This window comes from Psittacula echo (assembly GCF_963264785.1).
Source record: "Psittacula echo genome assembly, chromosome: 5".
Taxonomy (NCBI): Eukaryota; Metazoa; Chordata; class Aves; order Psittaciformes; family Psittacidae; genus Psittacula; species Psittacula echo.
The window spans coordinates 33,426,162-33,498,250 of NC_137739.1; positions in this window are offsets into that span (position 1 = coordinate 33,426,162).

Consider the following 72,089-nt stretch of genomic DNA (forward strand, 5'->3'; position numbering starts at 1 on the left):
ACCAATATTTGTCCCATAGCTGTTTGCTTTAAGTCAGCTTGGGTTCAACTGGTGTAAGTTTCAGTTCAATGAGCTAGCTAGTACAGGAAGATCTAGGGATATTAATTATAGAAAGAGTAAGACATAACTTCTATAGGACATAACATTAATTTGAAAGTTCCATAGAAGATAATTTTACTTAAGATATAAGAGCGTAATTGAAGTCAGTTGGAGCACTTCAAATGTTTAAATATGCTTTGGGTAATTACCAGAGACCTGGTTCAACTTGCTTTTATTTTTTGTATTTATGTATTTTAGATCCATATAGAAGGCCAGAGACTCTTTTTCACTTTAGTATCCTTGTTTTTGAAACAAAAAGGGCAAACAAATTCCCCTAAAACTTCAGAGGACTTTGGGAACTCACTTAAGAGACCATTCCTTTCAGTACTCTGACAGATGAAAATTACCAAGAATTCTGGCCTGTCTGCAGATACATCAGAAATTGTACTTTGAAAGATATTATTAGAATTTCAGCTTTCTTCTTTTCCACTCATGTAATACTGGAAGCATTATACAAGCTGAATTTCTTTGTAGTGCAGCATTAGTCAAGAAAAGTATGTGTGGAGTCGAAGGTCACCAGTTCTACATTCTCACAGCTGTGATGCTAAAGTATGTTTAGAAGAGCATTCCTTAATCCTACATCTTAGGAAGTTAAGTTCTTTCTTTTGTAAAATTATCTAAACTATTTTTGGTGATGGGATATCAAATATCCATCCTGTGGACAGGTTTCAGAGAAAGTGTCAGAAGTGAAAGCCAGTGTTACCAACTGTAGGGAAAACAACATTTTACTCCCACAGTGAAGCTGGGTTCTGTGGATGCTGAACTTCTAGAATGTTTGTGACCAGCATTCGTCAGGACATAATTCTGTGGTGGGCCAAGTCACATGTAATGGCTGCTGAACCCTGACGGAAACACTGGCTTGTTGTAGCATGGTTTATTTTGGTTAATGAAGTTGCAGACTACAAGCTTAATTTTAGGTTATCCTGACGGAAAAACTACATGTTGTAGACCGAAGGGAGAAGTTTTGTTTGACCTTTCATAAAAAAAGATTGGAGAATGAGGGGGGATGTGCAGGGGGGTATGTATTAATTGGAAAACACAATTGGAAGCAGTTCTGTGTCCTAAATTCTATGATTCCACATTGCAAATAACAAAAAAACCCCGAACAAACCCCAAACAGAACACCACCACCACCAATCTTTTAAGGTAGATTTAGGCTAGAAGGCCATCTGGGCACAGATCTAAGTAGATAGTGTTACTGTATTCCAGGTTCTAATTTGTTAACTCAATAATCTCACTTGATTACTTTGCTATAGTCAGAGTATCTGTATTGCTGCTAATGAATGAAAGTGACCAGAAAACCCAAGCATACTTTTAAAATAATTTGTAGTCACAGTATGTGGAAAACAACTGTAATCAGTGGCATATATAACTAAACAGGTAAACAAAAGAAAACTCAACTGAAATATTGTAGTAAAGCAAGCAGTTGGTAAGTTCCCTGCATGCAGACACATTTAGCTGCTCATTCATCAGGGTATCAGCCTACTTTGGTTTTTTAGCATTTATTTTCTGGAAGGTCAGAAAGTGAGCTCAAGTTCTGAGAAAAAAAACAGAAACTCCAGTAAATGTCTCATCCTGTTATCCTGTATTTAGTAGTAGCTGACCTTTTGATTAAAGACCAAGCTTTGAGTGCAAAAGATTGCTCTTAATCATGTTGAAACTCTAAGTGCTTCACACTATTAAAGCAAAAATAATCGAAGCCTTGCTTTAGTTGTATTCAGTTTCATTGATAATATTTGGAAATTAATTAGGTAGATCCATTGTAGATTTTCACTACAATATTGACGCAAGGTTTGAAGGTAAAATTTTCATGTTACTGTGATTATAGAATGGCTTTAAAGCTCAGAATATAGTCAGAACTTTGTGACTGGCTATCACTGATGTCATGGCCATGTCAATAAAGCCCTTTAAGTGTAGGAGTCTGACTCTCTCTTTCTCTTATAAGGTATATATATAATCCTCTGAAAATGCACTACCTGTCATATCTTACTGCTTAAATATAGGCCTGAAAAATCTGCCTGACTAGACAGGATGGTGTAAGTGCTACATTGGAGTGGACTCTGAGGGCAGGGAAAAATCTAAGTGTATCCTAAACTTCCATACCAGCCGAATTCAGCATAGCTCCAATTAGAGTTTAGAAACATGGAGGCAGGGAAAGAACAATCTCTCTTTTGTAATGCTGATTGCATCATACAAATAGCATTAACCCTGGGACAGGCCAATATAGCAGCAAAACAGACTCTTCAAGAGAGCACATACAGGGCAGACTCCTGCAGCCTTCCATTTCTGAAGTGTATCCTATGGAGTGTCTTGGACTTTTTTTTTTTTTTTTTTAAACAAAGATACATTAGATCGAGGCGTTACGTAGATTTCCTATGAAATCTTTATCTAGCTATTTGAATTCTGTCCATGTTTTAAAGATTAGTATCCAGACAAAGGAGCTGTCCAGACCAGTAGCTCTCAGGGTGTGGTGGCGTGCCCTGTCCATGTTATCCCTTACCTGTGATCGAGATTCGTGTGAAAGGACAGTTTAGAGTCTGTCGCTAAAGGGGATCAGACTGCTAGGAAACAGACTGCTGTTGAAGGGACTTCCAACTTAAATGGTTTTTAACAGGCTCTGGATCAGACTCTTAGATCAATTGAAATTATTATAGTTGATGTTTAGGGCTGCAGAGAGCTTTTTTTTTGAAAAAATTCTTACAAATATCATAGGAGAAAAGATATGTTTGGGCCAAGTTTACCTGTAGTGAACTGTTATCAATAACTCCATTCCTATCATGTTGATTTATCAGTCATTATTTTAGTTGGTTAATTAATAAAAAAATTTGAGTCTTTGAACAAGTCGCTAAACCAAGGGAGAGGTGGGCGGTCTTTTATTTTCTTCTAGGAGGCCATATTGCTTATTTCAAGCAAAGCTGGTATCAGTGTTCCTTTGATAAGCATATTAACCAAGACCAAAGACCATGGGAACAAAAAGAAAATTGCATTGTTGGCTATGGAAGTAAGCATTTTTGTTTTCATTTCAATGCAAGACAAGTGGTATTGCAGGATGATATAGACCAGAACTCATTGTTAATGCATTTTTACTAAGAAGTTCTCAGAATACAAGAGGTCTCTGGAAACTAAGTTTTCAGACAAGGTCAAGGGTAAGGAAATGCTTCTGGACACTGTTCTTCAGGCTAGCAGACTAGTCGGTATTTTTCTTATACACTGGAAGCATTACAAACTACAGTTTAATTATTTGAATTGAAATTTACTGCAACATCTGTCAACTTTGCTAAAAGTACTTGCAGGTACTCTCTCAGCCCTTTAGTCTGTGTGCCACTTTTTTGCTGATTTAAAGTAAGTTTTCTTTAAAAAACCCCTCTCTCATTGTTACTTTCTGAAAGATCTGCCAAAAGATGAACAATGGAGGGCACAGTTGTGCTGTGCTACACAGAGAATATTTAGTGAAATTAAAACCAAACAGCTGTCATATATACAAAGTAAACAAAATGCACTGTGGTTTCCCACTAAAACCTTCATTTATATCTACAAAAATGCTGCTTAGGACAACATATAAAACAATCTCATATATTTCTATCTACAGACTGTTCTAAATTGATCGTATTCCTAGAATTAAGGCATTTATGACCTAGGCCATTTTCATCATAACAAATTTTCTGTCCTTTTGTTAGTTGGAATCGTTTGAAAGATAGGAGAGCCTGAGAAAAATGAAAGGTATTAAGACTAACATTCATATTTAAAAAATAGGTCTTTTTACATAAGCAATAAATTTCCCAGAATGTATCACAACATGTTACTTTCCGCAAATGGTCCTATGAAGTATACCTTTTCTTTTTGTTCCTCCTTTAATATGACTGCCTTCAGTTGCATCTTGGAAATCCTACTCGCTATTCCCTTATCAGTGAGATGACTTTCTTCATTTAAAGAGAAAACTCTGCTTTCTTAGATATGCTTCTTCATATCGACAGCAACATTACAGTGTTCATTTTCTGGTAATAGAACAATGAGTTTGTGGTGTAAAATTTAAAGGATTCACTATTACAAACAAGTTAAAACCAGATTCTTCTATGTTTAAGACATTTTTATTATGTTCTCAGTAAGTGGGTGTTGTGGTCAGTTCAAACTTTTAAAATAAAGTTTTTGCACATTTTAAGTGCAAAACCAAAAAGAGTCCATCCCTCTGAAATACAGAATAGTGCCCGTCTTTCTACTTGGGTGTTTTTTACAAGTGGGTACCAGTAAGTAGGGTTCTTCTGGCAGGAATTTTTGTGAATAATTGTCCTTCCTCAAAGGCGCTGCCAATTACTTTTAATTAAAAGAAAAATTTCAGTAGCAATGATGCTCTCTTGCAATTTTTTTTTTTTTTTTTTTCCAAGTAAAACTGCAGCCAGTAGCCACAGAATCGATAATTTCTGACAGTTAAGAAATCTTTATTCCACTTACTACTGACCCTCGGAGAAAAAGAGAAACAAACAAGGGGATGCATACTTAGGTTAAAGTAATTTGAACCTTTAGCTGCAAATGTATTAATCATTCTTGTATGGCTGTTTCATACAGAAACTCTAAAGAAGAGTTAAACAGATTTCTGTCAATCTCTAATGTAACAGTTCTGTAAGTTTACCACAGTCATTTTCATCAAAGGGGGTCTAACTGCTTTATTTTCAGATCACCACCTTGAGGATTTGTTGCATATTAAAACAGTATTCCAAGAGCGCAACGCTTTCAGTTTTTCAGGCCAGAATGCACTTTCTTGTGAGATACCCTTGGGATGCAGCCCCCTTTAAATTACCATTGCAGATATCTTCCATTATAATTCAAATCATATTCAGAGTCATTTATACAGTTGTATCTGTGTTTTGGCTAGGCTGAGACGCCTTTCCTGGGAATGACCTTGATAACCATATTGTCACAAAGATCCCTGCTTGAATCCGTAGTGTGCAATACAGTCCTATTGCTATACTACATATAGCCCTTCTTTACTCCCTACCTTCTGATGTAAACTCAATGGGGCATGTTCTGTTTAAATACTTAGGTCTGAGTGAGTCCTCTCTCTTGGCTGTTTCTCACAAAAGTTGTTGCCTGTATGGAAGAACGACTTCCTAAAGAGCTAGTTAAAGATGAGTGCTTGGAATAAGAGAGACAGTGCCTGTGATATTTAAGAGTGCACAACAGTGCTTTTTTACCTCTGCTGTCAGAAATACAGTACTCGTTGAATTGCCCTTCTCTTGCTTCTAGTGGAATCGCTAAGAAAATTCCTGATATTCTTCATGCTGTTCATCCCATGCCATCCCTTTTTGCTCTCATCCCTAATGCTGGCCTGAGGTTGGCTGAAAGGGCAGCAGGGGATGGAAAAGCCTAGCCCTTGCAGCTTCTGTGGAGAGAATACTTGCTTTCTAAAATAAATGACATGTTTTGTTTGGGTGTCTGGTAATGTTTGCGCTCACAGTTGTGCTTCCTAAGATATAGTCTGCCATTATCATTCTATTTCTTCATGTCCTGTGTGTCAGTTTCTGAACTAAAGATCCACTGGGATTTGAGGATAGTACTGTGAAACTTGGGTTTGGGTCTGATACTGCATTTGCTTACCATTTTTTATCTCTTGCAGAAAGTCAGAGTGCATAACTTGTCAGACTTTAAAAAAGAGAAAAAATCCGTGGAAATCTCTTGAGTTATTTTTTTCAGGTTCTATGGAATATTCACAGCACAGCTCCATGAGCTGTCAATACAATGAGACTGGTTGCAAGCTTTGCCAAGATGTTTTAAACCAGCATTGCTACTGAACATCTTGTGTCAACAAGCCATGATATAAATCATAATAAGCTTTTCAGAGAGAAGGCTACTATTCTGTAGATCTAACTTTGTATGGATCCTTCTGCTGAAATCAATATGAAATCCAGTTCTAAATATTTCTTGTATCTGTGTCTTCCCTTGTTCACAAAGACAGCAGCTCTTTTTGAAAATACCAGCCGTAATTTTTGCTCAAGAAAGCTGCTTGAATATGAATCTCACTCATTCAGAAATGGTGTGGTTATGGGCACTGCCTCAAGCAGTTTTGCCTGCTAAAAAATTCAGGAAGTCATGCAATAAAAGTTAACACAGCATATGAATTTTGGTTAGCAGCAGTACACCCCTAACTTCTCTTCCTTTGAACTGCCAACAGTTTAAAAAAAACAACCAAAACCCAAGACATTTACATGTAATCATGAACTTTTTTGTTTTCAGTTGCTACAGAAAAGGATTCAGGCAAGAAATTTTGAATAGATCTGATGAAAAAATGAAAATTATGAATTTTGTGACAACATCTGAAGTTTCAGGACTTATCTTTTTCAATGGAGTGAAAACAAAACTCCTAAACACTTAACCCACCTTCCCCCACTCCCCCCAGAAAAAAAGTAGAAGGGTGCTTGAGTAGGTTGGTTTGTCTGAAGACCCATTTCCTCACTTGTCACGTAAAACTTGCTTGTCAAACCAGTTACATCGCTGCATTCTAACTTTGATAAAGCAGCTTGTTCAAAATCTTCTCTTTCTCTGAAGTTGAAAATGTTTTGACTACTTTTAATAAGACACAATGAAATACCCATGAGTAATTCCTGCATTTCAGGCTATAATTCATTGTACTTTTCATTGCAGTTAAATTGCAAAAAGTTCTGGTTTTGTTTTCACATCGCGTTGTAGTTTGACAATGTCATATGTGTATAGCATATACACATAGCACTATGCACATACTCCACGTGACGTACCTGTGATTCCAAGACCTGATATAGGACAGAACATCCGAGATATCATCATTGCTGCTATTTCTACTTGTCATATTTATTCTAGAGAAACACAGACTGAAAGATTTTCTGGATTATGGCTGCTACTTTTTTTTTTTTTTTTTTTTTTTTTTAAGTAGGAATAAGAATGTTAATCATAAATTGAGGCAGAGGTTAAATTGCTTATTAGATTAAACCATTGAGGAGAGATAGCTCTATGTATATATGCAAGTAATAGAGAACTGGAGCTGATGTGTTCTGAAGCTGTCCTGTCTCTTGATATTAAGAATGTTGATGTTGCTCTTTTAATAAGAGAAATTATTTTGAAGATGCAAAATAACTTGTGGAAACACAAATTATAGTAACATTTTGTTATTAAGGAGAACTATTCAGGCCTATTCGTTTTGGCTGAGCTTCAGGACAGTCACATCCATTCTGATATGCCTGTGTTTCCTGTGATTGTTCTTTTTGGAAAGTAAAGTTATTTGCCTAGTAAAATCAAATACTTTTTTTGTGCTCTGCTACAAAGTAGCTACTAATGTCCACCCTTGAGGGTACTACAGCTTGGAGACTGTGAAGAGCTTCTGGCTCATAGAACCTAAAAAAACCCTTTGTTAATCCACCCTATTGGAAGGTGCCATATAATTTTAAAATTTCATTTCCTTTCAATTAGCAGCTGATTACATTTGATGAGCTACAACATTGTTTCCCTGTGTGCACATTAGGAGTCAACACAGTCAATGAGCTGTTAAATATTCCCATGCAGGGAAACAATAGGAAGCGATTAAAATGGGGCCAGTCTGGTCATTATATAGGAACTCTCTTTATCCTTAGAAAGAAAACCCAATGGTTTGGTGTTACCCGTGGGTGTGCCCATGCTAGCTAAACAATGCAGGTAAATAACATCACCAAACAGCAGTCACTTTGCTGAAAAGAAATACTGAAGGCTGATAAGAAATCCGGTTAAGGATTTTGACATTGATAAGAGGTCATTTTAATCTCCCTTTTAAATCCTTTTTTCCATTTATCCTTTTATCTCCTTTTTTTATTAATTCAATCTGTAAATACGGATGTTTCATCTATTTTTGTATTGTACAAATACTGAAATGAGAATATGACATTTCAAAGATTTAAATTTGTGTCCGAAAGAGTTTTTGCCCTGGTAATACAGACTTACCCTTGCAATTAACATAAATGGTGAGAATTTCTTCTCCATGTGAGAACACCTCAGTCACATTTTAACAATATTTTTTGGAAAAGATGAGCAGTCATTAAAGGTAGCACAATGGCTTTACTCAGGGTTATTTATTAGATTGGATTTAATCTCTTCTGTCTCTCTGCTGTTTGAAATGCCAATATTTTCACATGGATAAAGATCCCAGTATTCTAATGCTGAAGAGAGGAGCTAGTAAGCTCAATACTTCTTTGATTTTTTTTTTTTTTTTTTAAAGTATTTGCTGTAATTCCACATTTGTGGAAAATTCTACTGTTTGTTTATAAAGATATCGGATGACACTGTGATCCTTTCTAGTTTAGGAGTCTAGAGATATACAGTAACTGGTTGAGATATACAGTAACTGACTGGAATTTAATTTAAGTGATACCTGGTTTAGGGCATCTGCTGATAAAAAACACAATAGCAGTACTGAAGTACATGCTTGCATTGGTTTGCATAGATACTCTTTCTTACAGAAATGCAAGTTAAATAACAGGCTTGGTTTTTTTGTGAGGGTTTTTTTTGTTTTCTTTTTTCTTTTTTTCTTTTTTAAGAGCAGCTTAACACATCTAATTTCTGCAATTTCTACCTATGGTGTTCCTCTTAAAGGTAATTTGTTTCCTTTCAAGTAATTACAAATAGTACATTTACAGTCACATTATGCCAACATCAAGACTGATAACTGACTAGTTTGATTCCACTCTTATCAACATTTTATGAAAATTAGAAGTGAAAACATCACACTGGGACCTTTAGAGTTGCTTGAAGTTGTTTTGAATAAATAGCATTCTTTTACAGCTCTAATGATTAGAAGCTAAAAAGGTTCCACCACAACATGTAATGCATCTCTTTTTATGGTAACAATACTGGAAAACTGTTCATCCTGGTTTTTTTTACTCACGCTGTGTAGTCACACTCTTAGAAATGTGCATCAATACTTTTTTAGATTCTTGCATAATTAAAGCTTTATCTGGTTAGACCAGCCTTTCTCTAACTAGTATTTGAAAGCAGTCCTGTTTGGGGAGAAACATTGCAGTTTAATTTGGTAAATATTGTGCATTCACAGTTAGCATTTAGTATAGAAGTTGTTACTGCCTTTTTTTTTTTTTTTCATATGAATTGGATGTTTAGTAGTAAAATGAGCACACTTTATAAGTTATCTTTTTTGTTTGTTTGTTTTTTTAAAGCAAGTGAGGATGCATGGTATCTCTTCATTAGAAACTCATAGATTTGTTTGACCTAACCTTTATATTGTGTGAATATTAATAGGTCTCTCCCATTTCTCAGATCATGGCTGAAGCAACCAAAAATTTCAAATTTCTTGTTTGAAAGGGGAAGAAAGTGGAAGAAACAATGATAAATTTTTAATTTTGTTTTGAAATTAAACCAAACCAAACAGCAGCATCTTACATTTTTGAGTTAGATTAGTCCTAGCTGTCTTCTACAACATCTCTCTTCTGCAGATTGAGAAGCACATTCTAAAGCATATGACCCAGAGAAGCTGTGCATGTCCCATCCCTGGAAGTGTTCAAGGCCAGGTTGGATGGGGATTTGAGCAACCATCGAGTGGAAGATGTTCCTGCCTGTGGCGAGAGAGTTGGAACTGGATGTCCCTTGCAACACAAATCATTCTAGGATTCTATGAAAATGTTAGTTTGAAATCTTGTCTTACAGTATCCATCTGCCCTTTTGCCAGATATTAGGCCAATAAATTCCCCAAAGAAAGCCCAAGATAGAATAGGAGTTCTATAATTTCCAGAGAACCAGACTAGAGTTTCCTATTCTAACTGTAATAAACTTTTCCTATGCATGTCTGCTAAGGCTGTCTCAAAACACTTTCTAAACTGTAAAGAAGAAAGTGCAAGTGCTGTCTTCATCAAGATTAGGATATTTATTTTTTTTTTTTCTTTAATCTACTTGGGACATAAACCCAGGAATCTAGCATCCCATGTTGCAAGCTGTTCTATACTCCTAGGAACTTCACTGGGCCTTGGGCAAATAAAAACCCCCTGTTTGATTCTCAGCTTTGTTCCTGAAAACAGTGCGTGGCTTTCCTCCAGTATCATACTTTTGCTTGGATAGTCGCTAAATAGTTTTTACATTTCTTTGGTGACATACTGGTTTTGTGTGTATGTATACTAGTAAGGCACGTGAATGATGCAAATACAGAAAGAAGATAATTAGAATTAACAGATGAAGAGAAAGTCTGAGATGCACAAATGTAGTGGCTTGACCAATAAATCACCAATGAAAATGATTAAACAAGAAAATACAGTATATACCTATTTTCCAGTTCTCTGATAAGCAATATGGCGGGAATAATTCTTTAGCTTTCAAGTTACATTCCATGTTAGTGAGTTAGTAATGGGTCACACATGACTGATTTAACAGAATAAAGGCTAAGATTAGATTACTCTTTTTAATAAAGTGAGCGTACTGTAGATGAGCATGTTTTGTCTATTCATCAAAATTATGCATGTGGTGCCAAGCATCCTCCTCTTTAAATGTACCTCATTGAAAATACAGCAAGTTAAACACAAACCATCTAAGCACGTGGAAGCATATTGTAGCTACTGTGGGGTTTTTTTATATGTCATGAGGGAAACAGCAGTGCTTTATGTGAAGCTGGCTTCTAGATACCAGTGATAAAATACCAAACTAGTGCCTACAATATTTTCTTATGTATATGAAATGGAGTATACAGTATTTCAAGGCAAATGGTAGGTAGAAAGGAGCAAAAAAAAAAAAAAAAATTATTTCCATGCATAATAGATGAGGCTTTGAGGCTGAGACATAGAGCTAGTTGTCAGAAGATCTGATTTTCAATTTTCTGTGTGAATTTTTGTTTACTTGTTTGTTTTTTAATCTGTCAATTTACTTCTGGCCAGCTGCTAGTTATAACTAAAGATTCTCAAGCAGTTGCCAAGTGCATTCCATTATCTGTACGAAGGGTTAATAATTCTTCAAAATGTGTAACTGCTATGAGATTGTGTGAATTTAGAGTTTCTCAGGTGCTAGGGAAAGCAACAATATTGGAAAGCATAAAATACATAAATGAGAATGGCAGCATATCTGTGAGGCAATGTATGTTTTACCCTTTGATCACCTATGAAATGTGCTCATTTTGCCACTGAACACCCAACTTGTGTTTGCACTCAGAATCACAGAACAGTTGAGGTTGGAAACAACATCTGAAGGTCATGTTGCCCATGCCCCTGCTCAAGGGTCACCTAGGGCAGGCTACAAAGAACCCTATACAGACAATTCTCGAATATCCCCAAGGATGGAGTCTCCACAGCCTCTCTGGATAGCCTGTGCTAGTTCACCTTCACAAGAGAAAAGTATTTTCTGATATTCAGATAGAGCCTCTTGCCTTGCAGTTTGTGCCCATTGCCTTTTGCCCTGTCATTGGGCACTACTGGAAACAGCCTGGCTCTGTCTTCTTTATGGCTGCTTTCAGCTATTTTTACACATTCAGCTGTTTGTACACATAATGTCCACTTCTTTAAGTAGCAAAGATAAACCATCCAGCACTCTTTCTACATTGTTCACAGCAGTCGTAGCCGCTGGGAGCCCAGCTGATCTACTGTAGTTAGGGGTGGATACACTTGTGGAATCTCCATCCCTGATGCTTTGTAAGAACAAATTAATCTAAATTTGCATCCAGAATTATGCTGTTGTCCAGTGTAGCAGGTAGCACTTGGGAGGGTACATGTGAGAAGATGACGAGGCCCCAGCAACAGCTGGAATTAGTCTGGAAGGAGGGAAGGTTGACAGCAAGCTTCAAAATAGGTTGGAACAATAAACGAAAGAATGATGACCTGCTCTGTATGACATATTGCTGGGTAATGTTGCCAGATGAGTTAATAAAGCTATGGCCTAATTGAACCACATCCTTTGCATCATGTTTTCCTGAACAGTCAAGCTGTGTGTTTTCTGGCTTGCATAGTATAATCAATAATACAGATTCAACAACTAGATCATCTGTTGGTGGTGCAGAAGTTAAAATAGAATACATCTTGCTTCCTCCTAGCTGTATTTGGCTGTGCAGAGCTAACAGGAGTAAAAAATGGTGACAATTTATTTTTATCACTTAAGTGAGTACATTTGGACTGACTACATATGGAGAACAGATCTACTGCATAAGACTTTTGCCTGGTAACTTTTTCTGCTGTAGCCACATTTAATAATTGTGGTTGAAATGCTGGCTTTACATTTAAAAAAATGTTGACAGAGTATCTTTCACAAATGGAAACATGCTCACATGATTCTAAACATATGCTGCAATCCTTTCTCACATCTACATCTGTTTCTTTAATTGATATTGTATTTCAATTATTTTAGCTTATAAATACACACTGAGGCTGATAAACATGTTTTCTATCAGATGTTTCTGGAAGGAAACTGTCTCAGTTACTTTTTAAAAAAAAATATTTGCTTCCTATATCATTTTTAAAGCCTTCAAAACTTTGAAATAGAATTATTTCCATTAACTTCTGCTAGATAAAAATAGGGCGCAAGGTGCAGAGTGTTCAAAGCTAAATAGTCAGATAATCATCAGAGTGAAAAAGCAAAATTGTAATAGGAGAGTATGTGCCACTGTGCTCCAAAAGAAGGAAATGATGGTATTTGTCCTGGGTTCAGCAGTAGCAGTCAGTTTTTCTCCTTCTTAGTAGCTGTTGCAGCACTGTGTTTTTGACTTTCGGCCTGGGAACAAAGTTGATAACACCAATGTTTAGACTGACCAAGGCCTTTGTGAGTCTCATGCTCTGCCAGGGAGGAGGAGAAGCCGGGAGGAAGCAGGGACAGGACACCTGACCCAAACTAGCCAAAGAGGTATTCCATACCACAGCACGTCATGCCCAGGATGTAGAACTGAGAGTTCCCGGAAGGGCTAGATCACTGCGGGGTGGGGGCGAGGTACCAGTTGGTGAGCAGTTGTATTCTCTTCCTTGTTATTTCCTTTATCGTTATTACTATTAGTGGTAGCAGTAGTGATTTGTGTTATACCTTAGTTATTAAACTGTTCTTATCTCAACCCGTGGGAGTTGCATTCTTTTGATTCTCCTCCCCGTCCCTCCAGAAGCGGAGGGAAGAAGGGGGGGGGGGAAGTGGACTTCGTGGTTCTGATTTACGGCCTGGGCTTAAACCACGACAGTATTATAGAAGTGATAAGCTACAAGTTAATTCAAGTGAATTGCAGAAGTAGCACGGCAGCAATGACACATGCTTTAGTGTTCTAGTATTTCTTTGTCTCAAGACATAAAGAAACAATCTACAATTAGGAAAAGCAATCACTAAACATATTAAATTAGCTTCTCCCAGTACTGACAGACGAGTATCTCTATCTGACGATCTCTATTTCACAAGGTTATTTGTTTGCATAACACCCAGTTCCTTTCCTTTCTCAATTAGATGGATGAGAGCTTAATTTTTCAGAGAGGGAAAAGATTATCTGTTATACCAAATGTGGGTCAGAACTGTAAGTTATGTTCTACCCAGTCTGGTGCTGATATTCCTAAAGGATTTCTTCAGTGATGGCCTTACGAGTCAACTCTTCATTTTTATTTACTTTAGCACTTGCTTTAAAAATTCATTCCAACATCTGACTAAAATAAAGAGAGAGGAGTAAATGTATCTGCTCTATCTCATTAGTTAACAGAGACGTACAATTATTTTATATCGGTTTATGTCAGACAGTATTCTAAAATTAAGGACAGACCACCATCAGTTCTCTACTATAGAGTGACAAAGGAGGTTGAAAGGGGTTTTGTGCTTAATGAAACATAATTCAGTTAAGATTAACATTTTGGGTCAAATTTTTTTCTGGTGTCTTAAGTCTGTCCCCACCAGAATTGGTGTACTCTCACAGCTGGAGAGGGACTCTTCATCAGGGGCTGTACCAATAGGACAAGGGGTAATGGATTTAAACTGAAGTGGAAAGTTCAGGTTAGCCATAAGGAAGAAGTTCTTTACTGTGAGGGCGGTGAGGCACTATCACAGGTTGCCAAAAGAAGTGGTAAATGCTCCATCCCCGGCAGTGTTCAAGGCCAGGTTGGACAGAGCCTTGGGTGACATGGTCTAGGGTGAGGTTCCCCTGACCATGGCAAGGGGTTGAAACTTGATGATCTTAAGGTCCTTTCCAAGCCAAACCATTCTATGATTCTACAGTGGGGCAGAGCACACCCTCCGGAAGTTGCTGATGACAAAACTGGGAAAAGTGGCTGATACACCAGGAGGTTCTGCTGCCATCCAGAGGGACCTCAACACACTTGGAGAAATGGGCTGACAGGAGCCTTGAGAATTTCAACAAGGGGGGAGTGCAGTCATAGAATGGTTAGTATTGGAAAGGACCTGGTGAGAAACAATCCCAGGAACCGCAATATGCTGGGGCCACACAGCTGGAAATCAACTTGGCAGAAAAGGACCTAGGTGTCCTACTGGACACCAAGTCAAACATGAGACAGCAATGGCAACTAATGGTGTCTTGGACTGCAGTAGACAAAGTATTGCCACCAGGTCAAGAGGGGTGATCTACTCAGCACTGGTAATACCACACCTTGAGAGCTGTTCCCAGTTTTGGGCTCCCCTGTACAAGACAGACATGGACATACTTGACAGAGTCCAGTTTATGTGGATGCCTTTTATATTTTAATTGCAAAATCTGCTACTTCTTTATCCTCAATTACTGTTTTAGTATTACTACTGAAAGCCATGGAAGATTTTTGTTTGAACTTATTTAATGACTGAGTGGTGTTGGCATCTTGAAGGAAACAAAATACCCTGACTTTGACCACAGTCACAGATATGTTTTGAGAATAGCAGACAGCCTGTATTCCCACACTGAGTGAGAAAGGCTGGTATGTCATGATTGAAATGCATGAATAAAAAAAAACCAATTAATGTTGTAATTTATATATCATGAATTAAGAAACATCTAACTAATGTTATAAATTATAACTATTGAATCTAAATGTGGAATGTGAAGTAAAATGTATTTTTCTATACCCTGTCTCAGGCTTACAGCTGATGTCAGTTCCCTTGGGTTCAGAGACTTCATCTTTGCTGAAGACAGGCGACTCCAGGCATTCTTCCAGTGAACTGAATATATCATGTTATTTCATTTTAAAGTGTATCCAGGGATGCAGATGTTAACCTCCTTTTTACAATGGTATGTAACGTTGTCCTGGGTTCAGCAGTAGCAGTCATTTTTTCTCCTTCTTAGTAGCTGGTGCAGTGCTGAGTTTTTGGCTTTCAGCCTGGGAACAGCGCTGATAACACCGTTTGTTTTAGTTGTTGCTCAGTAATGTTTACTCTGACCAAGGACTTTGTGAGTCTCATGCTCTGCCAGGGAGGAGGGGAAGACGAGAGGAAGCAGAGACAGGACATCTGACCCAAACTAACCAAAGAGGTATTCCATACCACAGCACGTCATGCCCAGGATGTAAACTGGGGGCAGTTACCTGGAAGGGCTAGATCACTGCTAGGGTTGGGCTGCGTATTGGTCAGTGGGTGGTGAGCAGTTGTATTCTCTTCCCTTGTTATTTCCCTTATTATTATTGGTGGTAGTAGTAGTGATTTTGTATTATACCTGGACTGTTCTTAAAGGATTTACATTCTTTTGATTCTCCTCCCCATTCCTCTGGGAGCAGGGGTGGGAGATGAGAGAAGGAAGGAGAGTGAGTGAGCAGCTGCAGGTTCTGTGTTACCAGCTAGGCTTAAACCACGACACTGGGTTGAATTAGTAACAGAATAATTTCTACAGACAACTTGTGTGTCTGAAAGGCAAGACTGAAATTTGCGTAGCTAAACAGTGGTTTAAAATTGTGTATTAATGCAGCTGTACTAGTCATCAGTAGTGCATTGGGAGATTTCTGAATGCAAGAAAATATCCAAGTAACAAGCCAATAAAGAGCCTCCCTGCCATACTACAGTGAAAATACAGTGGTCTACATCTCTAAGAAGGAATATTTGGGTTAAATTTCCTTTCTTTTTCCTCATGAAATATGACAGGAACTTTCAGTAATGTCATTTGATACACAGGTGCTATAATCTCAGATTTGTCTAGCTTCATATTATGTCTACTAGTAATCTTAACTTCTTATTGTCACTAAAGTTTGCAAGCATCAATTTCTTAGAATATGCCTTTAATTGTCCCTTAAATTTTTCTTCTTCTGTACCAGTACAGCTAAGTGTGATACTACATTGTGAACCTAAAATAAAATAAAAATACAGAGAGCTATATATTCTGGTACATAAGGAGAAATGCATTTTACTGTGAGCTGTTGCTAGATTTTCTGTGGTGTTCTTTACTGCTTGATTGTTTCTTATATATTCATTTTAACTTTGACTTTTGAAACTGTCAAAATGGATATTATCCCTCTTCAAATACATCAAGTGTGCATATATATGATACTTACTGATGCCAAATAAAATATAAATTACCTTTTGACACTGTGAATGGTTGTCTATATCTTCCCCATAAGAAACCGTAAAGGGAGATTTGATTATTACATGGTTTATTCAATATCATACTTGTAAACCCATTGCTGAGAATCTGAACTGAGATATCCTCAGTCTCAGGTCAGGAGATCATCTTTGTTTTCAAATCAGTTTTGCATTAAACCTTGCATAGTTTTTCCACTCTAATGTCTCAAAAATCTGTGAATTTCTATGAGCTTGGTGATTTTAATTTTCACCATCTAGTTCTAATAGAATGACAACATTAGTTTTCATTTCTGTTCTCATACACTTACACAATCACAGAATGGTTGAGGCTGGAAGGGACTTCTGGAGGTCATCTTGTCCAATCCCTGTGCTCAAGCAGGCCTACCTAGAGCAGTCTGCCCAGACAATGTCCAGGAGGTTTTCTAGTGTCTCCAAAGATAGCAACTTAACAACCGCTATTGGCCACTTGTTCTAGTGTTCAGTCATCCTCACAGTAAACAGGTGTTTTCTGATGTTCAGACAGAACCTCCCCTGTTACATTTTGTGCCTGTTGCCTCTTGCCCTGTCACTGGGCAACATTGAAAAGGGCCTTGTTATGTCTTCCTTACATGCTCCCTTCAGGTATTTATTTACATTCATTGACCAGATTCACTCAAGCTTTCTCTTCTCTAGGCTAAATTGTCTCAGCTCTCTCAGCTTCTCCTCACATGAGAGATGACGCTCCAGGTCCTTAATCATATTTGTGGCTGCTCATTGGACTCTGTCAAGTATGTCCATGTCTGTCTTGTACAGGGGAGCCCAAAATTGGGAACAGCTCTCAAGGTGTGGTATTACCAGTGCTGAGTAGATCACCCCTCTTGACCTGGTGGCAATACTTTGTCTACTGCAGTCCAAGACACCATTAGTTGCCATTGCTGTCTCATGTTTGACTTGGTGTCCAGTAGGACACCTAGGTCCTTTTCTGCCAAGCTGATTTCCAGCTGTGTGGCCCCAGCATATTGCGGCTCCTGGGATTGTTTCTCACCAGGTCCTTTCCAATACTAACCATTCTATGACTGCACTCCCCCCTTGTTGAAATTCTCAAGGCTCCTGTCAGCCCATTTCTCCAAGTGTGTTGAGGTCCCTCTGGATGGCAGCAGAACCTCCTGGTGTATCAGCCACTTTTCCCAGTTTTGTCATCAGCAACTTCCGGAGGGTGTGCTCTGCCCCACTGTAGAATCATAGAATGGTTTGGCTTGGAAAGGACCTTAAGATCATCAAGTTTCAACCCCTTGCCATGGTCAGGGGAACCTCACCCTAGACCATGTCACCCAAGGCTCTGTCCAACCTGGCCTTGAACACTGCCGGGGATGGAGCATTTACCACTTCTTTTGGCAACCTGTGATAGTGCCTCACCGCCCTCACAGTAAAGAACTTCTTCCTTATGGCTAACCTGAACTTTCCACTTCAGTTTAAATCCATTACCCCTTGTCCTATTGGTACAGCCCCTGATGAAGAACTCCTCTCCAGCATCCTTGTAGGCCCTCTTCAGATACTGTAAGGCTGCTATGAGGTCTCCATGCAGCCTTCTCCAGGCTGAACAGCCCCAATTTTCTCAACTGTCCAGATGATTAATGAAGATGCTGAAGTGGATTGGACCCAGTATTGACCCCTGGGGTACACATCTAGTTACTGTCCTCCAGCTAGACTTGTGCCCTTGATTACCACCCTCTAGGCCTGGCTGTTCAGCCCATTTTAAGTCCATTCGCTTGTGCTTTTTCAGCTGGGATACAGTTAATTTTATTCCTAATAGCTGATACAGTGCTGTGCTTTATCTTTAGTCTGAGAATAATTCTGATAACACACACATGTTTTAGTTGTTGCACAGCAGCACTTATCCTGATCCAGGGCTTTTCAGTCTTTCATGCTCTGCCAGTGAGCAGGGGCACGGGAAGCTGGGAGGAAGCAGAGATAGGACACCTGACCCAAACTAGCCAAAGGGGTATTCTATACCACAGCACGTCATGCCCAGTATATAAACTGGGGGGAGTTACCCAGAAGGGATGGATAGCTGCTCATTGGGCTGGGCATCGGTCAGCAGGTGGTAAGCAATTTTATTGTGCATCACTGCTGTTTATTGTGGTTTTTGTCTGCTGTTTCCCCTTTTAATTTTATATTCTCTCCCCTTGTTATTTCCCTTATTGTTGTTATTATTGGTAGTATTATACTGTACTTTAGTTGCTAAACTTTTCTTATCTCAACCTGTGGGTTTTACATTCTTTGGATTCTCCTCCCCATCCTGTCCAGGGAGGGGAGAAGAGAGGTGAGTGAGCAGCTGCATGGTACTGAGTTACCAGCTGGGTTTAAACCATGACAACTGTTTGCCTATCCATCCAGTGCTTTGACAACTTTTCTATGAGCATCTAACAGGACACCATTGAAAGCTTTACTGAAGTCCAGGTAGACAATATCCACTGCTCTCCTCTCATCTACCAGGCCAGTAATTTCATTGCAGGTGGTTATCAAGTTGATCAAGCATGACTTCCCTTTGGTGAGTCCTTGCTGATGATCCCTGATGATTTTCTCATCCTTCATGTACCTAGAGATGGTTTCCAAGAATAGCTGTTCCATCACATTCCCAGGGATCAAGGGAAGGCTTACTGACCTGAAGTTCCCTGGGTCCTCCTTTTTGTTTGTCTTGAAGTTAGGAGTGACTTTTGCTTTCCTCCAGTCCATGGGTTTACCTTCAGTGTTTGGAGTGTCTGGACACAAAAAATGACCAATATATAATACCCAGATCACTGAATGGATGTTAAGGTTGTGTTGCAAAGTGACACATGAAAGGATATGCACAGTTAAGTGGAAAAATTATAGAATGATTTGGGTTGAAAGGAACATTTAAAGACCAGCTAGTCCAAACCTCAAAATGTACCTGGCTTGCCAGTACTATAGCACAGTAAAAAAAATTGCTGGCTTACTGTCTAAGCTGCAAGGGAATCTTAGATCTGTAATGGGACTAGTTTTCTAGAGCTAACCCAGACCTTGGATAAAACCAGATGCTTTGGGGACCTATTAGTGTGGTCACATTAGTTCTTTAAAATAGTAGTCAGATCACAGTACAAACTTAAGTTCATGAAATCCAAGTGCGTTACAACTTTCCATTGTTAGGCTATATAGTTTGTAAGAGTATACTCATGGATGTGATCACAGTGTAAGTTTAGGGAAAACAAATTTTGATTTTCTGGAAAATATATTGCCCTGTGAGCTAGCACCAAAACTGGAATGCAAAAGTAAACAAATTCAAGTTAAAACCTAACATCTCTACAGTTTCAAAATTCTACTTTTTTGATTGAACTTTTACTGACAGGTTTAGAATGATAAAATATCTTAAGTTGGAAGGCTCAAAAAAGAATTAAAAAGTGTGACTTCTTGCAGAACTGTCTAAAATCATATATCTCATTGTGCATAGGCTCCTTGAACACTGACTGGCTTGGTGCCATGACCACTTCCATGGGGTCAGATACTATTCCCACTCAGTGAAGAACCTTTTCCTAACGTCCAGTTGTAAACTTCTCCTGATGCAGCTTCAAACCATTTCCTTGTGTCCTGTCTCTGTTCACAAGAGAGAAGAGATCAGCACCTCTCATTCTGCTGCCCTCCTTGAGGAAGTTGTAGCTTGTGATGAGGTCTACCCTCAGCCTCCTCTAAGCTGAAAAAGCTAGGTGATCTAGCTGCTTCTTGTAAGTCTTGCCCTCAGTGCTGGACACACTCTGATAGCGTGGTGTCCTTCTTATATTTGGGGTGCCCAAAACTCAAGGTGGGGCTGCACCATTGCAGTGCTAGCTGTGCTGTGTTTGATGCACCCCAGGACACAGTTGGCTCTTTTGGCTGCAAGGGCACACTGTTGACTCATATCAACTTGCCATTAAGCAGATTCTCAGATCTCTTTCTGCGGGGCTGCTCTCCAACCTCTCATCTCCAGGTTTACGTATAATGAGGATTAACCAGGTTGAGAATCTGGCACTCTCTTTTGTTAAAATTCATGCAGTTGGTGATTGCACATTTCTCTAGAGTATCCAGATCTCTCTGTTGGCCTCTTCGCTCAAGGAAGTCCACAGCTCCTCTTAGTTTGGCATTATTGGCAAACTTAAACAAAAGTCTATTCCTGCATCCAGGTGATTTATAAAATCATTAAGGAGCACTGGCCCTAAAATTGAGCCCTGGGAATCCCACTGGTGGCTGGCTGCCTGCCAGCTTGGTATAACCTATTTACTATAACACTTTGAGCCTGACCCCTCAGCCAATGCTCACGTAATGTATTATGGACTTGTCTACGTATGTGATGGACATTTTATCCAGAAGGATATTCTCGGAGGCAGTATCAAAAGTTTTGCTAAAATCCAAATCCACAACATCTACTGGCTTCCCTTGGCCAACTAGATGGGTGACATTGCCATAAAAAGAAATTAATTTGATTAAGCAGGACTTTCCTCTCATGAACCAGTTCTGGCTATAATCAGGGACTGTGTTGTCTCTCAGGTGTTTTTCAATAACACCCAGAATAACCTTCTCCATAATTTTATGTTCCTTTCCCATACAGTTTTACTTTCTAGGTCTGGTGCATTTTATGTTCGCTTCTCACTAGAATAATCAGAAGACAAATTTAGGGAGAATTTTACAATTGTTTTATTTTTTAATATGTATTGCTTCTAAGTTTGTGATAATTACTTTTCATGTTGTGTTATCTAAATGTCAAAACAACGTATTAGTGAAGAATAGCTTTGTGACCACACAAATGGCTCATTCCTAACTCCACAGTCATGTGTAATCTCATTTGATTGCATCCATTAGAAAAATCAAGCATAAGCATACATAAGGAAAGAGTTCTTAATATGCAGAGGGGTTGACAGTAATCCAAAGGGAAATAATTCATACCATTGTGACAGTGAAATTGTGTATTATGAGTAAGTTTATGAAATTAACAAATTACTGTTGTATAAAACCGCTCCTGAGAAGTGGTCTTGATAGTGATTACATTAGCCTCAAAACGAACTTGTTAAATATCGTTATTTATTTGCCTTGTTAAAAAGTTTTATGCTAATTTACTTACCTAATTTTACTCATCAATTTTACAATATTTTCTTATTTTGGTAAAAAACACAAAATACAAAGAATACTGTTTATGCTGAGTATCACCAAAAATGCCAATGAGTAGACTTCAAACACAATAAGATCAATGTCACAAAAATTAAAAGAAAATTTAAAATATAACTTTTATCTAATTTTGAGAGATTGCTTTCACATTGAAGGGGAATAATACTTTGACCAGAATTTATCTGAATAGTCTCTGCAGAAAAGAGTTCCTTCTCTCTGGTGACAATCAGTAAACCTCATACTCACTTAATGTGAGCACAATGGGATGAGCTGTCTTGTCAAGTTAATCTATAACATTAATGCAGTGTTTTATCCCTCTTTCACAAGGCTCCATGCACATAAATCTTTAATATATATAGTTTTCAGCAAAGGTTCTTGTGTCCATCAGTTACAAATGCATGATTTTGTCCCTGAACCAGTAAAGTGCCCTCATATCTTGCTATTACTGTGTATGGTTGATTCCTAAATCTTTTACAAAAGAGTGTGCTAATTAAAATGCCTTCTACGTGTATTCCAAAAGCAGTGTTTAGAATATGCTTCAGTACATATTGTTACTTATGCTGTATTTCTGGTTGGTTTTACACTAGTTTGATAGAAAATAAAATCTTACTAGAAAGGCACTTCCTGAAAGCTGTTATAACAAAGCAACTGATACTTTGAGTTGTAGATAGAGACCATTACTACATGTAATGCATTAAGAGGGCATACTTTTCATATACTGTTGCAATGCCATTGTTACTTGTGGGCAGATCTGTAAAAAGGCGCAAAGACCATATGACAGTAGACTAGAAACCTTATTCCTACTTTTCCACTGATTTACTGTTATTGTTAGTAGGTTATTCCCGTTGTGAATGACTGTTTATGAAGCCTCTGAATTGCTTCTCATGGTGCCTGCACGTACAACATGCCATACTCTGGTTATCATTTATCATTTCCAGCTCCTGTTGTATCTTCAAGTGACTTTGGGTGCGTTTGCTTACATTTTTTCTCTTTCATTGAGGAACTTGCATATATATATTTGGAAAAGAAAATTACACCTGGATGAACAGAATATAAAATAGGATGCTAAGTTTACGTATCTAGATACTAAGATAAGTGGATGGTATAACATTAACACAGAAAAAAAAAGTAAACTTGTTATTTCTCTGTTGTAGGAGTTCTGAAAAGCAACATCTCAGATCACTTACTTGATCAACAATTTTGTCTAAGAAAATAAAAGAATTTGAGTGTCATGATGTCGTGGTTTAAGCCAGTCAGCAAGTCAGCCACACAGTTTCTCTTCCCCCTTCCCCTCCCCGCTCCGAGGGTTGGGAAGGAGAATTGAAAGAATGTAACTCCCACGGGTTGAGATAAGAGCAGTCCAGTAACTAAGGTATAACACAAACCACTACTGCTGCCACCAATAATAATAATGATAAGGGAAATAACAAGGGAAGAGAACACGATACCACCCGCTGAAAATGAGCCCGACAGACCGGACAGAGCATGCCCTCCCGGATGACTCCCAGTTACCTCCCCAGGCATGACGTGCTGTGGTATGGTATACCTCTTTGGCTAGTTTGGGTCAGGTGTCCTGTCCCTGCTTCCTCCCGGCTTCCCCTCCTCCCTGGCAGAGCATGAGACTCACAAAGTCCTTGGTCAGTCTAAACATTCTGACCAGCAACTGAAAACATCAGCTTTATCAGTATTATTCCCAGGCCGAAAGTCAAAACCACAGCCCTGCACCAGCTACTAAGAAGGAGAAAAAAACTGACTGCTGCTGCTCAACCCAGGACAGTATCCACTCCTTATTCCATACCATTCACGTCATGCTCAGATCCCACATTTTCCATATACCATCACTCTCATCTCAGTGCACTGTTATCTTAGTGCATGAACCAATCCCTATAAAGCTGCTGAGTCCATCCGGTCCATGATGTTGGGCTCCATCTCTTGTAACAGTCTTTCAGAGCAGGAGAGACAGTGTGCAGTGTTGGATTGTTGCCTGCTGATGCTGATTGTTCCTTTACTGTAGAACTCGTCCGGTTCTATCAAAGTTCATTCTCTGTTGGTCAGGGTAAACATTCTGACCAGCAACTGAAAACATCGGCTTTATCAGTATTATTCCCAGGCCGAAAGTCAAAACCACAGCACTGCACCAGCTACTAAGAAGGAGAAAAAATGACTGCTGCTGCTCAACCCAGGACACATGATCAAGTTCAGGCTTTAAATTAATTATCTGTAAGTGCAAGAACTACAAGGAATTATTGGTCTGCCGTACATAAGAGACTGCTGGTGTAGTATTTGGCTTTACAAATATGCATGTACATGGTTCAGGGCTAAAGCACTGTATAAAGTCTTGTATAGTTCTTTTTCAGGGCCTCTGTAGAGGGCTTGAGATTCATCCTTAATCAACAGCCAGCTGTTAGGGCTGCCACTGATTCCTGACCTGTAATTACCCCAGAACCTCATCCTGCTGGTTGGCTTCTCAGAGTCTCCTGATATGCATACTACAAGGTTGAAAGTGGCAAGAAATCCTTTGTGAAAGTACCAAGAGATTTGTACCTTTACACTACAAATCAATCCAAAAGCTAAATGCACTAAGCCTATTCACACCCCCTACTCTCTCACTGTCCCCATTTTCCCCTTAAACTGTGCCCTGCATTTCAGGTTGTAATTAAGACTAACAATGTGAAATCAAGCAAGTTTGCTTGAACGTGTCTCTAGAAAAAGATCAGTTGACAAACTAAATGCACAGTATCTTTGCTGATGAGATCCGTGGTTTTTGCTGGACTGTCTGATTATGTCTTTTAGTAGAAACTGTAAGGTTCTAATGCAGTTCATTTACTTCAGTAATTTACAGCCATACACACACTTTGTAAGTATTATAGATTTTAGTTGTCAGGAAACATTTACTTCATTGTCAGCTGTATGTACTGTATTCTTGAATTTTGAACTACATAGTACTGCCAACCACCAAACAGCACACTTTCATTCCAGGATGAGTGATGATGATGATTGCAAGCCATGAATCGGTTTCAGTTCTGTGTCCCTTCTGGGAAGGGAAGCTTGGGTTTTTTTCTCAAAAATCATGCCATGTCCCTCAGTTATGTGTTTTAATAAGCACCTATCTTTGAATATGTGTTCCAGGCTAGGACAATTACAAGTCTTCATTGCTGTTATTACTAATTATATAGATAACTCCTTATAGAGCTGGCTGTCGTAACTAGCTAAATCCATATTTATCCTCCTTTACCTGGGAGGAATAACCTCACATATGTTAAAAGATTATCACCTGATCAGAATATCTGAGATCAGAAATACTTTAAGCTCAGGTCTCAGCAGTGCACACACTCTGGATTACTGTCACAATGCATACGGCTGGGATGCTCATATGAAGGGGTTAATATATTCTAAACACCTACATTTTAAGTGCTTGGTGAACAGGCGACTAGGATTGTGGTTTGTAGGAGAGAGAGGCAGGAGACCTGGAAGTAAAAGATGAGCTTCTGTGCATGTATTTCTGTTCATTGGAGAATGAAAAGCAGATATAAAAGTTTTTAGAATTTCTCTGGTTTTCCTCAACTAAGCTCTATGCTTATGCCTCTTTAATGGCTCTGATCTTTTTTTGCTAAGAAGCTACATTCAACGTAACGTTTACTTTCTGAGAGATTTAGTGGGAATAAGTTGTTGCTAGGTTATCATTAAATACACCTTTCAGTACTTCCAGAGTCAATGGTTTTTGATTTAATCTGGTAAACTCAAGTATTGCACAAGGGGAAAAGAAAACTGTATTATTAACATGGGCTGTTGAGAAAAATTCTCCTTAAATTGAGCTGAACTCCAGGATGTAATATTAAGTATTTTTGCAGATAATTACATTAAGTCTAAAAAGATACTAAGCTCAGATCCATGGCAGCATGGCAGAGACTTAGATGGAAGTCAAACTCAAATCCGATTAGGCATTTTATGGTTTGCTTTGTATTTTTTAATTTTTAATGATTCTTACTTGTCTTTTATGGTCATATTAATTGTCCTTTTCTAGTCTTCTCTCCAGTCTGTATCTGAAATTCAGCTACACATTGTACAAACAGCTGCTGTGTAATGATTTTCTCTTCACTGATTAAAACAAAGAGGGATATTATTTTCCTATGAAGTTACCACATAGAAGGCTCTCTACACTGATCGAAGGTAGCAATTAATAAGCAGTAGGAAGAAAGGTTCTGCCATATAATTGCTGAGGAATATTTCTCCATATCATAGAAGTATGACTAGGCTGTAACTGAATGCTATTGATAGTTGCAGCTTGACTCAGAACTGTTCTTAACATTTTCTGTTTGTTGCTTAAAAGGTTACCTCAGTCTAAAACAAGAGGTTCTGTTTCAGCTGAGGAACTTGATTGCAGATCTTTAAAGGTATTTAGGTCTTAAATTGTTTTGGCGTTTTTTTTCTAAATAAACTGGTAGCAGATGATGTTAGGATTCTTGATCTAAACCTCTTTGTCTAGGAGCAAAAGAATAGTCCTTAGGGTGCAGTCAGTAGTGAAGGACAAATACTCGCAATGCTATGAGTGCAGACTGATTAAATGTTTGGCTTTTAGAATTGTGTATGAATTTGCTCAAATTTAGTCATGAGGAAGATGTAAATCTGTAAGATGAGTCTGAATGAATGGGTGACAGTAACTTCAGAATAAAGAGAGAGACAATTTATGCATGTTGTCAGGTCAACACACAGAGTTGGAAGTGGGAGGAGGAAAGAAACAGAGTATCCCAAGTAGTGTAATTCAGGGAGCAGAAAATTATTTATAGGAAATTAACTACTAAGAAGAAAAGCATTAACCCATGATATGACCTGGGCATAAGGAGTGTGAAAGAATATGTTCAATTTGCGCTTTCTGAAATCAACCTGGCCAGCTGGACAGATCTCTATGATCTCTATGATCAAGGTTGTGGTGGGGGTGTTCAAAGAAGAAAGGATAATGCTGAAGTATGATCCCAGTTATCAAAATGGCTACATGGGTATGTGGAAAGTCAGAAGGAAATATTGTCAGCTACTAGAAAGCCTAAAATTGCATGCAATAGTACATCCAGGCTACAGTCAATTTTAAAAACAATGAAGCACAAGAAGGTAACGAGTCTCTTTCTGTTCCCTACCACTGCATTTCATACTCAAGTATGTGGTGTATGATTTTAAAATACCATTTTTTTTCTTACACAACATGAAAAAATGTTGCCTCTTCAAATAATGTTTTCTAAGTAACATTTGCCTACAGAGAGGGGAAAAAATAAACAACCCAAAGATAGACAGTAAGATGAGAGATGCAGAAAATAAGATATCCATAGTTAAAACTGGGACTAATAAAGCATTTTTCATCAAAAACACCACTGCAAAAGCTAGGACTATTTACTATAAATATGTATTATTTAAAGTAGAACCATTCAGTAAAAGGTTTTATTCTTTAAAGCAAAATAAAACAAAAGCCCACAACTTTTTGATAAAACTATTGTTTGTCTTTCTGGAAGTTTTGCAGGAATGGAGGAGAACCCAATCTCAAAATACATTGCCAAACAAGTCCACCTGAACTCAGTTTCTCATTCAGTAACATGTAAGATGGTATGTATCTCTGCAGTGCAGAGCAACTTTTTATGTGAGTCTCAGATAGGTGAGTACTTAAGACAAGAATGAGAGACAAAGGATGATTTCCCTTCCCTAGAAATTCTATGCTGGAATATAAACTGCAATGATAACTGCTTTTCTGTGAATTGAAATAGAGCCCCCCTAAAAAACAGTGTTGCAGCACTCATGGGTGGCCAGGGACACCTTGGCCACGTACAGGAGCGAATTCGTTCCCGGACCTTTAAAGTCTTATACAAAACCAAGTCCTCAAAATAGTGTGTGGGAGGTAAATGCAGTTTGAATGTCAAAGCCTTTGTAAACAAGGATCAATGAGTAAATGTGGTGAAACTCATTGTTATTTGGTTATTAGAGGTGACACTATAGTTTGTATTTGCATTTTCATAACAGGTTCTGTTTTGCTCTGTCTGCATCTTGTTCTTTAACTTAAAGACTTCCATGAGCATAATCCATCAACATTTGAAACTCTACCACATTTTTAAGGTTATTTTACATGGAATATAATTTAAATGGTTACATACTTTGAGTTCTTTAGCATGTTGTTTATATCTATTAAGACAATCACTATTTTTTTAGGTCAGTTTATGAAAGTACTGTTTTTGAATACCTATCAAGGGATGAAGATTAGCTGAATAGGCATAAGTTACCAGCATATTATATTTTTTGTTATCCTATATACTGTAATTATCTTGATCCTCAAACAACTCTGACAGCCACAAACATTTTGGCAGACCTATTGTTACTGCAGATCCAAAATTCATTTCATCTGAATCTAAATTAAACGAGTAACAAGACTTTTTTTTTTAACCAAAAAAGCAGTAAAACACATATTCAAATTTTATTTAAAAGACAGACTCGGGAAAATAAAAATAATTTGGTTTTTTTGGCAGTATAGGAATCTTCCAAAATGAAATTTATTAAAAAAAAAAAAAAAAGCTAAACTAAGTAGCCAGACTGGGGAGAAAAAGATACTACAGATAGTAGGTGCACTTGGAAGTGAGAAGTAAATCTAAATCATAGAATTGCAGAATGGTTTGCTTTGGAAGGGACCTTAAAGATCATCTAATTCCAATTCCCCTGTCATGGGCAGGTGCACCTTCCATTAGACCGGGTTGCTCAAAGACCTGTACAATCTTGAACACTTCCAGGGATGGGGCATCCACAACTTCTTGGGGTAATCTGTTCCATTGTCTCACCACCCTCACAGTAAAAAATTTCTTCCTTATATTAAATCTAAATTCTACCCTCTTTCAGCTGAAAAAAGCCCTTGTCCTATTACTGCACTCCATGACAGAGTCCTTCCCTAGGCTCCCTTTAAATTTTAAAGGCTATAAGGTCTCCTCAGAAACCTCTTCTAAACACACCCAGCTCTCAGCCTTTACTCATAGCAGAGGTGTTTTAGCCCCCTGATCATCTTTGCAGCCTTCCTTTGAACCTAAAAGCAGGCCCATGTCTTTCCTATGCTGGGAGTGCCCCAGAGCTGGATGCAGTACTCCAGGTGAGGTCTCACCAGAGCAGAGTGGAGGGGCAGAAGCTCTTCCCTTGACCTGCTAGTCATGCTGCTTTACGTACAGCCCAGGGTATGGCTTCATGGGCGAGAGCACACATTGCCAGCTCATACTCCATTTTTTCATCCACCAGTATCTCCAAGTCCTTCTCCTCAGAGTTGTTCTCAACCTACTTGTCGCCTAGCCTGTATCCATGTTTATGATAGCCCAGATACAGGATCTTGGAACCTGGCCTTGTTGAACTTCATGGAGTTCACACAGGCACACCTCTTAGCCTGTCAGGGTTCCTCTGGATGGCATCTCCTCCAGAGTATCAATACTGCTCAGCTTCGTGCCATCATTAAACTTGCTGAGGTTGCACTCAACTGCCTGTTTCAAGAGCAAGTGAATAAGCGTGATGACCGGGCAGATTTAAAAAGAAAGAGACCTTGATCCACATTTATAAAGGTGTTCTTTGATCTTCCCTTGTTAATCTTCTCAACCACTGACTCTGACTAGTCAGGATGTGTATAATGCTGGGCAGTCAATAGCAACAGCTGGGAGAAAACAATTAGTCATGTAATCTTTTACAGATGGTAATCAGCCAGAAAGTGGTCCTCAGAAAGGTGTAATATCTTTGGAGTAGCTCAGTTGCTCAGGTAAGAGTATGAATTCTTGCCCCACCTCATCTTGCTCCACCACAGAAATAATCCTCATCCTAAGCCACTGTTTTTAATCTTGGAAGTCATTTAGTTAGCACAGTGCTGTATGACAGAATCAAATAGATGTAATGAAAAGCCTGTTAGGGAAGTGGGGGTAGTCTCCAGGGTAGGCCAGATCTTAGCTTCTGGTTTGAACGAATTTCTGACAGAATGGGAAAAGTGTGAAGAGAGGAAAAGGAGAAGATGGTCTAGAGTTCTGGTCGTTCTGGTCCCATTTCACAAAAAGGGAGCAATAGAATAACAGGATAATTGTATGGCGTGTATAACCCTTTATTATTGATACACTCCAGAAAGAGAAGGGAACCCATCACTTCTGAGGGCAAATGTGTGAAGCTGAGTATGGTGGTCATATATTTCTGTTTCTGTAAATCTAGAGTCAGTACTATGTTCATATGTTGCTTCACATGAAATGCTGTGAAAACTAGTAAATTCATTGTACAAAATATAGAGGAAGACTATATTGATACTTCTCGTAAAAAGCAAATTACCCAGTTTCATGTAAGAACCTCATGGTTTTCTGATGTGTTAAGCACAAAAATGTATACTGTTACCGCATGTACTGAGCTGCTTTGCACAAAATCCAGTGGGAATGCTAAGGTATAGGGGTTAATGTTGACATAAAGGGCAAATCCTGATTTCTTTGATGTTAAGAGGAAAGTTTTCATTGAGCCCAATGGGATTAAGATTTAGTGTTTATGTTCTTGTTTCTTTCAAGTTAGTGTAGTCTTAACATTGCTCAAATCTATTAAATAGTCTTTACTTGTACTACTTTCTTGAATAGAAGAAAAAATTGTGTTCACAACAACCTCTTTACTCTAATGTATGTACCCTCCAGATGCTCAGAACTCTTATATTTAAAACTGAAGTGTCATAATAAATAAATATCTTTATTACTTACTTTTTAACCTATAGGTGTCTGTAACAATTACAAGCATGAAATTATGAACACTCAAAAAGGGGGTTTACAGCATGTCTTTTTTCATCCCTTCAAGCACTGTTTAAACCTATTATAGAATTTATTAGGTCATATAAGTAAACAAATGTTTTTTGTTTTAAAAGATTTTTTAGAAATAATTTGTAGTTACAAGGCTTTGGTCTAGAGCTATTTCTTACCTGAGGTACCAGTGATGTAGTAATGTGGCATTAAATAGAAGAACCAGCTTTAAAGCAGATATTCTTATGTGATTGACAATTACTTTACTGGTGTTGCATCTGAGCAGTAAGACATATAATTTTCTTTAATGTGCAAGATCTCCTTTAAGATTTTTATGCTAGAGAAGCAGTTAAAAACAAAAACCACTTACAGAAAGTCAAAACTGATGTGTATTCCAACATGAAGCCTGAAATGGAAAAGTAATCTTTCTTGTCTTTCTACCTGCAAGAATATACTTTGTATAAAAAATACTGACTTAAAAACAGGTTAATTTTATACATTTTTGAAGAGTAAGATAACACTGGATGTAACACAGCTTGTAGGTTTAAGGACTAGGGAGATCCATTTTGCCACAGACTTTAAATTACAATAAAAAAAAAATTATTTCCAAAATTTGTTTACAAGGAAAATAAGCTTACATTATTACCATAGATAAATATGCTAAATTCACTGCTATGTTCAAAAAGCTTATAGTTGGAATACTGACAAACTAAAAATACATTTTAAATTGCTGTCTGTTTAACTGTCAGCAAATTTGAGTTTTGTTTCTTTGATATGAAGAACAAACCTAAAATGACATGTATGTTTACATAACCTATGGCGTTTGACATTAAGTGCTAGGAAGTAATTCAACTGATGGAAAATCGGGCTGAAGCAGTTGTACAAGCCCTCTGTCTCAACTAGTATAGTTTCACATTTGCAATTGCATTTTAGAGATAAATGCATTAAATCCTAAAGAAGCACGGAAAGGGTGACTACTTCAAAGGATTTTTAAATTGAAAACCAAACATAAAACAAACTCCACTAATTTATACAAATGTTCTAGAATCAGTGCAGCTAATTATGAATGCAAAAAAGTAACACCTGCTCAGAGAAACAATTTAGCTTTTAGATTTAAGAAAACACTACTTAACCATTTGTTATTCTAACCATTCTACTCAGTTCAGGTCTAAAATAGTCCATAATGCATATATATCGCTGCATATGTCTGCATAGATTATACACTAAACGTTCAAGTTTATATTTACAATTCAACTTCAGAGTTTCTCAAAAGTAGGTCTATTTGCACTGCTCCTAATTCTGCAGTAGGTGGCAGTGGGTAATGGAGAATATACAAGAATGTAGTTTAGCTATCATTACGTTTCTAAGGGAAGCTTAAAAATGGCCAAGTATTTACTGCTTTTCAGTTATGTGTATATCAAACAGAAAGGAACTGTCAAACAGAATTTCTAAATTGTCATGGTTAAATAGTAGCTTTTACAGAGTCTTATCAGAATAAATTAAACTGATAATGGAGTCAAATGAAGATACAAATACAGCACTCATTTCGGTAAATAAGTAGGAAGCTGAGTCTACACGAGAAAACTGAACTGGAGGGTTAAACTGAGGAGAAGGTTCTGCGTGTTAGCTTTGTAAGCTATGAAAATGCAAACACAGTTTACAAATAGAAAAAGAAAACTGCCATTTCAGTTTTATCTGTATTTCTTTGGAAATCATTTGTATTAATTTTCAATGTTGAGCTGAATTTTGAAGATAGCACTGTAATTGATGAAATGGTAAACAGGGATGGAGAGAGGGTTCAGGCATGGCAGTGGAAGTGTGGAATATTAACAGAGTTTTGATAGGTTGATTGTGTGGGAGGACAAATTGGAAAGATTACAACAGAGTTCTGATTTTGCATTCCTTGCACACCTAAAATATGGGAGCTTGAGGGTGTACAGAATGTGAAATTGGATGAAAAAGTCTGTCAAAGGAGAACATTCTAAGTCTCGTTTCTTATTGATTCCTGTTTCTTGCTTATCTGAAAACCTGGCTTGGTAGATTTATATAAGAAGTGCTCAGTCAGCACTGCCGATTATTTTCACATTTTCACTGGTGTATTCTGAACTTCAGATAGAGAGACTAAAAGAAGTGCAAGGCATCCACTAGCTCACATCTGAAATACTTTGACCAGTAATTTGGTTTTGTTTTGTTTTGTTTCCTTTTTTAATCTCCAACTTTTAAAAGTATGCAGCTGGAAGCTATTGAGTACACAGTGTTTTGAAAAGCTTGGTCATGCATACTGCTGGACATGGACTTTGGGACTAGACAAGGTAAAACTCCTATTGAAACTGTACACCACACTTTTTAAGTTTACAATTTTGTGGCCAAACTTTGTCTCCAGAAACTTCACATAGTTAATTAGTAAGAAAATGTTAAGATAAACACTATCATTTTACTTAATATTAATTCTGTAATCATAAAGGTTAGCCACTGATTAATAGATATTATCTTTTACATTAATTAGTAGTTTATACTACAAATAGGTGTAAGGAAATCAACAAAAACAGGCAAAATGCTGACTTGGTTGGAGTTTTGCCATTGACTTAGTAGTAATAAGGCTGCTGTAATCTCATTGTTAGTTCCTCATCAGCTAATTATCTGTAAAATTAAAAGTAAGAATAGTGTTTCTATAAAACTGATAATTATGGATTGCTTACAATGTATTAAAAAAAAAGAAAAAAGATGGGACATAAGTCATCTCTTGCAAGAAATAGGCACACTTTGTGACTTCAGTTGAAAGAAAGGCTCCAAAGTTAGACCCTAAAGTAATTGCTTCCATTAAAATATGCACATTTTGCATTTAAACTGAGAGGAAATCATTGACCATATTAAGCCACAGTTAAATAGTTTCTTGATTTACCTCTACATTATCTAGTTTAAAGATGATAAATTGAATGTTCTCAATGAATTTTTTCTAGTTTAAGTTTGAAATCGTTCATTAATAACTTTGGTTGTATTTGTGCGTGTCTTTTCTTTGATATTCTTTTATGTTAATATGCATCAAACGTTGCATTATTCTCTTGCAAACTGAGTAGTGACATCTCTGTGATAAATCTTCAGTCTCACTGAAGAGTAGCTCCCAAGACATGTCAAAGTTCTCTGAAATATACCCAGATTTTCCATTTCTATGTTGTTGGTTTTGGCTTTTCTTATACTTTTAAAAATACTGAATTTTTGTTGTCTGATTAAATTTGGTTTTCTTCTCTGTCCTGTAAGAGGTTAACATTGAATTTTTATTCATAGTATTTTCCCATCAATGTTTCTGCATTATAACTCTTTCAATGACTACTGTTGTTGTGAATAATTGTAATTGCTTAGCAATTTTTAAATCAGGAAGTTACAGTTTTTAGGCATCCTGGAGTTCCTCATTCTTTCATGGAAAATACCACAAGTGTCTCCAAATTTTTCCAGGTAACACTGGGGATAAATAAAGGGCATAGTGTAGTATTCACCATTAACTACAAATTTTGACATTCACAAATAGCTCTTAACTTTAAAATAGACTCAACTGAAGCACTGCTTCCTATGTGTTAAGTGTTGGGGTTTGGGTTTGTTGTTGTTCGTTTGGTTTTGGGTTTTTTTTCCTTCAGATCGATCATTTTGTTAAATATTCCAGTATTAAAAACTCCACTCTTCTTTAGTACTGTAAAATACCCTGATGCTGAATTGGGCTATAAGTCAAAGAATCAAGTATGAAATCAATGTATGTAAAAAACCCAAGAGAACTGGAAGAAAAAAGTGATATTCCTTAATATGATATGGTTTAGTTCTTTCAAGAAAAATTGTAATTTATTATATATGGTTTTAGTAGATTAATGTAAACAAATTAATCTAGGGAAATGGTAATTTTTGTTCTGTTTATTGCTGTCCTGCCAACATCTTCATGCTTGTACAGAAGAGAGCAGATAAAATCTCTTCAAGACACATGAATTTTACTTGCTGTGTCAATGAACATTAGCTGAATATCTGGTCCGAATTGGACTTGAAGGCAAGGTATGACTTAATTTGTCTGTGCACAAACGAGCAAGCAGAGGTAAAGCCTGAGAACATCCCAGTAAGGTAAGGGAGTGCTTAGAGGCTAAAGTTCTGAACTGACCTCCTGCAAGTCACAAATGTTTTGCACCTTTGATGCTTTGAGTTCTTCTGGTCTGACATATGTAGAATTCTCTCTGAAATTTTAAGAAACCAAATCCCTCTCAGTGCTGCTCTGCTGTGCTTTCTTGGTCTGCCAGAGATAAGACACCATGTGTCAGATTCCCTGGTGAAATAAAATGAGACCAGACCTGAATTTGGCCTAATTATTATTACTCTAAGTAGTGAAGTAGTCAACTTTAGAAGATGAGTTGCCATCACCAGTTTAGCAGATGCTGAACAATAGTTGTCCAGATTAACAGCATGATATTGAGAAGTGTTTTGACTGAATGTCACAGATACAGAGATCTGAGATAATTATTAACATGAGAACAGCTTCATTTTTTGCAAATTTGCAATAAGCTGAGAGTTCGGCATGATGAATGATGTGGAAAATGTGAGTAGGAGGTGACATGTTCTTGAACAGAAAGTTCTCCAGCATACTTCCCCACCTCCCTACGCGATCTGGCTTTTTAAATGTGTATGCAAATACATGGCTACTTGTCTGGTAACGGAAAGACAGTTGTGGCTTAATATTAGCAACAATTTCCCTTTTCTCCTGAAAGTTCCCAAGGCATGAGATTGGGGTCTAATTTTTTTTTTCCTCTGTCCCCTTCTCCCCCAAAATGAGGCAGACTACGATGGAGATTAATGAGGACTCACCTGACATAGTGTGAACAGTAGCATAAGTTTGTGAAACACTAAACAGGCATATAAGGATGCTGTTTCCTCTGAAAAACATACTGTATTAAAATTTCAAGCTTAGGAAAAAAGATACTGTTAAGATAAACAGAAGAAAGTGACTTCTGTTAATGTGGTTATTTTCTCTATGCATGGTTTTAGTTTTTCATAAAGTATCTCCAGTTACCCTCCCTAAATCTAAAATATTTAGAGAATAATTTAAAAAATAATTTTCTAGAAAACCAGAATGATCCTCAGTTGCCTTCCTACCTACCATCCTGTCTCTGGCTTGTTCATTTCTGATATTGGTATAACTGATGCATAGTTGTTTCTCTTCTCCTTGATTTCCATTTGGAATTGTCCCTCAGTCCAGTCGTAGTATACATGCTTGATGTTTAACAGTTAAGAAAAAAAAGTGTTCAAAGGACAGAGATTGCCCAAAGATGAACTGTTGCACTGTTAAAAAAGAACAGGACAGGATGGGAAGTAGTGTTAACATATGGTATGAAAATTTAGCTATGGATAGTGAAAGTTTTTCATTTCCTTACAAAATCAAAGTCATCAATGAGGCCTGTAAGCTGCTCTGAAGTGAAGTGAAATCTCGGATGTCCAATCCACTACTTGGCACTCCTAGGAAGCAGGCTGCCTAATCCAGTGCAGTGAATAAGAACAACAGGTTGAGCTAGCCTAATAACATTTTTTTTTTTAAACTATCTGTAGTTCTGAGGCTCAGGATGTCTTACTGGATTTTTGGTTTGAGAAAAAACTGTGCATTGATTTCTTGTAATATGACAGAAGTCTATGGCTTATTCTTTTGTCATTCTTTATACTTTCCAGTTATCTTCCTAAATGATATTATAAGGCTTTATATATCAGTTGGTTCTAACCTTTTAATGTGCTTTTAATAGCTGCCAGAGGTAGCATGTCTCTTCCACTACTTGTCACTTCTTGTTGCTACTTACTGTAGTTGCCAATTTCCAGCTGACAGGATGGCTAAGAGAATTTGCTGTACTTTCTAGTTATTTTTATTTTTCCAACTTCCATACTCATTGCTTTTGAAGCATTTTTTTTTTTTTATTTAGAACAGGACTATTTTTAATTGTTGAAGAAATATGCACTCAGTAAACTCTTTGGCCAGGAATCTAGAAACCATTTTGGTTCTATATTCTAATTCAGAAGATGATCTGTCAGAATTAATTGAGAATGTCTTAATGTAATCAAGTCCAGTTCATTAGGCAAATACTTGAATTATTAATTTAAATACTGGGTAGTTCAACAGCATTTATGACAGTAACAAATATCAACGTATTTTAATTTTTAAATTCCTCCTGTGTACAGAAGTTGATGTCCTGCTATAATTACTGCTGTGAGACATAATAGTTTTTACCTTGCTTATGTTTTACCTTTTTTGGAGTCTGTTAAAATACTCTGTTCAAAAAAGGTTTATGAAACAAAAATGTAGCTTTTTTAGCACAGGGTGCTTAAAATTAATCAAGCATAGATTTTCTTTCTCATTCTTGTAACTCTGTTTTGGATCAAGTAGACTTAAACCAGAGATGAACTTGAAACAGGAAATTTAGTGTCACTCCATTTTACCAATCTACAGAACACTGTAAAATAATGTATAATTACTTAGCTTGAATCTAGTACTTTATAATCTCAGCCATTCCCATTGCATTAGTACTGAGGAAAATAGTGTCTTCTCAACTGTGAGCTGAGGACATAGCATTTCTTGAAAAGGCTGCATGTATTCAACCCATTTCACAGAATCATGGAATACTTTGGGTTGGAAAGACCTTTAAAGGTCATGTAGTCCGGCCACCCTGCAGTAAGCACGAACATCTTCAACTAGGGCAGGGTATTCAGAGCTCCATCCAGCCTGATGTTGAATGTTTCCAGGGATGGAACATCCACCACCCTCATTGTAAAACATTTCTTCCTCATATCTACTCTGAATCTACCCTGTTTCAGTTTAAAACCAGTATCCCCTGTCGTTTCACTACAGGACCTGTTAAAAAGTCTGTCCCCATCTTTGTTATAAAGCCTCCTTTAAGTATTGAAAGGCCTCCCCAGTGCCTTCTCTTCTCCAGGCCAAACAAGCCCAACTCTCTCAGCTTCTCTTCACTGGGGAGTGCTCCATCCCTCTGATCATTTTTGTGGCCCACTTCTGGACCCTCTCCAACAGGACCATGTCTTTCTTGTACTGAGGATTTCAGAGCTGGATGCAGTACTCCAGGTGGGGTCTCACCAGGGTGAAGTAGAAGGGCAGAATTGCCTCCCTCAACTTGCTGGCCATGCTGCTTTTGATATGCAGCCCATCTTACAATTGGCGCTATGGGCTGCAAGCTACAGTTCACATTGCCAGTGAATCTCCAGCTGTTCATCCACCAGTACCATCAAGCCCTTCTCCACAGGACTGTTCTTAATCCCTTCATCACCCAGCTTGTTTTGGTAATGGGGATTTCACCAACCCAGATGCAGGACATGCATTTGGCAATTTGAACCTAATGAGATTCATACGGGCCCACTTCTTGAGCTTGTCCAGGTCCCTCTGAGTAGCGCCCCATCCCATACAAGCTGAATGTTGCATTTAGAGGTGGGGAAGGATCAGTAAGCAATACTGAAGAGGTGGATTTTAAAAATCCAATAAGTAAGCGTGTGGCATCAGAGAAGGCACAGAAACTGTAATTAGTTCCATAGATAGAGCAGAAAGTACTGAAAGGCAGCACAGAAATGTGTGGGCATCATCTTTAGAAAAGCCAAATCAACTGGGCAAAAGTGGTTAGCACCAGTTCAGCATAAAACAGGCATACCAAGTCCCTTCCTTTTAGTGTGAGAGTCACTCAGCTGGCATCTGTCTTGCTCTCCTCCCTTTGATTCCAGTCTCTCATACACCACTTGAACAACTTACTGATTTCTGTGTATTTGCAGAATCCATGTGTCAGGGCTAGTTAGGAGCACATGACATGTGAGGCCCTCCCACAAGACACAGGTGGCAATGGTCTGCTGCTCTAAGGGATGTCTCTTTTTCAGCAGAATACACACAGAACAAAGCTTGGCAAGCAGGCTTGTTCCTCAGTAGCCTTACACCAGAAGTCTTCTCCTGTCACTTGATCTACTAAACTCACACACATGTTCACACACATGCACACAAGTACCCTTGACCATGTGGCTTAGCACATGTATAAGCATGCCATTTTTGCCTGTCATCACATATCGTAGCATGTACTGTTTTGTGTCAGTACTTTCAGCAGTTGAGAAGCCTGACTATGGAGAAATACTATATATGTAATAGTCCTTGGTTTGTGATTAACTAATTTTACGAGTCACATATTTAGATTGAAAATTTCCAATATTGTATTTCAGCTGGTAAAAATAATTAAGGGAGAAAAAGTTAACCAAGAAACTACTGTGAGATTGATTTTTTTGTTTGTTTGTTTCCAATTAACTGATTTAGATGATTCTGTTATTGGAAATAGGATGTAAAACTACTGTAGAAGCCTTCCCAGACAGTATGCTTTTATTCAGCTTTATATTACTAGTATAATAATGCCATGTTTTATATGCCTACTTAATACTTTTTACACCTCTCTGATAAGATTTCTGCCAAAGAAATATAAATATCTTTCTTTTATCACCTTTTATTTTGTGTGGCAAAAGCAGTCCATAGCTACATCAGAGTTGTTTCTGTTCTCTCTTCTCTTTCCTGAGAATTTAGTGTTTGTCCTGGTTTAACAGTAGCAGTCATTTTTTCTCCTTCTTAGTAGCTGGTGCAGTGCTGTGGTTTTGACTTTTGGCCTGGGAATAATACTGATAAAGCCGATGATTTCAGTTGCTGGTCAGAATGTTTAGACTGACCAAGGACTTTGTGAGTCTCATGCTCTGCCAGGGAGGAGGGGAAGCCGGGAGGAAGCAGAAACAGGACACCTGACCCAAACTGGCCAAAGAGGTATTCCATACCAAAGCACGTCATGCCCAGGATGTAACTGAGAGTTCCTGGAAGGGCTGGATCACTGTGCGGTGGGGGCGAGATACCGGTTGGTGAGCGGTTGCATTCTCTTCCCTTGTTATTTCCTTTATCATTATTATTATTGGTGGTAGCAGTAGTGATTTGTGTTATACCTTAGTTACTAAATTGTTCTTATCTCAACCCGTGGGAGTTGCATTCTTTCAATTCTCCTCCCCGTCCCTCCAGGAGCAGAGGGAAGAAAGGTGGGGGGGGAAGTAGACTGCGTGGTTCTAATTTACAGCCTGGGCTTAAACCATGACAGTGTTTAATGGGGAGAGGGCTAAAGAGACTTTATTTCCTATCTTTTCCCCACTAAATGTATTTTTCCCCACTAAATGTATCTATTTTCCCCACTAAATGTATCTTCCATTCCCTTTGGACAATGGTGCCATTTGACCTCCTGATTTAATATGGTTTCCCTTCAGAATTGGAAGATTGTCAGAGGGGAAAAACTAAGACAAATTTAATGACTGTAGGAGTTTAAGTGTCTTCCTCAAATGTTTCTTACTTCTGAACAAAGAGAAAAAATTTGCATTCAATGACTGTTAAGAAGTATTAGCACTAAGCAGCAATTAGATTAAGCAAACCTCTTGTGAACAATCCATGGTTCAGATGTTACCCATGCTGTTCAGGGTGTGTGGGCACATCTCTATATTTGAGTCAAAAAGGACACAGAAAGTACGAGTAAACTAACTCATTATAAGAAACGTATTTTTTTTTCTATCTCAAAAAATTTCCTGAGGAAGATTTCCACACATAATCAGAGGAAGTAAAAAAAATATGTATTGTATTAGAATTTATGTATTCCCAAATTACATTGTTGTTTGAAAAAATCTAGCATTGAGTAATGGTTTTAGTTCTAATATTTAGAATATGAGTAACACAAGGTTTTATTTTACTCATTATATAAATGCAGTTCCATTAAGAATTTTGACAGTTACAAGATGTAGGATTTCAGCTGTAAGATTTGACCATTTGAATATCTTAATTTAAATTTATACTTTTCATCTTCCTCTTCAGATTGTTTAGAGTATATGAAAAGGGTAACAGCATTATCACAGTGGCTTTATATCACAGCAACCTACAAATATTACACAACCATCATAAGAAATGTATAAACAAGTTGTTATGTATTCTTAGACAGCTTTGTAGATGAGTAAAGGTGGGGTGGTTGTTTAAATTGCTTTGCCATGTTTACACAGCAAGTCAGTGTCAGTTTCAGGAACAGAATTGAATGGCCCATGGTCTTAAGCAGATTACCTACTACTTTCTTTGTAAAAAGGCCAGTGTTTCTTGAAGGACTACTGTGCATGTTATTACTGCTTTATATCACTTCAGTTCTGAGTGTGTCCAGCGTATTGAACAATGAAATTATGGTTTGTGAAGGATGGTTGAACCACAGAATGTCCCCTGGGGTGAGCTTACTTTTAATAGGGATCTTTTCTGCCTGGGGAGGGTGTGTGTGTGTGGTGGGAGTGGGGAAGAGAAAAAGACAAGAACGACCTCCTCTTTTTAAAAAATAATTTTCTGCAATAGAGCCAAGATCATCCTTTCCCCCTTCCTCTCCCCACCCCACCACCTGCTCCCTTTTACCAGTATTTTTCTTGTGTGATTGAAAAACCCTTAGTTTTGCTCAGGGGAAAAGCCTCATGCTGAGAAGTAAGGGATCCCAGTTGTACACTTAATCAAAGTGGCATGCTCCACACTTTGTTTCTGAGTAATTTCCGTAGCAAACTCATGTGAGCTATATGTCTTGCTTGCATGAATCAAGTCCAAAGTTTGAAACTGACTCAGTTGTTACTCCAGCTGACAGGAAAAGGAAAAAGATTTGGGGGGGGAGGCAGGGGGCTGAGGTTCCACTCAATTCAGGTTGCTGAAAGGAAATAAAAAAGATGATTTGAAAACCACAGATACTGGGATGAAAAATTATAGATACAGAACAATAACTGTCCATAGTAAATTGTTGATTGGAGTATCTGTATTAGGTGATGTTTGTAGTCTCTACATGTAGTATGATGGGAAACACAGATTATGGCAGTGAAAGTAGAACAACAATGGAGTCTGATTCTTTGTTTCCACTTTTCAAAGGCTTTTTTTCCTTTTCTTTTCCCCTTCCATTTTTTTTTTTTTTTTTTTTTTTTTTTTTTGTCTTGATAAGGCCCGGGAAATTGTTAGCAACATGCTGGTGGGAACCTGTGGAAAAGAATACACACTCTATCAATGGTGCAGTTCTTATCCCAAGAGCTGTGTTAGTGGGTGTGGGAATAGCGTGCTTTCAATGTGAGCTGTTGCAATGAGATAGCATTGAGAAACCAAGGCAGAGAACAGCACAGATTCAGTCTGGGGAACTAAGGCCTTTATCCACCAGTAATGTGTGTAAGGACAGACAATGTAACACTGTATTTGGTTTAACAACAAAGAACTGTAAAAGGATTTGATAGTAAGGGATTGGCAGAAAAGCTGAACATATCTGCACAGTACAGTATTTTTTTAAAGGTATTTATACTTACAACTTAAAAAGACAGTATTTAAAGTTACCTATAATAGACATTATTTTAAAATAGGGTTGTTTAACAACAATGAAAGCTTGGTAAGAGAGAACTAGAGAGAAACAGCTAGTATTTTATTACAATATGGGTATAAGAATCAATAAGGGGCACGTGTACAAAGCAGGGTCTGACAGGTCTGGTTTACAAAGGCCTATTTTCATTACTGCATTTGATATGTGGATACATTTGTGGTCTTTGTCACTAGGAAATCACTGAAAAATATTAATCTTTACGTTCTAGTCTGCATGTACGTATTTTGTTTTGGCATTTAAACAGCAGCAAGTCTGGCTGCAACTTCAGGAAGAAGCCACATATTTGTTGGAGCTACTTGGGCTTAAAATGAGCAAATGTCTTTATGAAGCCTCTTTGGTAACAGGATAAATATTGCTACAGTATATGCATGCTGGTAGTCCTTCAGAAGGAAATAGCATTTCTGCTGTCTGTATAGCAGCTGTCATGACCTGTCAATGAAACTTAAAATAAGCTTTGCAGATCCTCAGTATGCCACTACTGGCATATTTTCCCCGAAGGTGCAAGGGACTGAATGATCCCATGTGTCAGTAACAGTTCTGCTGTGGGAAAGATTACAGGGTAGGAAATTCAGTATGGATCTGTCTTTTGCCCATGTGTCTGGAGACATATCTTCCTTTTCTAGCACAGGAAAATATTTTGGCAAGACAGGTAAAAATCAGTTAGGAATGTGGGCAACTTTTCATGTTTAATATTTGGTATTTGCTGGACAGAACTTCATGAAAATCACAACAAAATCATTTATGGCCAAAAAAGATTTTATAAGTGGATGCTTAGTTTAGAAGAATGTAGAACTCTGTTGTGTATTTGGTGAAAATCTCTACTGAATTGAGAAAGATATGTAGCTAACCTCCTCTGCATAACCTCTGAATATAAAATTCCAAATTGTATTTTATGTTTTGTGACCTGCATGACTTCCATTAGGGAGTGAACAGAAGCATCTAAATCCACTGCAATACTCTTAAATGGAAAGATGCCCTTAGAAATCCCTCCTGCTCAGTTATGTGGTTAACATTTTGAAATGTAAGTGAATGGCTGCCACTCTGTCTGTACTTCTAGATTAATATTGCAGAAATGCTACCCACATTGTTAGTCTCCAGAAAAATACGGCATTTTTCTGACCCAAAAATAGCCTGTAGAAGTCATCAAACAGCTTGCTAGATAATTGAACGTTACATCATTTATCAGGTAAAAACTTAAGAATACGGAATAGAAAGTTTCTGAAGGTCTATTCCAAACATAAAAGACAAAATTCAGAAAATTTGAAAAGGCAAATGTGATTAATGAAGCTGCTTTTGCCTACATTTGCACAGCAAAGTTGAACTGAGAGTATTACATTTTTCACTTTGTCTTGCATGCATTTTTAAGGCGCACCTTATAGAGATGTTGATACTCTGTGAATAGACAGACTACATGATGTATGTCTATAATTTCATAGCTTCTTGTTGGACATTCACTACTTGTCTGTAGGCAGCCAAGAGGCTAAATAAAATTAATTAGAGAAAATATTTTTTGGATTGTGGAAATGGAGGGTTAGAGGCAAGGTTAGGGTGAGTAGAGACTTCTTTACTATGTATTTTCATTTATTGCACTGTAATATCTTTTTTTTTAACTGCATACACTTCAAAGATAATGCAAAATTGGAATTACGAATATTGCTGCTTTGTAGTGAATGTATTGCAAGACTCTTAAATAATTAAATTATGCAAGTTCTTAAAATGGAGTGTAATTATCCATTAATGAGCAAAATCTGCTGCTGTGCAGAGTTGATATACTCCATGCAGATTGTCCTTAAGTTTTTCAAGGATTTGGTTTAATTTCTAAATGTATATGTGTGGTAAAAATCAATGGTTATATATCTTTTTGAGATAATCACTGAAGTAGTTAATAACTTATATAATGTACCAAATATTTAATTTTACCATAATAAAAAACCAGATTTGACAATGACTCCGTTTTCTGCTTCTGTTTAATAAGAAGCTTGGTTTGGAAGCATGGTAAGGAGAGGTTTGATACTAACAGAGATTAATAAATTTTAAAATGATAGGTCTGGCATGTGAAGACGGCAGATTTTCACTCATAAAATCACAGTTAAAATTAATACTAGAACAGATCTGCATGAATGACAGTGTCATTTAATGGCCACTGTATATAAACTCAAACATGTTTGCATCTTGTTCTTAGTGGAATAATTTTGAATATTAGAGGCACTCAATTAGTGCTAGCAACTAAAAGCTTACCTTTTACAGTGTATAAGCATAAAAGGGTAAGGAATGAATTTGTCCATCATATTTGAAAAATCTGAAAAAAGGCAGTCAGTTGAAGTTCCCGGTGACCAGAAAAAGGGAAATATAACCCCATTTTCAAGAAGGGGAAAATGGATGACCCAGGGAACTGCAGACCAGTCAGTCTCACCTCTGTGCCTGGCAAAATCTTGGAGCAGATTCTCCTGGAAGGCATGCTAAGGCACGTGAAAAACAACAAGGTGGCTGGTGACAGCCAGCATGGCTTCAGTAAGGGGAAATCCTGCCTGACGAATTTGATGGCCTTCTATGATGAGGCTACAAAACTGATGGACAGGAGTAGAGCAGTTGACGTCATCTACTTGGACTTGTGCAAAGCGTTTGACACTGTCTCACACAACATCCTTGTCCCTAAATTGGAGACATCAATTTGATAGATGGACCACTTGGCGGATAAAGAACTAGCTGAATGGCCACACGCAGAGAACTGTGGTCAATGGCTCAGTGTCCAGCTGGAGACCAGTAGTAAGTGGTGTCCCTCAGGGATCAGTGTTGGGATTGATCTTGTTCAATGTCTTTGTTGGTGACATGGACAGTGGGATTGAGTGCGCCCTCAGCAAGTTTGCTGATGACACCAAGCTGTGTGGTTCGGTTGATATGCTGGAGGGAAGGAATGCCATCCAGAGGGACCTCAGCACGATTGTGAGGTGGGCCAGTGCCATCCTCATGAAGTTCAACAATTCAAGTGCAAGGTCCTAAGCCTTGGCTGGGACAGTCCCTGGCACAGCTACAGGTTAGGCAAAGAAGAGATTCAGAGCAACCCTGCAGAGGAGGACTTGGGGGTGTTGGTCGATGAAAAACTGAACATGAGCCGGCAGTGTGCGCTCTTATGTTTAAATTGAATATCCTGTATATTTAGGAAACAGGAACAAAGGAAAACATGTCACACTTTTCTTTCCTCCTTTACCTCTGATAAGCAACATTTGCTGTGCACTAGCTCCTAAGACTATGCCAATTTCAATATAAAGTATGAAGAATAAATGGCAATTGCAGAAATGCTAGCATTATACTAGCCCAATGACACTGAGGCACTATAAATATGGAACATGATTACATCAAAGTCATCAGAGAGTGATGTATTTGTATTTTCATATTACATACTGTGTATTTCGCTCAGGGGTCAGGAGAGTTCTTGCAGAGACTAAATGATGTAGTCTTAAAATCAGCATTTCACTTTTATAACTAGTTTATATGACTGACTAAAGCAAAGGTTTAGCACTTCTGTAGGAAAAGAATTTGACCCACTGATAATAAAGAAGATGAGATAAAAAATAGCAAAACATAGGACACCAGTCTAAAAAGCTCTTTATCTTTGCAATATCCTTAAATAGATCACTGAAGGCAGCACTGTATACCATAGAGGTTTTAATGACTGGCTCATGGAGCAAACTCCTATAATTTATTCAGGTTTACCACGGTTTTAAGCACATGGCATTTGCTTAACTAAGATTAACTATATTTTTGCAGAAGTGTCAGCATTAGGAAAATGCATGTGTTCCTAATGAGACAGTTGTAGTATCATAGAATACCAGGTTGAAACGGACGTCAGGGATCATCTTGTCCAACCTTTCTTGTCAAAGCATGATCTAGTCTAGATGTCCCAGCATTCAAATCTTGAAAGTGTCCTTTGTTGGGGAATCCACTGCTTCCCTGGACAGATGATTCCAGTGGCTGATTGTTCTTATTGTGAAAAATTTTCTTCTAGCGTTCAACTGGGATTTCCCCAGGAGTAACTTGTTAGCATCACCCCTCCTCCGTTCCATGTGACTCCTTGCAAAAAGGGAGGCTCCATCTTCTTTGTAGCCACCCTTTAAATATTGAAACATGGTGATAAGCTTCCCCTGAGCCACCTTTTCTCAAGGCTGAACAAACCCAGTTGTCTCAGCCTTTCCTCATATGGCAGGCTTCCCTGCCTCTGATCCTCTTTGTGGCCCTTCTCTGGTAACTGTCCACATGATTTTTGTATTGCAGGGACCAAAACTGAGCATAATATTCCAGGTGTCTTTGATCCTGATTCCTAGTCCTTATTCTATTGCTATTTTGCTGCTGTGTATTAAGGTTTGGTTTTAACAAAAAATCGAAAGCCATCCACTGTTGGTTGGCTTAATCCTGCAAGGTACATAAACCTAAAGGTTTTTAGGGGTGGAAATTGTTCATTGACTCTAACAAGACATCTGCTTAGTGCAGTACTAGGGAATTCCGTGGAAGTGCAGAAATGCAAATTTCTTTGCAGTGTCTCAAACGTACATCTGTCTGTACCTCCTTCCAAGGCATCATGTTCCATTCATTCCTTACCCTTTATGCTTATATACTGTAAAAGGTAAGCTTTTAGTTGCTAGTAGTAATTTGTGAGTACACAGTAGTCCTGTATTGTGCTTCCCTGACTTCCATAATTTTCTGCATGCAGGCACATACATGCTGTAAGAAAGGATAATGCAGTCTTCCTTCGCTAGAGTACTATTTGTATTTGTATAGGCTATGCTAACAAGTCCATTCTTGCTCTACGAATTTGAGATTTCATGTGAGGGATGAAAACACATGATGGCTATATATTTGCTGGATAAATTTCTCCTTTGTACAGTGGAGGTAAAACTTTGGTGCTGCTAGTTTTGCTTATACCGTATTGCTGCTTCAGATATAGTCAAAGTTTTATGGAATAACAAATTGAATTATTTTCAACATGTTCTTGAAAATAACCATTGTTAATTAATCAATTAACATTATTAAACTTTTTCCAGTAGCTTCAATGGAAGTGACTGTGAAAGTGCAAAGTGTTATCATTCAGGTATTTAGTAATGATTGTAACTTAAGTTAAAACAATCTTCAAACTCTTATAAGCTGGTAAATTAGCTATTTTCTTGCTAGTGCTTGCAAAGCACACACTGTAAAATGTCGTGTTTTTAAATTTATGTTAAACTGGTAGTAAAAATACATATGGTTACTTTCACTGCTGAAGATGTGCTGCTGTGTGTTGATCATCCTCTAGTGCATTTTGAATGATAGTTAGTCTGTGGGGACCACTGAAGACCTCCAATTAATTATTACTGGAGAACATGAAATCATAAACAAAATTCCTTGTAATAAATTTTTAAAATGAGATTGCATGTTTTATTTACGGTACTGGTCCATTTTGGGGCTTTAAATCTATGAACGAAAACAAACATGCCTTTTATAAATCTGAAATAAAAATATCAATAGTATTCTTATCAAAGTAGGACACAATATATGAACTGGACTTCTAAATAACTGCAGGGAGAAAGGCAAGAGAAGAAGAAGAGAATATTTACTTTAATTCATAGAAAGTAATTGAGAATAATATGTAAAACTGAAAATGCTTCCAAGCATAGCAATATTTATTAATCCTTAAGATAGCTGATATGATGGAATTATTTTATAGGAGGTGTTTATTAAAGACAGAACTATTAACTAAGAGCTCTCATAATTATCACGTGTATTTACAGCAGAAATTGGTTTTGATTTAGACAAAAGAGCAGCAATGCTAAAGATACGTGGTAGTTTCAAATATGCTTGCAGAAAAAACCCTGCTCCAAACAGCTTAAGGTGCTTCTTGTCCCATAGGGATCATAGCCAAAACTACAAAACAAAAAAGGAAAAATGATTAAATAATAAAATAAGAACCTAAAATCACCCAAATCTTTCACTACAGTCTTGTGTATCTATTTTTTAAATTCTCACTCTCATTTGTCTTTTAGATCACAGATTCCATCCATCTGTCTGGAAAATGTGAGTATACGATAGATATGCTATAGTTTAACTGACAAATATTAATAGATGAGATTAAGGGCTTCTTTCATCAAAATGTGTGGAAATTCTAGTCTTGTCTTTTTCTTGACATTGAAAATCTCTGCCTTCCTACTACAAACAATATGCCTTCTTTCCAATGTTTTATTAAGAAATTTTTTTTCCGCCTTCACCCGGTCAAACTGGCTTGCCTTCTTTGCAATTCTGACTAACCAGTTAACCTTCACCTTCATAGAAGAACATGTATATCTCAAAATGGTTTCTGGCTCTGGGAGTTGTGTGATGACATCATGATATCAAAATGTCTTTTAAGTAAAAAACTGTCAGGGTGGTGTCTACTGGAGCCTGCAGACATTTTGGAGAGCTTAATCCAAATGTGTCTACAGGTCTTGTAACCTAGAAACTGCTGGTTCAATTGGACTCAGTAATTCTTCATCAAAGGATTATTTGGGCTCTTCTCCTAATGCCATCAATTTTTGCGCTAGCCAGATAGACAGCCGTGTCCATGACCTATATTGCTGCCTCTCTCTTTATACATACGAAATTATAAATTTATAGCACAGTGCTAGGGCAATGTTGTGTCTCAGTTGATTTTTCTTAAATTCTTAAGTTCCTTTAATCTCCCTGTGATATAATTCTGTCTAATTTATACAATCCTTTCTTCCTCATTAGAAAGAGACATCATCAAATCACTTCCCCATTTTCCCATAATTTTATTCTAGGTTCCACCTTATTCACATGGAACTGTGATTACCTGTTACAAATTTAGTCTCTTAGTTCATGAAACACAAACCAGTAGGAGAGCACAGTTCAGAAATTAAGCTTTCTTGTCTCTCTCTGATGATGGGATGAGCACTGCTAGAACATCTCCTATAAAATTGTTACTTATCACTGCAAATCTCTTCCTTCTCCTCCAGCTCATGATTTTACTTTTTGCTAGGAATAAGAGAGAAGTGGGCTACGTGCAACCTTACTACTATGTGGCCATACTGTGTTTGACACAACACAAGATTCTTCCCAAAAGAAATTAGATTTTGAATCAATGCTAGCATTCCATGAGTAGTATAGAACAGTGGAAAGGACACTGCATAAGAGGAAGTGGTAATAAACTCAAGCCTGATCATCATAATTAGAGTCATCTTACGTAACTTCAGTTGTCTAAAGGTTACTTGTCTCACGTAAATTACTCTTCTGGGCTCCCTTTACAGCTGAAGAAGGGGAAATAGGCACCTACAGACAGGAAATACTTTAAACTGTATTATACAGCTACTTTAGGGATAAATCATCCACTGGGTGGATGTAGGGATTGGTGCATGGACGGGAGGTTGCCAGGAGGGACAGGAACCAGCTGACCCTGGGGAGGTGCTTAGGCGGCAGATATAAGGAATTCTAACTGCGCAATAAATCGCTGATGACCCGCATTCCGTGAATGCTCTATGTCTCAGCCCTAGTTCGGAGGGAACTAGTGCTTCCGTCCCTCACCACACGAGTAGCAAGAAACTACAAGTGGTGACCCCAATGTGATAGCGATGGATGTGAGCCACGTGGTACAGGTACTGGAGGCCCTCGTGCAGCAAGCTGGGTTGCCGAAGGCGATATACTCGAGGCCAGCGGGTCACTGCATCCAATGGTTGCGAGGCCAGGGGACGGTGGAGGCCCCCGTGGACGTATCAGATACCTCCCAATGGGGACGGATCCGCCAAGAGCTTTTGGAAGCGGTCTTGGCGGGGGAAAAGAAAGCAGGAGAGATAGGGGAGACGTGGGGTGCCATCGAGAAAGTTGTCTCCAGGACAGGAGCTGCTGGAGCGGCTGCGGGACACGGAGGTGCTGCGAGTGGAGGAGCCGCGGGTGCAGACCTTAGCGCGGGAGCTGTGGAGGAAGGTGCCCCGGGAGGCGCGGCCGGAGCCCCAGGGCCGCGCGGCTGAGCGGGCAGCGCTGGAGCTGCAGTGCGACTGCCAGAAACAGCGGCCGCGGCAACAGCAACAATGGCAGCAGCAAAAAAACGGGAAGTGGAGTGTTGTGAGCCCTGGCAACACTCCCCCTTGTGCGACAGGGCAGGGGACAGGGGGGTTCCCCACAACGAGCGACAGCAACCCTCAAAGCCTACCCTGGGGGAATCCTCCCTACTAACGACATTGTCTTTATCCTTGGCTACCAGGCAGGAGTGTTCAGTTTGGTTTTGATTTTCTAGGAAGAAAGAAAAAAAAAAAAAAAAAGAGGTACCCTTACAGCCTTTTGAACACGGTGTGTGAGTGCTGTGGCGGGCTGTGGACTTGAAACCCCATATACAACTCGTTTGATAGTCTCTCTGTGATCCACATGTACTAGAAGTTGGCAAATATATATCCATGTATGTCCATGTTTCTATTAGCCCTTGGAGACTTTTTATGGATATTGCTGACCACTTCTTCCGATGTAGGCTGGCCACCTGCATCGGAATGAGTGTGCATTTTGGTCAGTGTAAAAGCCCAAGGCTCATGCGATGTGGGGGGGGCAGAGCCTCTGCGGGGACGCCCGCTGAAGTTGAGCCTGCCACCTCACACTGTGATGATGCTGCTTGGAGCTGATTTTTGATTGTCTTCACAGGGTCCTTACTCCACGTTCTGTATGAGGGACCGTATAGTGGGAATAATGATTGTCTAGGTTTTGTGTTTCAAATATTGTAATTGTATGGAGTGTGCTTGTGGGATCCCATGCGTGTGTGCATGTGTGTGTGCTGAGGGCGGACAGTGCTCTATGTATTTTTTATTGTTGGGTTTGTGTAAAAGTTTTAATGGGTAGCAGATTAACATTTTGGACAAGAAAGGGTTAATGCAAAGTGCTGTTGCTGGCAGGTATTTATGGCTGCTGATAAGCAGGCAGGCAGCTGTAGCTTTACATTTTTTTCCCATCAGAATGCCCTTGAATCACTCTAACCCAGCTCCTTCTCAGGAGCTGATAGTGTGGGAGAGGGGGTATGTTTGTGTCCTCCTACCTACAGGTCCATGGCAACTGCCTGCAAAGTTTGCAAAGCCTTGCCATGAGCTGGACAGACAAGTGGAGGAACTCGATGCCTCAGCTACAGGAGCTGACAGTGAATGCCCCGAGCAGAATGAGATAGAGAAAGAGAAAAATGAATGATTACAGGACATCACTTGAGGGCAACTGAAAAGTAACAACTTGAATATGTGTGCCTGTAACGTAGCTATTATTAGAGGCTGTGATTTTGTGCATAAAACCACCTGTATTTACTAGCCAGTTGCTAATGAGAAACTATACCTTGCATTGTGTGGATTTGTCACTTGTAAAAGATGTTAGACCATGCAAATTTGCAGCAGCTGCTAGAAAATGCTAAGACAAAAGCTAGAAAGATTCTAATATGATGGTAGTGTTATAAAGCAGGTAATGGAACAAATTAAGAGGGTGGAAGAACTCCACTGGCAAGAAAGTTTTTGGCTGGTTTCTCTCTGCCATCAGCATTTTCAACATGCTGTTGTAACCTGTAATAGTTACTCTGGTAATGTAAATCTGTGTATGCTTTGCCACAGTAGCAACTTGTTACTGGATGAAGCAGGTGAAACTCTGCATTGACAACGAGGTACAAGAATTGAGGTGGCCTGCTGCCACAGTCGAGGGCAAGACTGGGTTGGCCTCTGTGTTTGCCACCAAGAAGAACCTTTAGCTCTGCTGTTGGCTGCAACCCGGCAGGTGTGGAGCGGTGGGGACCCATGCCATGCCAGACCTTGATGTGAGGGGATGGCCTCCCCTGTTATCAGAGAGCCATCCAGGAGAAAAAGGGCAGACCCAGCAAGCTGTGATTGACCTATGTTGAAGAAATATGGAAACATGCTAAGATCTTACACATGGTGTATGAGGATGGGCAAGCCTTTTGGCTGAACAATTTGTTAGGTGAATGGGGACTGACAGGTTGGCTGGTTGCTTTAGTAAAAGGTGGACTAATGGTGTTTATTGTCATTTTGACGATTTTGATTTTGTTGCTGTGTATCTTTAATGTATCCAACGAATGATTATGAGTGCTACAGAGCGTGTTTGGCTTGTATAGAAAGAAAAAAGGCGGAGATGTGGATGACTTTCTGGCAAAGAACAGCCATGTACCCAGATCAGCAAGTGCCTACGTGGAGTCGGACATGAACCAAGGGACAACAAAAGCTGAAGGAATCACAGCAAGATAAGAAGGAACTGACAGATGCTACTATGCTTGCACTAAGTGGGCTCTTGACTGATGTTGATAGTGTTCGTCATGCCACCTTACAAATAGGGCAGCAATCGACTTTTTATTGTTGGCGCAGGGGCATGGTTGTGCTGAATTTGAGGGGATGTGCAGCATGAATTTGTCAGATGATTTGGAATCAATTTATAAGAGTATACAACAATTGAAAGAGGGGGTTAAACGGCTAACGAAAGATGATGGATGGAGTAGCTATATTATGTGTGTTAGTTTTATTTGTATTAGTAGCAAGTTATATGTTGTGGTGTATGATGTCTATAGTTAAGAAAAATGTAACATCTGTCTGGTTTGCCCAAAGACAAAAAGAGAGAATCGTGGAGTGGCTAAGGGATAGTGGACATTTCGTGACCAACCCAGATGTCTTAGCCTTAGGAGATGGTGGTTATGAAGAATACAGCTGAACAATGGACATGTGAGCAATCCCAGCTGTTTGGTCTTAGCCAAACTCTGAGTTAAGTTGCAAGGCCTGAACTCAAGTTACCCAGGCTGCAAGGCCTAGCCTTTGATTACTAAAGGACAGTTACGTGCAGTAGAATAAGGAACTTGGCATTTGCTCAAGGCTAACAAGATGTGGGAGCGGGATGGTGAAACTGCAAGTTATGTGAGAAAGGTAGCGAATGGATAATTTTAGCTAGCTTGTTTTCTGCTTCAAAAATGTGTGGACTGCACTTCTGAGCCAATCACAATCTATATTGGTTACATCTAGCCAATAGCAGTTCAGTTTCTGGAAGCATATTCTGTAGCTACTGTGCTACAACAGTGGTCTGCGGACCCCATTAGCCATTGAGGCTACAATGGAGTGTGCGCAAGTCCTTTTTCAGGCTTTGTCTGAGCGAGATGCTGAAATTTTCCCAAATCACTGTAATAGTCATTCGCACATCCCTGGACTCCTGACTGAAGGTAGCAATAGTGCAGACCGTGTTGCACAAGGTCTGCCAGTCCCTGACTGTTGCGCTCCAGTTTTTATGCGCTATTTACATGTCACAGTTGATACCTGTAGCAGTGTCATCTTGGCTATGGCACAACGCAAGCAAGACGCTAAGGCGGCCATTTTGCATTGGCGCAAGGTCATGGCGATTTTGGGAGTCCCTAGCCAGATCACGACCAACAACGGCCCAGCATATTCAAGTCAACTGGTGGCTTTGATTTTACGACAGTGGGGCATTGAGCATAAGACCGGTTGTCCTTTATAACAGCACTGGCCAAGCTATCGTCGAACGCGCGCACCGGACTCTGAAAGCTCGCCTCATGTGTCTTGAGGCGGGGGAGATCGTACCCGGAGAAACTCCTGCAGTCTGTGTGCGCCAACTTTTACTTTCTGCGCTGACTAGTTCAATCAATTCTCACGTGGATCAAGTGAACAATCCCCGATGGGCTCACACTTTGCTCCACCTCTAGACAAACCCCCGTATCCACAGGTATGGGTGAAAGATCTGGAAAAGGGTAAGATAGGTCCATTTTCTCTACGTGCTCACGGGCGAGGCTATGCCTGTGTAGAGGGTGAGACTGGCCTACACTGGGTACCGGCAAAGTGACTATTACAGTATTTGTGGTTGTGTCTGTAAGTTTGTATTTGAGCTATATTTCACAGGTGGTGATTGGCGCTCGTCTATATCTGGGAGAGAGTGATGGAAAGAGGTGTGAAATGACATCCCTGGCCCTTGTGTGTCCAGATGACTTCACTCACGGATCCAGTCAAGATGTGCCTTACGAACTTTGTAGCCGGCTGTTGAATACGACATCTCTCAGGCCGGAAACACCTGCGTCTAGGTCCCTTTAGGCTGACACTCTGTGTTTATTAGTATTAGGATGTTTGTTTCCTTCTTGTTTGATTATGTAATAAGCACTGTGTGTGAATACTTAGTGGCACAAACCTTTCTTACTTAGTTAATTATATTGAGTTATAAGTTGTTATCTGGAATAGCTGTTAAAACCCTGAGTTTTCTAGTCTTGAGGTGGGGGAGATGTAGGGATTGGTGCATGGACAGGAGGTTGCCAGGAGGGACAGGAACCAGCTGACCCTGGGGAGGTGCTTAGGCGGCAGATATAAGGAATTCTAACTGCGCAATAAATCGCTGATGACCCGCATTCCGTGAATGCTCTATGTCTCAGCCCTAGTTCGGAGGGAACTAGTGCTTCCGTCCCTCACCACACAAGTAGCAAGAAACTACAGGTGGATTTAGGCAACTGATAAGAAAATTAATATTTTGATGTCTAAAGATCTTTAAGGTGGTTATAGAATAAATTTATATAGGTTTAATGAATTCCACCCTACTGCTTAAATTCCATTCTTCCTTTGATAATTATAAAATCTAAAGTTAAGTAATGATACATGCAAACTGTCTTATCTGTAATTGCTTTGGAAAGTTTAGAGTTACCCTATTCACAATTAATAATTGTTTTTGTTATTCTGTTTGTATCATATCCATGTGTGCAGAATTTTAAGAAAGATGTCTGTGGAAAATGACTTGAATAGGACCAGAAGGATTTATTAGGGTAAACTTTACTTGCTGAATAACCTACTTACCTTATAATCTTAATGGTGTTTCAACCAAATCTAAAAATTGAAAGCCTAATGGAAAATTTTCCAAAGACCTGTTAAGTAATACTGTTCTTGTGGGATAAAAGTTTTTTTGTTACAAATAGAACAGGTTTGCCTTTTTTGTTTGCTTGTTTGTTCTTGCAGTGCATACCATCTCCTTTCTAATTCCACTATTTTGAAATAATTCCCCTCATATGTTTGTGCTTTATTCAGTCCAGGGTCCACGACTATAGTTTCGCTTTGGTGTTTCTCCTTTTCATAGAATTATGGAATGGTTTGGGTTGGAAAGTACCTTAAGATCATCCAGTTACAACCCCCTGTCATCGGCAGAGATGCCTCACACTAGACCGTGTCTCTCAAGGCTCTGTCCAGCCTGGCCTTGAACACTGCCAGGGATGGAACATTTATCACTTCTTTGGGCAACCTGTTCCAGTTCCTCACCACCTTCACGGTAAAGAGCTTCTTTCTTATATCTAACCTGAACTTCCCCTCTTTCAGTTTGTACCTGTTACCCCTTGTCCTGTTGTCACCCTATGTGAACAAACAAGAATGATATATAGACACATCTGAGTTTTAATAAAGTGCTTTATATCAGACTGAGGAGTTATACTACAGTGTTAGCATCTGAAGAGGACTAAAACATCCAGATGAGTACATGGCATGTGCAAGAAACAACAACATAAGTGGTAGCCATATGATGGACTGGCCACCCAGGTAGTAAGTCCCTCGGACCCTTTCAATGTCACTGAAAAGCAGGCAGCCAAAACTACTGACTTTTATTATCATGATCATGGAGGCAAGTAGCTATTCCTTACACTCTTATCAAACCTCTGTTTTACAGAAGTAAATTTTCTCCTCCACCACCCTATTCAAGCCTAACCCCTCTAGAATTTTGCTAGTGAGAGTGGAGATGCTGTCAAGTCCAAAGTTCAGCAGTTTTGAAAAACATCAGTGTAAGTAATCCACTTTCTCTCAATAAGTTGAAATTTGGATATATTCTGAAATTTTCTGAAATTATGTTCAAAATAATTAACACTAAAAAGCTTTCGTAACTATTTTAAAAAGAATGTTTTCAGTTGCAGTTTTGGGTAGTGGGAGAAATAATAAGATGGAAAAAATATTCCTTTGTGGTAAACATTTATCTTATAAAAGTAAACAAATAAAATATTCCTGAAGTACTTAGCTATCAGTATTTGAAGGCCTGTGGCAGCATCTGAAAAACAAAAAAGGAAATAATTGATTAGCAGATTTTGTTTGATCTGCTCAGGGATCAAAGGGACAAATACTGTCTACAGGGATGAAAGGGTGGAGAACTGCTCTCTATACTGCCTCAGTTATCTGGTTATTCGCATACTCTTGCTGTATGTTAGAGCTGCCTGTACCTGACCCTCTGTCATGCACGAGGAAAAAAAACCAAACCAAAAGTAGGTATACTGTTATGCAATTCTGAAAGGTTTCTTGCTAATCAGACATGAAAAAATGTAATTTAAAGTCTGTAAGATGGAATACTGAATCTGGATTTTGGTTTGTAAGCAGTATTGACTTTAATTGTCTATGATATAATTGTGGCTTTATTTAAAAAAAAAAAATAAGGCATGTGTTTAATTTCAAGCATGGGAATGTTTTGAGGACCAAAACACCTAAGTACCTGCTAGTATGATATGTTAGTCATCCACCTAAACCCTAAATGACAAATATTTGTGTGTTCTGCTTCAGTTCTCCTGAGGTAAAAAAAAAAAAAAATTACTAAATTTTGAAGCATTGCAATATTATAAAGTTATAAAGTACTGAAATCAAGTGAGGAATAATTGTAGCAATATCATCGCATTCCTACAAATGTCTAGCATTTGGTTTTGGGATGTCAAAATACACCATAGCAAACTACAAACCCATTTTATATATTGTATGATGATACAACATTTATCCCTTGTATTCTCTTTGTAGATATAACTGTTTTGTTTTGGTGTATTTTTGTAGAAGGCACATTCACTAACTGATGTACTTCAGCATTTTTTTTTTTTTTTTTAAAGCAACTTATCCCTCAGGTCTGAATTCCTAATTAAGTTCACAGTTACGTGAATGCACATGCACTACATTAGTAAATTAGTATGAATCTGGGTACCAAGTGATGCTTTTGCTATAACTGAAATTCATTTCCATTTAATTTAAAAGTTGCTGGGTTACTTTTTTCACTTGGAATACATGAAATGTATAATTTGACTCAGTGTCTAAATATGCCAGACATTTCTTTAGCCATTCTACCAGAAGATAAAAATATTTGTGAGGGCTATTTTGTGTAATTCCTAACAGGGCCGGGGAGATACTTCAGAGAGAAACACATTTACTTAAACAAATGTTACAAGAAATTAAGAGCACTTCCTGAATGGGCTAGGGCAGACAAAGGATATGAGAATTGTAATGGAAGGGATTCCCTCCCAAGACACAGTTAGAATCATAGAATCATAGAATAGTTGGAGTTGGAAAGGACCTTAAGATCATCTAGTTCCAACCTCCCTGCCATGGGCAGGGACACCTCATGCTAAACCATGTCACCCAAGGCCTCATCCAACCTGGCCTTGAACACTGCCAAGGATGGAGCGTACACAACCTGCCTGGGCAACCCATTCCAGTGCCTCACCACCCTCTCAGTAAAGAATTTCTTCCTTATATCCAATCTAAACTTCCCCTGTGTAAGTTTGAACCTGTTACCCCTTGTGCTCTCACTACAGTCCCTGATGAAGAGTCCATCCCCAGAATCCTTGCAGGCCCCCTTCAGATACTGGAAGGCTGCTATGAGGTCTCCATGCAGCCTTCTCTTCTCCAGGCTGAACAGCCCCAACTTTCTCAGCCTGTCTCCATATGGGAGGTGCTCCAGTCCCCTGATCATCCTCGTGGCCCTCCTCTGGACTTGTTCCAACAGTTCCATGTCCTTTTTATGTTGAGGACACCAGAACTGCACACAATACTCCAAGTGAGGTCTCCTGAGAGCAGAGTAGAGGAGCAGGATCACCTCCTTCGACCTGCTGGTCACGGTCCTCTTGATGCAGGCGAGGATACGGTTGGCTTTCTGGGCTGCGAGCGCACACTACCGGCTCGTGTTAACACTTAGTCTGGTGTTTGAAGGCATTACACATTGTTGAGGTGGAGGGAAAATGAATGCTGATGTTAACTACAAATCATACACGATTCATTCTATAAAATCAGAGAGAATTTATTGCATTTTTCTTTTGGAGATGGAGTTGTTTAGAAATTCAAATGCAAAACTACCATCTATTTGATCTATATTATTAATTTTTAATTGATAGTGGTTTTAACATTAGAATTGCATAGTAAAAGTTCACACCCATGTCCTGCAGCTGCTCCTATAGAAGTTAGTGGCAACACTGTCTGCTAAAGAGCAGACTTATAACCTAAATCAGTAGGTTACTTAGGTATATCAGATGTTATGAATAATAGTATACATACCTGTTTCCATGGTTTTGTCATATGTCCCTTTGCTCTGAAAAATGGTTGAAGACACAGTGAATGACCAACACTGGAAAGAATTTCAAATTAAGCAATAAGTATCAGCCATATTTCCTACAAAATTTCCTATTTAAAAAAATCCTATTTTGAAACTGTTCTTAGCTTCCATGTCACTTTCTCCTTTTCTATATAAAAGAAAAAATATTCTTCTAAATTCTTTTAATAAATGCTATTCTTCTGATAATAAACAGAATACTTGCAGGCCAGTGTTTCAAGCATCAAAGTTTTTTCTAATAGTATCTAAGCTGGAACATATTCTTTCTGTTTATAACTTGTGCACCACCACACAAATCTTTGAAAGCTGTATAGTGAAAGACCAAAAAAGCTTGTGTATCTGTGAATCACTAGTGTTCCTTAAAGTTCTTCAGTTGCGACATACATCAAAAGCCAAGTTTTCCATATTTCATTGATTCTGATTGCCAGGAAATAGTTCTACTCCTTCAGATCATTATTTGATGAGAATTTTAACTGAACGTTAGAGGCACTGCTGTTAAGCGAAGTGTTATTACATCCCATATCCACTGATACCACCCTCATGGTAGCTTTTCTTTTGTGTTATCATAGACTTTTTCTGTGACTTGAGTACGCAGGGCTGCTCTCAATCCCTTCGTCACCCAGCCTGTCTTGATACCAGGCGTTGTGCTGACCCAGGTGCAGGACCTTGCATTTGGCCTTGTTGAATCTCACAGTGTTCACTTGGGCCCACTTCTAGAGCTTGTCCAGGTCCCTCTGAGTGGCATTCCATCCCCCATGCTGTCAGGTACACCACTCTGCTTGAAGTCAACTGCAAATTTGCTGAGGGTGCACTTGATCCCACTGTCTATGTCATTGATGAAGATATTAAACAGTACTGGTCCCAAAATAGACTCCTGAAGGACACCATTTGTCACTGATCTCCATCTGGACACTCAATGAGCCACATCTTCATTGCGCAGTCTGTACTCATGCTGGTAATTGCCCCAAGCCAGTTGCGGGACCTTGGCCTTGTTGAACTTCATGAGGTTTACAAAGAACTACTTACCAAGTCTGCCAGCATCCCTGTGGGTGGCATCCCTGTCCTCAAGTGTATCAACTGCACCACTCGTATTGGTTTTATCTGCAAACTTTCTGAGAATGCACTCAGGAACACAACTTAGTACTGATCTCCATCACAACATTAGGCCATTGACTGCTTACTCAGTCTGGAACAGGCTTGTGCTGGCACATAGGATGAAAACAAAGCAGAGACAAGCCACAAGTTGTGGAGGAAAGGAGTTATTACATACTTTCATGGCAGTGATGGAATATAGCCTCAATTTATGAAACTGATTTTCAAAGTGCAGCTTGATATGTTCTGAGCACCAGCTCCAGGCTGTAAGAATGAGGGATTTACACAGCTGTTCTACAGCTATTTAATTACTCTTCTGTGTCACGCTGGTAACTTGAGAAGAAGGGAAAAAATTGTATATATTCTCTATGTGTTTTTGTCCATGTGTTCACATGTACATGCTCAAAGCATGCTCCATTTTTATATTTTGTTTCTTCACATATTTCTCAAAATGGTTACTTTTATCTTTCACATGCTGAAAACTCATGACAGCTGTTTTTGTCCTTTTCTCTTGTGTCATGTTTGACTTTTTTTTTTCAGTAATTCCAAGTGATTCCCCTACAGTTCCAGGTTTACTCATGCTGAAATAAAGGCCTTCCCAAGCAAGGTAACATGAGCCCCAGCATGACAATGGTGCAGAATTGTTTTAAAAAAATCATGCCACAATTGGTCCTTTAAAAAATAACTAATTTCAAAGACATTAGGTTCCATTCTACAGCAGGGATTGCTTTGTAACACATTACAGAACTCTAACATATTCAAAAGTACTTCTGTTTATTCTAGAACTGCTCATTTATTTGGTCATATAACGAAACAACATTGACCAGGCATAGGAGCCCAGGTTAGGCAGGGACCAAGTGTGTCAGACTCCTGTAAAGATGAGAACTAGGACACCACTTGAAATACACTGTTTTACATTTAACAATATTTCAGATCCAACACCAGTTCTTTCAACATGATCTGATTTCAGTCCTATCACAAAGCCTGTTTCAGATTGTGACGTTGGTCAGGCTATTCAGTTAAGTAAGCATAGTATCTGAATTTTATGATTGCTTTACAGTTTAACTTTTAGGATATTTCACCAAATTCACAACAGTCATTTGGTACCTTTCTTAATATTTAAGCCAGAGACTGGAGCCTGAAATTGTGAGAACAAGGACAGTCACTTCTACTGGCTGTTAACTGAAGTACACTGACTGTTAGTGTGGAGAGTCTCTGGTACCTCTAATGATATCTTATCCAAAGACTGAGTAGAAAGATTTTGAAAGAGGTTGGTCAGCCATATGTCATGTACAGATCCTATTGCAGCTGGAGAATCTTTATAAATGTAGTAAAGTATAGTAAGGACAAATGCATTCAATTTCAGCTCAATTAGGATTCCCGAAAACATGTAATCCTCACCTTTTATGGTACCTCACCATGTTACCAGCTTGTTTTCATTCACAAATCTTTGGAAACACACAATTTACTCATTTTTTGGTTTATACTTTCTCCATACTGAATGAGATAATGAGGGAGACAAAACAAGTTTGATGGTGGTCTGATTTCATTGCAGTGACAGTCAACTCTTTCAGGTTTCTTTTTGTAGATACCCTCAGTTCTGAATCAGAGGTATGCTCTTTCCTCTGTGATGAAAGATTTGAGGCTTTATGAAAATATTAGTTTATTCCTTCTTACAGAAATCCTTGCTTGTTGAACCATAAGCCAAAAACCTACTCGTGACATGTAATACATAGGATCTGCTTATTCTGCATAGAAGCTGCCTGAACAGCTGTTTGATGCAGATTGCTAGATCACCTCATGAAACTCCATGGTAGCTGGAAATTGGGAGAAGTCCTAAATGACCCTGGATCAGAGTAATATTTGCAGATCTCATAAAAACTACCTATTTCTTCTTGCTTTTAGATAAATAGGCTAACACCTAAAGGTCTGGTCAAAAAGACTATCTTCCCACACCATATTCAGATTTTGCCAAATAGTCTTCTTTTATTGATTCTTAGATACTTCAAACTTCTCATACAGTGCCAATAATCTGTCTCTAAGTCTTTCAGTACAGCTTTTCTGTTTTATTATCTTAGAGGAACTGACTCACAGATTCCACTAGATTCATTGAAATGTGGATCTGAAGATGTATGGGAGAGCACAAGGACTCATTCAGGGACAAAGAGAACATGAGGAAAACAGGTTGTTTCAGTTTTTCCCATCCTTAAATTCTCTACTTATTGTATGGTTAGCTAGAGAAAAAAGAAAATTAAGAAATTATGCTCTGCCCTCCTATTTTTTCCTTTTTTTTTTTTCTTAATGGAAAATTTTCCTTTGGTTTTATTTCACAGCAACATTGTATGAAACAAAGTTTCTGAAAACTTTGGGGTTTGCTAAGTCCCTGTTTTGAGCATACATCTAAAAAAGGTGTCTGTGTTTGTACTGTGTTATTTCGTAGAATCATAGAATTGTTAGGGTTGGAAAGGACCTTAAGATCATCTATTTAATCTTTGTCGTACAAGTAACCAATAGTACATGATATGTGCTGATTATTGTGTTCATGGCAGCATGGTGTCACCATCAACATTAATGCTCTGGAGACCAGAGCCTTTACCTTCCATGCTTCTCATAAAACTTTGAGGTTCACAATGAAAGATGCAAAATAGGAAGCATTGTTTCCTATTTTGTTTTATTGTTTTATTACCCGTAAAGTATACCTCAAGTATGATGTAATTTTTAGAATATAGCAGGTGAAGAATTGTGTATGTCTGTAATCTGATGGGAACTGAGAGTCAGAGAAGCTGATTGCCCCACAAAGTTTGAGTTTTCAATTGTGTTACCTATACCTATGGCACCCAACCATAATTTTCTCGCTCTTTTTACCTGCAAATGATGATCCTGGCCCTTCATTGTGACTGAGACCAATTAAAAAAAGCTCTCTGATTACATCCTTCTCTTTGCATTCCTATGTCTCTCATTGCTCTCTACATGTATTTCTATGCAAGTTTCATAGTTAGTATGAAGTAGGTAAGAGCTTCAGAGACTTCTGCTCACAGAGTCATAGGCATCATGTCTGAGATCCACCACGTTGATTTCTCTCTCTATGGACACCAAATACCTGATGTGAGTATTTGCACTGACCTAAACTCATGTGTTAATTCCATGTTGGAGATAAAAAAACACTGAAAAAGGAAAACTGCTTTTTCAGAATTTTACACAGACACATGACAGATAGAAAAATGTCCCTTTGAGTACTGTGTGCAGTTTTGAGTGCCTTGACATAAAAAGGATGCCAAACTATTAGAGTGTGTCCAGAAGAATGGTACTAAGATGGTAAGAATTCTCAAGGACAAGGCTTATGAGGAGCAGCTGAGGTCACTTTGTTTAGGTTAGAGAAGAGAAGGCTTTTGGGTGGCCTTGTCACAACCTACAACTTCCTCAAGAGAGGCAACAGAGTGGGCGTTGCTGATCTTCTCTCTCTGGTAACCACTGATGGGACACAGGGATATGGTATGAAGGTATGTCAGGGGAAGTTCAGATTGGATATTAGGAAAAAGGTTCTTGACTGAGAATGTGGTCAGTCTCTAGAATGGACTCCCCATGGAAGTGGTCATGGCACCAACCCAGTCATTGTTTAGGGAGCGTACACACGATGCTCTTCGTCATATAACCTAGCTTTAGGTAAGCCTGTGAGGAGCAGGGATTGGGGGGATTGGGACTTGATGATCCTTATAAGTCCCTTTGAGTTGAGATATACTATTATACTGTGATGAAAAATTAAGTAAACCCATCACAGAATGTTCTGCCAGCTTTTAAATTTGGGTTGATCAGAGTGCTTAATTTCTTCTTTCTTGTTGTCCTGGGTTCAGCAGCAGCAAGTCATTTTTTCTCCTTCTTAGTAGCGGGTGCAGGGCTGTGGTTTTGTCTTTCAGCCTGGGAATAATACTGATAAAGCCGATGTTTTCAGTTGCTGGTCAGAATGTTTACCCTGACCAAGGACTTTGTGAGTCTCATGCTCTGCCAGGGAGGAGGGGAAGCCAGGAGGAAGCAGGGACAGGACACCTGACCCAAACTAGCCAAAGAGGTATTCCATACCACAGCACATCATGCCTGGGAATGTAACTGAGAGTTTCCTGGAAGAACACTCTCTGCTCGGTTGGGCTCGTTCAGCAGGTGGTATTGTATTCTCTTCCCTTATTTCCCTTATCATTATTATTATTATTATTATTATTGGTAGCAGCAGTGGTTTTATATTATACCTTAGTTACTGGACTGTTCCTATTTCAACCCGTGGGAGTTACATTCTTTCGATTCTCCTCCCCATCCCTCTGGTGGGGGGTGGGGTGAGGGGTGGGTGGGGAGTTGAAACTGCGTGGCTGACTTGCCGACTGGCTTAATCCACGACACTTGTCCATCAGTAATGTCTACTTATCTTTCCAAAAATAACTTTACTATATTTATAAATCTGTATCTAGTTTCCACTGAATTAAATTAGTTGATAGAGAAGAGGAGGTTCTTGCCATTGTTCAATGACATCTTTCTACTAGAAATGATAACCTGTCTAGTAAAATACATATTTTTCTTCATGAGGCATAATTTTCTATAAAGCGAACAAGATCTGAAGTATTTTGTTTAAGAGACAGTCCCTTCTCCTGTTGGGAAGTTTTATTGTGAAATTTCCTTGGGTTTGCCTCTTCTCAACCTCTCAAAAGTTGAATAACATGCTTTAAATTTGGTTTGTGAAGATTTAAGTTGGAGAAAACATCTGTAAGTCTTGAAGTAATTCATAAAGGGTTAACATGAGATGTAAAAAAGATAAACCACCCAAAGCCAGTAAAATCTTGTAGGAAGGATTTTATCTTAGCTGATACCTAGCTTTCCAAACCAAAATGTTTTTAATGTAATATTCAGATTAAATTCAAATACTAGTAATGATAGGTAAGTATCTACAACGTATTCAGAAGTACTGTGTTACCTTTGACTATATGTTGGGTTTTGAATGCTGTTTATTTTTATGCTTTATTGTAATGTTGTATTGTATCATACAAACCCATGAAACCCGCAAAGCAATAAGGCTTTACCAGTCTTTACCATTCTCTAATTAAGGACAAAAGCAGAACATGTTATCTAAAGTGGAATTTTGTTGCTCATAATTGACCTGTAAACTGTTTGTCATTGGTCAGACAAAGTATAGCTGCTCTGCACTCTTGACCCTTCAGCGGTAGCTTACTGTGTAAGTTTATTCACTGAAAAATATTTATGCAAGAGAAGAACAGAGGCTAAACAGAAACTTTGTGATGGAATGAGGGTAAATCTCATTCTTTCCCTGAAGAATTTGTGAAGTAAGAAATACTCAGATTTGTTTCATCCTTTCAACCAACCTACAGTACTCCTTAACTACTTTCTCCTTTAATCTTTATAAGCATGTCAGCACGACATACGATTTTGCATGTTTTTATCAAGGTTTCATCTTTTGTTGACTAGGTATGGATAGCCCTAATGCTAAGCCCTTGCCAGTACACAGGAGAACATTCCGTTTTTTAAAAAATTCATATGCTTTCTACTATAGCTTGTTAATCTCCACCTGTAAACTTTTGTCCTTTTTCCTCCAGTCTTCAAACATTACAGTGTTTATTTCTGAATCCTTATTTCAGAGCCCTGTAGAAATCTCGGTAGGAATTTGCCTTTAATTAGCGCTTCTAATAGAAAAGTCAGAAGAGGATGCAACTACCTTAAAGCATTAAAGAAAATTAACAGTTTGTTTAACTGCCATATTTCTCAACAGTATCTTTTTTATGTTGAAAGAGCATAAATCAGGACACATCACCAGGAAAAGAAAGGAACTCCAATGTTACTTTCAGATAGACTCAACTTAGAACAAACTTTATTACTTTTTTCTGGGTTTAGGTTGAAGCTGTAACTTTGAAGAAGTAGCAACAGTGCTAATTAATTTAATACACATTAAATGTGAAGTTCCAAGTCACCTCCTTGCATTTTTAATAGTAACCCATTAGAAGTGGTATACCAGTAATGATGGTACTAAAATGTGTATTTAAGTCAAATAACATAGAACAGATTCAAAAATCATATGAACCTTTCTCACAGTCATTTCAAATTAAATACAGTTATTTAAGTAAGGTCTTAAAACCTACAAGAAAGATAGTTTGTCTCTTGTTTACATCTGTTCTTTATGAGGCCAGTTGCAGTGCTACCATTTTCCCATTGCAAATAGTGTGTTACACTTTGAGGAGTTCCATTTCAATAAAGGAACTACTTGTGAAAGGACATAGGGCTCAGTGTGAAAGCAGAGGACACATTAATCCTCTGTGGTTTATCTCCCAGAGGGTACCACAACATAGTTTCCTTTAGTGGCTGCAGGGGTGGTAATGTAGTGTAGATAAAAATCCTCAAGTGGGACTAATCTATGCTACAATATAGATATTTGCATCTGAACCGCACCTTCTGATGCACTTTATAGCCTATGGATAAAAATAAGTCCTTTCAAGGAGTGATTAACTTAATCCAAAGGAACACTGATAATAGGTGAGATGATCCACACCCTAGGAAAGCCTGTTTCTCTGACTTTTAGAGACAAACTAGACACCTTAGCTCAGAAATAAACATCTGCAATGTGAACATCTATGTTTAGATGAGATGAATCCCAGTTCAACCGAGAACCTCATTGCTTTGTGTAGATCTACTTGGACTGACTTTCCATGACTTTTCTTAAATAAGAGCTGTGGTTTCTGGTAATGTGTGGTGAGTGAATTTGGCACAAAAAGTATACAACAGGCAAATGCTATGATTGCTCCAAGGCTGAATTACATGAAAACAAGCTTGCTCTGATATAAGCAAATATTTCTCTGATATCTCCATGATAAGAGCTCTGGAGGACTAAAAGTAAAAATCATGAAAATACATGCAAGTGATGATAATTTCTTTTATGACAATTTCCCTGAAATAACTGACTGTAATGACTGTTGTAACAATAACCAAAATTGTCTGTACTGATTGTAGTGAATGTTACCTATAGAGAGAAGTGTTTAAGGTCCTAATCATAGTACAACCTATGATGGAAACATGAAATAGTTTAATTTGCTCCTCTTGCAAATATTTGCAGTATTTGTGGGCAGATAGAAGTATCTATCATGTGTCTTTATTCCTTCCTGTAGTATTTTTAGTTGAAGTATGGTAAACAGGAGCACCATCTGGAATGAAGTCTGTTTCACCTACTGAACATGAGTAAGATTATTTGAATAGCTGGAACTTTGTAAAATAAACTTTTAGTAACCTCCAATGGCAATTCTGGGTTCTCAGTAACTTCTGTGAATTAGTGACACCACAATTCAGGCACTGCAATAGTACTGCATTGCAGGTACACTGCAGTGAATTGTGAATCAGAGGCAGACTCATTGATCTGTAGGTATAAACATCTATATCTAAAAAATTAAAGAATTAAATTCATTGAGGGTTTTTTTGTTTTTGTTTTTTTTTTTTTTTTGTTGTTGTTGTTGTTGTTGGGTTGTTTTTTTTTTTTTGGTGGGTTTTTTTGGTGGGTGGGTGTGTGTGTAGAACAGAAGAAGCACACCAAAACCAGTGAAAAGATAAAGATAGAAATGCAATGGGGTGATCTTATCAGTCAGATTCTTTAATAAACATCTGTTTACAAAATACTGGCTTTGAAAGAACCACAGCTTCCCCACAAATTCTAAATCCAACTTATGTCTGGCCACTGAGTTGGACACAGAACCACCTGCTTGCAGGTGCCTGTAAAGAGAAGATGCGGTAAAGTTCGAATCAAAATGTAATAAAAGCAGGTTGGTTAAAGATTAAATTGTGTATTTCAATATTTTCAATAAAATACCTACTTGACCATACTATACTTTAGGAAGCCAAGCTGCTTTGTAAACACTTAAACACTTTTTGTCTCATGTAACTTCTTTACTGTTAATGAATCTTAGCACTGTTCAGGTTGCCTAAAGCCGAGGTTTGTTTCCTTAAACGCATCTTCTTTTAAACCCATCCAAGTTTGATAATTTCCTTTTTAATAAAAGCTATTTCTGGCTATGTATAAAGCACTAGACTGAGTAAGGTTACCCTTACATACAACTTTTGTCATGTTCAAAAATTAATAAAAAGCTACAAATGCTTCCTGTTAAATTTTAAAACATTTTAAAGATGCACATGATGAAAATATACAGCTAACGACACTTTAAAGCAAAATGACCACAACAGCTTGATTCTGAAATATTATATTATTCTGAGAGTCTAAGAAAACCTGTAAGTTGGTGTCAGTTATATCTGCACCCATTTTCATTTGCTGCCTTGCCACAGTTTTAATGTTAACATTATATCCTAAGATCTTTCTTCTACCTGCCTGCTAGTCTTCCAGCTCTTTTTCCTCTCACTGATGTCATTTGGCAGGGAACATACTCCCGTGTTTGTATAATTAAGCAAATCATGCACATATTCAGCATTTGTGAATTGACAGACATATTAAAATAAGAAAATTTGGAAATAAATAGTACTGCATAAACCATTTATAAAACCCAGGGAACTTTCATTGCCCAAGAATAATGGGAGACGTCTCTCAAGAACATTAGCAAATTACCTGATTTATTTGTTGCTGTACATTCATTTTTATTTCTGCATCACAGTCCAATTTTCAGTCCAGCCTTCCACCTTTTACATCTGTAATCCTATCTTATTTTTCCTGGCAATTTATTAGTAGTGTGAAATTGTGGACACAATTCTCTGCAGGTGAAAAATTGCACCTACTAAAGAGTAGGTTTGAGAATCAAGCTTCTACATTCATTGATTACTGTAGAGCACAATGTGGTATAATAGGTGAGAACCCACCATGGTTATAAAGATCAAGTCTATTGTAGTTACAAAAGCCTATTCTATGTACATTAAAGAGCTTTGATTATTTAAAGGCATTTGTGCTGTCGGTTATTTTACGCAGGTTATTTACACTGTTGATTAAATTGCTTGCAAAGCAGTTGGATTTCCATATACAAGTAGTCTAACAGAAATATTATGCAGCCAGCAATTTGCCAGTTGTCTTTTGACAAAGAGAGAGAGTAAGCCACTTACTACTGTTTTTATACAATGAATCATTTTTGTAAAAATGGAGCAGTCTAATGAAAATTCAAATGTATTGCTTTTCCCAATTCAAACAGAAATCCAGGCACTTCACATACTCTGCAAATAAGCCTCATCTGCCACAGTGTATCAACTAACAAGCAGTTTCAGTTCTACATGCAGATTTTAAATAAAATTCTCCAAATTTAAACAGGTAGTTTCATTTTACTTTCATAAACAGATACTTTCAAAATATTTAGACATCTGTATACCATACTGTTTAAACTGTTTGTTCTAAAACATAAATAGGTATCTCAGTGTTTGAGTTACCACCTCATTTAAGGGGAAAACATAAAAGAATAATTGGAATAACTAGAGTCAGGAATAATGCTTACACAGCATGTCAGCATCTTTTATTGTGTCTTAATTGTTAGACTACTTAGAGAGGAACTGTGGGTAGACTGGCTCTAAAGGAGAGCTGAAATGCCTGGTCTCAGTGAAGTTATGAGTTGCTTTGCTCAGAATTTCACTAGGATTCTGTTCTCAGCTAACATAATCCAGAGCGGTGCAACCGTGGGGGAAGGTGTCTCAGAATTACAAACAAGAGCATAAAATGACTAACCTTACAGAAGGGTTCCTGCCCCTTAGCGTGCCACACTGCTTATCTGGGTACTGCATGTCTATAGCACTAAGCCCTGCTAATTTTCTCTTTTGCAGCATTCTAGAAATTGATGCTTTATTGCCACTACTGCATCTATATATGTGTAGGATCTTTTGAACATTTGGTACGTGCTACTGTTGCAGAATACTTCAGGATGATTTTCTTCCCTACTCACCACTATAACCACACCACGACATTTCTACCTGACTGTGTGGTGCATGTCTGGCTTGTTGAATGTAGTGCACACATGTGTTATATTGCATATTTCATTATTTGAATTATTACAAGCTGCAGATGTTTTCTCAAAAGTGAGGACTTACACCTAAAATTATATTCTCTTTTTTGCACTATATATTTAGACTGTACTTCAGCACTTTGCGAAGTTATTGGAAACTGGATAAGGTCCCGCTCATCAACATTCTTTTCATGTGCAGTTGGGAGAAAGAATTAAAGATAATCAGATTTCAACCATATTTATGTATTAGTGAATTGGAAAAGGTTTATGGTATATTAAGAGAACAAATTTAGAAAGGAGTAAAAATTTCATACTTAATTTGATCAACTTCCAAAAAGCCAAACCAAAACACCTTATCTGAAAAAAATACCTACTCAAAATAATTATTTAAAAAAAATTCTCTTTTGCAATGAGAATTGGCTAGATTATCAATCGAATGTGCCTTTGAAAAAAAAAAAAAGTTATATAAATCCAGTCATTCATTTTAAATATAGGGAATTTCCTTCATCACTTTTGTGACGCTGCTGTAGTGTTTGAAAAAATTTTCACTGAAATGGAATGTATTTTCAACTAATATATATAGTAGATATTACCTGTATAAAATACATACAATATATATTATGCTTATATAGAGAGTAAGTATGCATTTGTTCTCAGAAAGATCTGCTCATGGGTAAAGTAGTTTTGAGTTTAAGACCAATTAATAACTTGTAACAAATAAAAGAGTATAGAATTATAGAATTAACTAGGTTGGAAAATATCATCAAGTCCACCACTAAACCATATCACTGAGGGCCTCATCTGCATGGTTTTTGGACACTTCCAGGGACAGTGATACTGCCACTTCCCTGGGCAGCCTATTCCAATACCCGATTACCCTCTCTGTGAAGAAATTTTTCCTAATATCCAGTCTAAACCTCCCCTGGTGCAGCTTGAGGCCATTACCTCTTGTCTGTGTCAAGGATATGCATTTCCACTCATAAAATGATAGGCCTCCACAGAGCGATAGAGAATGGAATACAACTGCTAAGGAATGAAATTTCAGATGCCCAGCAAATCAGTTAAACACATGCCAAAGTTAAGTAGATGCTTTAGCATTTTGCTGAGTCAATGTTCATGTAAAGAATTACTGCTCTGGATGAATAGTAAGTTGTTCTTTGGCAAGGGTTGAATTGCAGTTCAACTATCTGCAAACTTAGACCATTTTGTAAAAAAAAATTAGGTAACTTTTTGTGTGAGAAATAACAGAAATACGGCTATTTCTGTATGTAAGATACGTATATAATATAATATTAGACCCATTATATCATTCTTTTATCTAATTTCAGGTAGGATAGAATATCAGAAATTAAAAACGATAGCTGGAATCTTTTTATCATAACTAGAACTGTGAAAAAACACATTCTGAACTGTGTGCCTTACAGGAAGAAATACATAATAATAGCTGCTGCATGTGTAAAGAGGAAATGATCTTGAGCATTATCATGGCTGTGGCCACGTGCTCAGCTTGACTCTTCATTTTTTCAGGATAAAGGAAATAGTATCCATGATTTGTTGTCCGGATTCTTCAGATCCTGCCCCCTGAAAGACCACATGGTTCTTTCACCACACGAAATCTACCTTTCAACTATCTGTGCACCTTGGGATTTGTTTGTTTGGTGGTAATGGGTGGTGTGTATAATCGAAAGATTGAAAGATGGTTTACTCTGCTGTTCTGTGTATATGTGTAGCCCTGTTTCAGAAGGTTGCATTGTTTATGTGTCATTGATTTTTAGTCCTAGGATCAGCACTAAAATGGCTGAAAGAAGAAAAAGTTAAAAACATAATTTTGGAAAACATAAAGAATCAACTTTAGTTATTATATATATAGATATATATAAAAAAAAATCTCATGGAGATATTCTGGCTTGTGCTTTCAAGGTGAAATCAGGATTGGATTTTGTAAAGCAACAGCAAACCTGTGTATTTTTGAGAGGGAATTATTATTTAGATGTCTAGCTTGAGAATATTTATCACTGTACTATTGAAGTAAGCTGTGCATTTTCCCTCAGTCCAGTGTGTTTTAATTAATTTTACCTGAACTACTAGAAATAAGGATAGAATATCACAATTAAAATTTGATATTTGTGTCTATGTTTGTAGTAATCTGTGTACAAAAATGAGTAGGGTGAGAGATCCTTGATTTCTAGAGTCAATTCATGCAACATATATGACTTTACAAACATCTGTAATAGGGGTGCTCCTTTGTTGTGCATACATATAGAGCTGTATTTTAACAGAATCAAGAAATAGATATTACATCTATGTCCTTGAGATTGCAGGTCACTATGATACTGTCTTTGATACACAAGCCAGTTTTAATAGATCTCTGCCTGTTACCTACAGCAGGCATGGCTTGTGGCTTTCACAGTGGGCTGCTGCAGTTGTTTGAAGGATAGTGGCACAAACACAGACCACTAAAATGACCCTGGCTAAAAGTAAATTTTTGCAGGTGTATTTTTTATCCAGGTCACATTTGAGATTGATTGATCAATCTATCTATGTGTGTATTGAATATATATGAGGAAGTATGTGTGTGTTTGGATGTATTTTGTAATACATGTTTGTACCTATATGAGAAGTTCTATGTTAGAAGATAAGCACTATCTGCTGCCACAGAAATACTGAGGATAGAAAAGCCCTCAGCACCTCTGGAAAAAGTTTAGGGTCTAAAAGATTTGACTTGCACATCTAATATAAAAATTGCTTTGAAAAATTTCTAGTAAGATCAGTGATTTTTAAGACAATACATTTTAGTCATTCTTAACATACCATTTGGCTAATAG